Below are 72,089 nucleotides of genomic sequence, written 5' to 3'. Positions count from 1 at the left end.
AACCAATAAAAGGTTTGTCTGTTATCGTTAAAAGGACTTAACTAAAAAATTTGCACTATACATTAGTTATATAGGTCCTAAAAAGTGCCTTGTGAACTATATGGTGCCAAATGTGCAATTCACATTGCAAAAACTTCTAACGGGTCTCAAAATGTTTATTAGAGTCTAATAAGTAAATAATAAAAGTATAACAGTTAACCAATAAAAGGTTTGTCTGTTATCGTTAAAAGAACTTAACTAAAAATTTTGCACTATACATTAGTTATATAGGTCCTAAAAAGTGCCTTGTGAACTTTTTGGTGCCAAATGTGCAATTCACATTGCAAAAAGTTCTAACGGGTCTCAAAATGTTTATTAGAGTCGAATAAGTAAATAATAAAAGTATAACAGTTAACCAATAAAAGGTTTGTCTGTTATCGTTAAAAGAACTTAACTAAAAAATTTGCACTATACATTAGTTATATAGGTCCTAAAAAGTGCCTTGTGAACTATATGGTGCCAAATGTGCAATTCACATTGCAAAAAGTTCTAACGGGTCTCAAAATGTTTATTAGAGTCTAATAAGTAAATAATAAAAGTATAACAGTTAACCAATAAAAGGTTTGTCTGTTATCGTTAAAAGAACTTAACTAAAAAATTTGCACTATACATTAGTTATATAGGTCCTAAAAAGTGCCTTGTGAACTATATCGTGCCAAATGTGCAATTCACATTGCAAAAACTTCTAACGGGTCTCAAAATGTTTATTAGAGTCTAATAAGTAAATAATAAAAGTATAACAGTTAACCAATAAAAGGTTTGTCTGTTATCGTTAAAAGAACTTAACTAAAACATTTGCACTATACATTAGTTATATAGGTCCTAAAAAGTGCCTTGTGAACTATATAATGCCAAATGTGCAATTCACATAGCAAAAAGTTCTAACGGGTCTCAAAATGTTTATTAGAGTCTAATAAGTAAATAATAAAAGTACAACAGTTAACCAATAAAAGGTTTGTCTGTTATCGTTAAAAGAACTTAACTAAAAAATTTGCACTATACATTAGTTATATAGGTCCTAAAAAGTGCCTTGTGAACTATATGGTGCCAAATGTGCAATTCACATAGCAAAAAGTTCTAACGGGTCTCAAAATGTTTATTAGAGTCTAATAAGTAAATAATAAAAGTATAACAGTTAACCAATAAAAGGTTTGTCTGTTATCGTTAAAAGAACTTAACTAAAAAATTTGCACTATACATTAGTTATATAGGTCCTAAAAAGTGCCTTGTGAACTATATGGTGCCAAATGTGCAATTCACATTGCAAAAAGTTCTAACGGGTCTCAAAATGTTTATTAGAGTCTAATAAGTAAATAATAAAAGTATAACAGTTAACCAATAAAAGGTTTGTCTGTTATCGTTAAAAGAACTTAACTAAAATATTTGCACTATACATTAGTTTTATAGGTCCTAAAAAGTGCCTTGTGAACTATATGGTGCCAAATGTGCAATTCACATTGCAAAAAGTTCTAACGGGTCTCAAAATGTTTATTAGAGTCTAATAAGTAAATAATAAAAGTATAACAGTTAACCAATAAAAGGTTTGTCTGTTATCGTTAAAAGAACTTAACTAAAAAATTTGCACTATACATTAGTTATAGAGGTCCTAAAAAGTGCCTTGTGAACTATATGGTGCCAAATGTGCAATTCACATTGCAAAAAGTTCTAACGGGTCTCAAAATGTTTATTAGAGTCTAATAAGTAAATAATAAAAGTATAACAGTTAACCAATAAAAGGTTTGTCTGTTATCGTTAAAAGAACTTAACTAAAACATTTGCACTATACATTAGTTATATAGGTCCTAAAAAGTGCCTTGTGAACTATATGGTGCCAATTGTGCAATTCACATAGCAAAAAGTTCTAACGGGTCTCAAAATGTTTATTAGAGTCTAATAAGTAAATAATAAAAGTATAACAGTTAACCAATAAAAGGTTTGTCTGTTATCGTTAAAAGAACTTAACTAAAAAATTTGCACTATACATTAGTTATATAGGTCCTAAAAAGTGCCTTGTGAACTATATCGTGCCAAATGTGCAATTCACATTGCAAAAACTTCTAACGGGTCTCAAAATGTTTATTAGAGTCTAATAAGTAAATAATAAAAGTATAACAGTTAACCAATAAAAGGTTTGTCTGTTATCGTTAAAAGAACTTAACTAAAACATTTGCACTATACATTAGTTATATAGGTCCTAAAAAGTGCCTTGTGAACTATATAATGCCAAATGTGCAATTCACATAGCAAAAAGTTCTAACGGGTCTCAAAATGTTTATTAGAGTCTAATAAGTAAATAATAAAAGTATAACAGTTAACCAATAAAAGGTTTGTCTGTTATCGTTAAAAGAACTTAACTAAAAAATTTGCACTATACATTAGTTATATAGGTCCTAAAAAGTGCCTTGTGAACTATATGGTGCCAAATGTGCAATTCACATTGCAAAAAGTTCTAACGGGTCTCAAAATGTTTATTAGAGTCTAATAAGTAAATAATAAAAGTATAACAGTTAACCAATAAAAGGTTTGTCTGTTATCGTTAAAAGAACTTAACTAAAATATTTGCACTATACATTAGTTTTATAGGTCCTAAAAAGTGCCTTGTGAACTATATGGTGCCAAATGTGCAATTCACATTGCAAAAAGTTCTAACGGGTCTCAAAATGTTTATTAGAGTCTAATAAGTAAATAATAAAAGTATAACAGTTAACCAATAAAAGGTTTGTCTGTTATCGTTAAAAGAACTTAACTAAAAAATTTGCACTATACATTAGTTATAGAGGTCCTAAAAAGTGCCTTGTGAACTATATGGTGCCAAATGTGCAATTCACATTGCAAAAACTTCTAACGGGTCTCAAAATGTTTATTAGAGTCTAATAAGTAAATAATAAAAGTATAACAGTTAACCAATAAAAGGTTTGTCTGTTATCGTTAAAAGAACTTAACTAAAAAATTTGCACTATACATTAGTTATATAGGTCCTAAAAAGTGCCTTGTGAACTATATGGTGCCAAATGTGCAATTCACATTGCAAAAAGTTCTAACGGGTCTCAAAATGTTTATTAGAGTCTAATAAGTAAATAATAAAAGTATAACAGTTAACCAATAAAAGGTTTGTCTGTTATCGTTAAAAGAACTTAACTAAAACATTTGCACTATACATTAGTTATATAGGTCCTAAAAAGTGCCTTGTGAACTATATGGTGCCAATTGTGCAATTCACATAGCAAAAAGTTCTAACGGGTCTCAAAATGTTTATTAGAGTCTAATAAGTAAATAATAAAAGTATAACAGTTAACCAATAAAAGGTTTGTCTGTTATCGTTAAAAGAACTTAACTAAAAAATTTGCACTATACATTAGTTATATAGGTCCTAAAAAGTGCCTTGTGAACTATATCGTGCCAAATGTGCAATTCACATTGCAAAAACTTCTAACGGGTCTCAAAATGTTTATTAGAGTCTAATAAGTAAATAATAAAAGTATAACAGTTAACCAATAAAAGGTTTGTCTGTTATCGTTAAAAGAACTTAACTAAAACATTTGCACTATACATTAGTTATATAGGTCCTAAAAAGTGCCTTGTGAACTATATAATGCCAAATGTGCAATTCACATAGCAAAAAGTTCTAACGGGTCTCAAAATGTTTATTAGAGTCTAATAAGTAAATAATAAAAGTACAACAGTTAACCAATAAAAGGTTTGTCTGTTATCGTTAAAAGAACTTAACTAAAAAATTTGCACTATACATTAGTTATATAGGTCCTAAAAAGTGCCTTGTGAACTATATGGTGCCAAATGTGCAATTCACATTGCAAAAAGTTCTAACGGGTCTCAAAATGTTTATTAGAGTCTAATAAGTAAATAATAAAAGTATAACAGTTAACCAATAAAAGGTTTGTCTGTTATCGTTAAAAGAACTTAACTAAAATATTTGCACTATACATTAGTTTTATAGGTCCTAAAAAGTGCCTTGTGAACTATATGGTGCCAAATGTGCAATTCACATTGCAAAAAGTTCTAACGGGTCTCAAAATGTTTATTAAAGTCTAATAAGTAAATAATAAAAGTATAACAGTTAACCAATAAAAGGTTTGTCTGTTATCGTTAAAAGAACTTAACTAAAAAATTTGCACTATACATTAGTTATAGAGGTCCTAAAAAGTGCCTTGTGAACTATATGGTGCCAAATGTGCAATTCACATTGCAAAAACTTCTAACGGGTCTCAAAATGTTTATTAGAGTCTAATAAGTAAATAATAAAAGTATAACAGTTAACCAATAAAAGGTTTGTCTGTTATCGTTAAAAGAACTTAACTAAAAAATTTGCACTATACATTAGTTATATAGGTCCTAAAAAGTGCCTTGTGAACTATATGGTGCCAAATGTGCAATTCACATTGCAAAAAGTTCTAACGGGTCTCAAAATGTTTATTAGAGTCTAATAAGTAAATAATAAAAGTATAACAGTTAACCAATAAAAGGTTTGTCTGTTATCGTTAAAAGAACTTAACTAAAACATTTGCACTATACATTAGTTATATAGGTCCTAAAAAGTGCCTTGTGAACTATATGGTGCCAATTGTGCAATTCACATAGCAAAAAGTTCTAACGGGTCTCAAAATGTTTATTAGAGTCTAATAAGTAAATAATAAAAGTATAACAGTTAACCAATAAAAGGTTTGTCTGTTATCGTTAAAAGAACTTAACTAAAAAATTTGCACTATACATTAGTTATATAGGTCCTAAAAAGTGCCTTGTGAACTATATCGTGCCAAATGTGCAATTCACATTGCAAAAACTTCTAACGGGTCTCAAAATGTTTATTAGAGTCTAATAAGTAAATAATAAAAGTATAACAGTTAACCAATAAAAGGTTTGTCTGTTATCGTTAAAAGAACTTAACTAAAACATTTGCACTATACATTAGTTATATAGGTCCTAAAAAGTGCCTTGTGAACTATATAATGCCAAATGTGCAATTCACATAGCAAAAAGTTCTAACGGGTCTCAAAATGTTTATTAGAGTCTAATAAGTAAATAATAAAAGTATAACAGTTAACCAATAAAAGGTTTGTCTGTTATCGTTAAAAGAACTTAACTAAAAAATTTGCACTATACATTAGTTATATAGGTCCTAAAAAGTGCCTTGTGAACTATATCGTGCCAAATGTGCAATTCACATTGCAAAAACTTCTAACGGGTCTCAAAATGTTTATTAGAGTCTAATAAGTAAATAATAAAAGTATAACAGTTAACCAATAAAAGGTTTGTCTGTTATCGTTAAAAGAACTTAACTAAAAAATTTGCACTATACATTAGTTATATAGGTCCTAAAAAGTGCCTTGTGAACTATATAATGCCAAATGTGCAATTCACATAGCAAAAAGTTCTAACGGGTCTCAAAATGTTTATTAGAGTCTAATAAGTAAATAATAAAAGTATAACAGTTAACCAATAAAAGGTTTGTCTGTTATCGTTAAAAGAACTTAACTAAAAAATTTGCACTATACATTAGTTATATAGGTCCTAAAAAGTGCCTTGTGAACTATATGGTGCCAAATGTGCAATTCACATTGCAAAAAGTTCTAACGGGTCTCAAAATGTTTATTAGAGTCTAATAAGTAAATAATAAAAGTATAACAGTTAACCAATAAAAGGTTTGTCTGTTATCGTTAAAAGAACTTAACTAAAATATTTGCACTATACATTAGTTTTATAGGTCCTAAAAAGTGCCTTGTGAACTATATGGTGCCAAATGTGCAATTCACATTGCAAAAAGTTCTAACGGGTCTCAAAATGTTTATTAGAGTCTAATAAGTAAATAATAAAAGTATAACAGTTAACCAATAAAAGGTTTGTCTGTTATCGTTAAAAGAACTTAACTAAAAAATTTGCACTATACATTAGTTATAGAGGTCCTAAAAAGTGCCTTGTGAACTATATGGTGCCAAATGTGCAATTCACATTGCAAAAACTTCTAACGGGTCTCAAAATGTTTATTAGAGTCTAATAAGTAAATAATAAAAGTATAACAGTTAACCAATAAAAGGTTTGTCTGTTATCGTTAAAAGAACTTAACTAAAAAATTTGCACTATACATTAGTTATATAGGTCCTAAAAAGTGCCTTGTGAACTATATGGTGCCAAATGTGCAATTCACATTGCAAAAAGTTCTAACGGGTCTCAAAATGTTTATTAGAGTCTAATAAGTAAATAATAAAAGTATAACAGTTAACCAATAAAAGGTTTGTCTGTTATCGTTAAAAGAACTTAACTAAAACATTTGCACTATACATTAGTTATATAGGTCCTAAAAAGTGCCTTGTGAACTATATGGTGCCAATTGTGCAATTCACATAGCAAAAAGTTCTAACGGGTCTCAAAATGTTTATTAGAGTCTAATAAGTAAATAATAAAAGTATAACAGTTAACCAATAAAAGGTTTGTCTGTTATCGTTAAAAGAACTTAACTAAAAAATTTGCACTATACATTAGTTATATAGGTCCTAAAAAGTGCCTTGTGAACTATATCGTGCCAAATGTGCAATTCACATTGCAAAAACTTCTAACGGGTCTCAAAATGTTTATTAGAGTCTAATAAGTAAATAATAAAAGTATAACAGTTAACCAATAAAAGGTTTGTCTGTTATCGTTAAAAGAACTTAACTAAAACATTTGCACTATACATTAGTTATATAGGTCCTAAAAAGTGCCTTGTGAACTATATAATGCCAAATGTGCAATTCACATAGCAAAAAGTTCTAACGGGTCTCAAAATGTTTATTAGAGTCTAATAAGTAAATAATAAAAGTACAACAGTTAACCAATAAAAGGTTTGTCTGTTATCGTTAAAAGAACTTAACTAAAAAATTTGCACTATACATTAGTTATATAGGTCCTAAAAAGTGCCTTGTGAACTATATGGTGCCAAATGTGCAATTCACATTGCAAAAAGTTCTAACGGGTCTCAAAATGTTTATTAGAGTCTAATAAGTAAATAATAAAAGTATAACAGTTAACCAATAAAAGGTTTGTCTGTTATCGTTAAAAGAACTTAACTAAAATATTTGCACTATACATTAGTTTTATAGGTCCTAAAAAGTGCCTTGTGAACTATATGGTGCCAAATGTGCAATTCACATTGCAAAAAGTTCTAACGGGTCTCAAAATGTTTATTAGAGTCTAATAAGTAAATAATAAAAGTATAACAGTTAACCAATAAAAGGTTTGTCTGTTATCGTTAAAAGAACTTAACTAAAAAATTTGCACTATACATTAGTTATAGAGGTCCTAAAAAGTGCCTTGTGAACTATATGGTGCCAAATGTGCAATTCACATTGCAAAAACTTCTAACGGGTCTCAAAATGTTTATTAGAGTCTAATAAGTAAATAATAAAAGTATAACAGTTAACCAATAAAAGGTTTGTCTGTTATCGTTAAAAGAACTTAACTAAAAAATTTGCACTATACATTAGTTATATAGGTCCTAAAAAGTGCCTTGTGAACTATATGGTGCCAAATGTGCAATTCACATTGCAAAAAGTTCTAACGGGTCTCAAAATGTTTATTAGAGTCTAATAAGTAAATAATAAAAGTATAACAGTTAACCAATAAAAGGTTTGTCTGTTATCGTTAAAAGAACTTAACTAAAACATTTGCACTATACATTAGTTATATAGGTCCTAAAAAGTGCCTTGTGAACTATATGGTGCCAATTGTGCAATTCACATAGCAAAAAGTTCTAACGGGTCTCAAAATGTTTATTAGAGTCTAATAAGTAAATAATAAAAGTATAACAGTTAACCAATAAAAGGTTTGTCTGTTATCGTTAAAAGAACTTAACTAAAAAATTTGCACTATACATTAGTTATATAGGTCCTAAAAAGTGCCTTGTGAACTATATCGTGCCAAATGTGCAATTCACATTGCAAAAACTTCTAACGGGTCTCAAAATGTTTATTAGAGTCTAATAAGTAAATAATAAAAGTATAACAGTTAACCAATAAAAGGTTTGTCTGTTATCGTTAAAAGAACTTAACTAAAACATTTGCACTATACATTAGTTATATAGGTCCTAAAAAGTGCCTTGTGAACTATATAATGCCAAATGTGCAATTCACATAGCAAAAAGTTCTAACGGGTCTCAAAATGTTTATTAGAGTCTAATAAGTAAATAATAAAAGTACAACAGTTAACCAATAAAAGGTTTGTCTGTTATCGTTAAAAGAACTTAACTAAAAAATTTGCACCATACATTAGTTATATAGGTCCTAAAAAGTGCCTTGTGAACTATATGGTGCCAAATGTGCAATTCACATAGCAAAAAGTTCTAACGGGTCTCAAAATGTTTATTAGAGTCTAATAAGTAAATAATAAAAGTATAACAGTTAACCAATAAAAGGTTTGTCTGTTATCGTTAAAAGAACTTAACTAAAAAATTTGCACTATACATTAGTTATATAGGTCCTAAAAAGTGCCTTGTGAACTATATGGTGCCAAATGTGCAATTCACATTGCAAAAAGTTCTAACGGGTCTCAAAATGTTTATTAGAGTCTAATAAGTAAATAATAAAAGTATAACAGTTAACCAATAAAAGGTTTGTCTGTTATCGTTAAAAGAACTTAACTAAAATATTTGCACTATACATTAGTTTTATAGGTCCTAAAAAGTGCCTTGTGAACTATATGGTGCCAAATGTGCAATTCACATTGCAAAAACTTCTAACGGGTCTCAAAATGTTTATTAGAGTCTAATAAGTAAATAATAAAAGTATAACAGTTAACCAATAAAAGGTTTGTCTGTTATCGTTAAAAGAACTTAACTAAAAAATTTGCACTATACATTAGTTATATAGGTCCTAAAAAGTGCCTTGTGAACTATATGGTGCCAAATGTGCAATTCACATTGCAAAAAGTTCTAACGGGTCTCAAAATGTTTATTAGAGTCTAATAAGTAAATAATAAAAGTATAACAGTTAACCAATAAAAGGTTTGTCTGTTATCGTTAAAAGAACTTAACTAAAATATTTGCACTATACATTAGTTATATAGGTCCTAAAAAGTGCCTTGTGAACTATATGGTGCCAAATGTGCAATTCACATTGCAAAAAGTTCTAACGGGTCTCAAAATGTTTATTAGAGTCTAATAAGTAAATAATAAAAGTATAACAGTTAACCAATAAAAGGTTTGTCTGTTATCGTTAAAAGAACTTAACTAAAAAATTTGCACTATACATTAGTTATATAGGTCCTAAAAAGTGCCTTGTGAACTATATGGTGCCAAATGTGCAATTCACATTGCAAAAAGTTCTAACGGGTCTCAAAATGTTTATTAGAGTCTAATAAGTAAATAATAAAAGTATAACAGTTAACCAATAAAAGGTTTGTCTGTTATCGTTAAAAGAACTTAACTAAAAAATTTGCACTATACATTAGTTATATAGGTCCTAAAAAGTGCCTTGTGAACTATATGGTGCCAAATGTGCAATTCACATTGCAAAAAGTTCTAACGGGTCTCAAAATGTTTATTAGAGTCTAATAAGTAAATAATAAAGTATAACAGTTAACCAATAAAAGGTTTGTCTGTTATCGTTAAAAGAACTTAACTAAAACATTTGCACTATACATTAGTTATATAGGTCCTAAAAAGTGCCTTGTGAACTATATGGTGCCAAATGTGCAATTCACATTGCAAAAAGTTCTAACGGGTCTCAAAATGTTTATTAGAGTCTAATAAGTAAATAATAAAAGTATAACAGTTAACCAATAAAAGGTTTGTCTGTTATCGTTAAAAGAACTTAACTAAAAAATTTGCACTATACATTAGTTATATAGGTCCTAAAAAGTGCCTTGTGAACTATATGGTGCCAAATGTGCAATTCACCTAGCAAAAAGTTCTAACGGGTCTCAAAATGTTTATTAGAGTCTAATAAGTAAATAATAAAAGTATAACAGTTAACCAATAAAAGGTTTGTCTGTTATCGTTAAAAGAACTTAACTAAAAAATTTGCACTATACATTAGTTATATAGGTCCTAAAAAGTGCCTTGTGAACTATATGGTGCCAAATGTGCAATTCACATTGCAAAAAGTTCTAACGGGTCTCAAAATGTTTATTAGAGTCTAATAAGTAAATAATAAAAGTATAACAGTTAACCAATAAAAGGTTTGTCTGTTATCGTTAAAAGAACTTAACTAAAATATTTGCACTATACATTAGTTTTATAGGTCCTAAAAAGTGCCTTGTGAACTATATGGTGCCAAATGTGCAATTCACATTGCAAAAAGTTCTAACGGGTCTCAAAATGTTTATTAGAGTCTAATAAGTAAATAATAAAAGTATAACAGTTAACCAATAAAAGGTTTGTCTGTTATCGTTAAAAGAACTTAACTAAAAAATTTGCACTATACATTAGTTATAGAGGTCCTAAAAAGTGCCTTGTGAACTATATGGTGCCAAATGTGCAATTCACATTGCAAAAACTTCTAACGGGTCTCAAAATGTTTATTAGAGTCTAATAAGTAAATAATAAAAGTATAACAGTTAACCAATAAAAGGTTTGTCTGTTATCGTTAAAAGAACTTAACTAAAAAATTTGCACTATACATTAGTTATATAGGTCCTAAAAAGTGCCTTGTGAACTATATGGTGCCAAATGTGCAATTCACATTGCAAAAAGTTCTAACGGGTCTCAAAATGTTTATTAGAGTCTAATAAGTAAATAATAAAAGTATAACAGTTAACCAATAAAAGGTTTGTCTGTTATCGTTAAAAGAACTTAACTAAAACATTTGCACTATACATTAGTTATATAGGTCCTAAAAAGTGCCTTGTGAACTATATGGTGCCAATTGTGCAATTCACATAGCAAAAAGTTCTAACGGGTCTCAAAATGTTTATTAGAGTCTAATAAGTAAATAATAAAAGTATAACAGTTAACCAATAAAAGGTTTGTCTGTTATCGTTAAAAGAACTTAACTAAAAAATTTGCACTATACATTAGTTATATAGGTCCTAAAAAGTGCCTTGTGAACTATATCGTGCCAAATGTGCAATTCACATTGCAAAAACTTCTAACGGGTCTCAAAATGTTTATTAGAGTCTAATAAGTAAATAATAAAAGTATAACAGTTAACCAATAAAAGGTTTGTCTGTTATCGTTAAAAGAACTTAACTAAAACATTTGCACTATACATTAGTTATATAGGTCCTAAAAAGTGCCTTGTGAACTATATAATGCCAAATGTGCAATTCACATAGCAAAAAGTTCTAACGGGTCTCAAAATGTTTATTAGAGTCTAATAAGTAAATAATAAAAGTACAACAGTTAACCAATAAAAGGTTTGTCTGTTATCGTTAAAAGAACTTAACTAAAAAATTTGCACTATACATTAGTTATATAGGTCCTAAAAAGTGCCTTGTGAACTATATGGTGCCAAATGTGCAATTCACATTGCAAAAAGTTCTAACGGGTCTCAAAATGTTTATTAGAGTCTAATAAGTAAATAATAAAAGTATAACAGTTAACCAATAAAAGGTTTGTCTGTTATCGTTAAAAGAACTTAACTAAAATATTTGCACTATACATTAGTTTTATAGGTCCTAAAAAGTGCCTTGTGAACTATATGGTGCCAAATGTGCAATTCACATTGCAAAAAGTTCTAACGGGTCTCAAAATGTTTATTAAAGTCTAATAAGTAAATAATAAAAGTATAACAGTTAACCAATAAAAGGTTTGTCTGTTATCGTTAAAAGAACTTAACTAAAAAATTTGCACTATACATTAGTTATAGAGGTCCTAAAAAGTGCCTTGTGAACTATATGGTGCCAAATGTGCAATTCACATTGCAAAAACTTCTAACGGGTCTCAAAATGTTTATTAGAGTCTAATAAGTAAATAATAAAAGTATAACAGTTAACCAATAAAAGGTTTGTCTGTTATCGTTAAAAGAACTTAACTAAAAAATTTGCACTATACATTAGTTATATAGGTCCTAAAAAGTGCCTTGTGAACTATATGGTGCCAAATGTGCAATTCACATTGCAAAAAGTTCTAACGGGTCTCAAAATGTTTATTAGAGTCTAATAAGTAAATAATAAAAGTATAACAGTTAACCAATAAAAGGTTTGTCTGTTATCGTTAAAAGAACTTAACTAAAACATTTGCACTATACATTAGTTATATAGGTCCTAAAAAGTGCCTTGTGAACTATATGGTGCCAATTGTGCAATTCACATAGCAAAAAGTTCTAACGGGTCTCAAAATGTTTATTAGAGTCTAATAAGTAAATAATAAAAGTATAACAGTTAACCAATAAAAGGTTTGTCTGTTATCGTTAAAAGAACTTAACTAAAAAATTTGCACTATACATTAGTTATATAGGTCCTAAAAAGTGCCTTGTGAACTATATCGTGCCAAATGTGCAATTCACATTGCAAAAACTTCTAACGGGTCTCAAAATGTTTATTAGAGTCTAATAAGTAAATAATAAAAGTATAACAGTTAACCAATAAAAGGTTTGTCTGTTATCGTTAAAAGAACTTAACTAAAACATTTGCACTATACATTAGTTATATAGGTCCTAAAAAGTGCCTTGTGAACTATATAATGCCAAATGTGCAATTCACATAGCAAAAAGTTCTAACGGGTCTCAAAATGTTTATTAGAGTCTAATAAGTAAATAATAAAAGTATAACAGTTAACCAATAAAAGGTTTGTCTGTTATCGTTAAAAGAACTTAACTAAAAAATTTGCACTATACATTAGTTATATAGGTCCTAAAAAGTGCCTTGTGAACTATATCGTGCCAAATGTGCAATTCACATTGCAAAAACTTCTAACGGGTCTCAAAATGTTTATTAGAGTCTAATAAGTAAATAATAAAAGTATAACAGTTAACCAATAAAAGGTTTGTCTGTTATCGTTAAAAGAACTTAACTAAAAAATTTGCACTATACATTAGTTATATAGGTCCTAAAAAGTGCCTTGTGAACTATATAATGCCAAATGTGCAATTCACATAGCAAAAAGTTCTAACGGGTCTCAAAATGTTTATTAGAGTCTAATAAGTAAATAATAAAAGTATAACAGTTAACCAATAAAAGGTTTGTCTGTTATCGTTAAAAGAACTTAACTAAAAAATTTGCACTATACATTAGTTATATAGGTCCTAAAAAGTGCCTTGTGAACTATATGGTGCCAAATGTGCAATTCACATTGCAAAAAGTTCTAACGGGTCTCAAAATGTTTATTAGAGTCTAATAAGTAAATAATAAAAGTATAACAGTTAACCAATAAAAGGTTTGTCTGTTATCGTTAAAAGAACTTAACTAAAATATTTGCACTATACATTAGTTTTATAGGTCCTAAAAAGTGCCTTGTGAACTATATGGTGCCAAATGTGCAATTCACATTGCAAAAAGTTCTAACGGGTCTCAAAATGTTTATTAGAGTCTAATAAGTAAATAATAAAAGTATAACAGTTAACCAATAAAAGGTTTGTCTGTTATCGTTAAAAGAACTTAACTAAAAAATTTGCACTATACATTAGTTATAGAGGTCCTAAAAAGTGCCTTGTGAACTATATGGTGCCAAATGTGCAATTCACATTGCAAAAACTTCTAACGGGTCTCAAAATGTTTATTAGAGTCTAATAAGTAAATAATAAAAGTATAACAGTTAACCAATAAAAGGTTTGTCTGTTATCGTTAAAAGAACTTAACTAAAAAATTTGCACTATACATTAGTTATATAGGTCCTAAAAAGTGCCTTGTGAACTATATGGTGCCAAATGTGCAATTCACATTGCAAAAAGTTCTAACGGGTCTCAAAATGTTTATTAGAGTCTAATAAGTAAATAATAAAAGTATAACAGTTAACCAATAAAAGGTTTGTCTGTTATCGTTAAAAGAACTTAACTAAAACATTTGCACTATACATTAGTTATATAGGTCCTAAAAAGTGCCTTGTGAACTATATGGTGCCAATTGTGCAATTCACATAGCAAAAAGTTCTAACGGGTCTCAAAATGTTTATTAGAGTCTAATAAGTAAATAATAAAAGTATAACAGTTAACCAATAAAAGGTTTGTCTGTTATCGTTAAAAGAACTTAACTAAAAAATTTGCACTATACATTAGTTATATAGGTCCTAAAAAGTGCCTTGTGAACTATATCGTGCCAAATGTGCAATTCACATTGCAAAAACTTCTAACGGGTCTCAAAATGTTTATTAGAGTCTAATAAGTAAATAATAAAAGTATAACAGTTAACCAATAAAAGGTTTGTCTGTTATCGTTAAAAGAACTTAACTAAAACATTTGCACTATACATTAGTTATATAGGTCCTAAAAAGTGCCTTGTGAACTATATAATGCCAAATGTGCAATTCACATAGCAAAAAGTTCTAACGGGTCTCAAAATGTTTATTAGAGTCTAATAAGTAAATAATAAAAGTACAACAGTTAACCAATAAAAGGTTTGTCTGTTATCGTTAAAAGAACTTAACTAAAAAATTTGCACTATACATTAGTTATATAGGTCCTAAAAAGTGCCTTGTGAACTATATGGTGCCAAATGTGCAATTCACATTGCAAAAAGTTCTAACGGGTCTCAAAATGTTTATTAGAGTCTAATAAGTAAATAATAAAAGTATAACAGTTAACCAATAAAAGGTTTGTCTGTTATCGTTAAAAGAACTTAACTAAAATATTTGCACTATACATTAGTTTTATAGGTCCTAAAAAGTGCCTTGTGAACTATATGGTGCCAAATGTGCAATTCACATTGCAAAAAGTTCTAACGGGTCTCAAAATGTTTATTAGAGTCTAATAAGTAAATAATAAAAGTATAACAGTTAACCAATAAAAGGTTTGTCTGTTATCGTTAAAAGAACTTAACTAAAAAATTTGCACTATACATTAGTTATAGAGGTCCTAAAAAGTGCCTTGTGAACTATATGGTGCCAAATGTGCAATTCACATTGCAAAAACTTCTAACGGGTCTCAAAATGTTTATTAGAGTCTAATAAGTAAATAATAAAAGTATAACAGTTAACCAATAAAAGGTTTGTCTGTTATCGTTAAAAGAACTTAACTAAAAAATTTGCACTATACATTAGTTATATAGGTCCTAAAAAGTGCCTTGTGAACTATATGGTGCCAAATGTGCAATTCACATTGCAAAAAGTTCTAACGGGTCTCAAAATGTTTATTAGAGTCTAATAAGTAAATAATAAAAGTATAACAGTTAACCAATAAAAGGTTTGTCTGTTATCGTTAAAAGAACTTAACTAAAACATTTGCACTATACATTAGTTATATAGGTCCTAAAAAGTGCCTTGTGAACTATATGGTGCCAATTGTGCAATTCACATAGCAAAAAGTTCTAACGGGTCTCAAAATGTTTATTAGAGTCTAATAAGTAAATAATAAAAGTATAACAGTTAACCAATAAAAGGTTTGTCTGTTATCGTTAAAAGAACTTAACTAAAAAATTTGCACTATACATTAGTTATATAGGTCCTAAAAAGTGCCTTGTGAACTATATCGTGCCAAATGTGCAATTCACATTGCAAAAACTTCTAACGGGTCTCAAAATGTTTATTAGAGTCTAATAAGTAAATAATAAAAGTATAACAGTTAACCAATAAAAGGTTTGTCTGTTATCGTTAAAAGAACTTAACTAAAACATTTGCACTATACATTAGTTATATAGGTCCTAAAAAGTGCCTTGTGAACTATATAATGCCAAATGTGCAATTCACATAGCAAAAAGTTCTAACGGGTCTCAAAATGTTTATTAGAGTCTAATAAGTAAATAATAAAAGTACAACAGTTAACCAATAAAAGGTTTGTCTGTTATCGTTAAAAGAACTTAACTAAAAAATTTGCACCATACATTAGTTATATAGGTCCTAAAAAGTGCCTTGTGAACTATATGGTGCCAAATGTGCAATTCACATAGCAAAAAGTTCTAACGGGTCTCAAAATGTTTATTAGAGTCTAATAAGTAAATAATAAAAGTATAACAGTTAACCAATAAAAGGTTTGTCTGTTATCGTTAAAAGAACTTAACTAAAAAATTTGCACTATACATTAGTTATATAGGTCCTAAAAAGTGCCTTGTGAACTATATGGTGCCAAATGTGCAATTCACATTGCAAAAAGTTCTAACGGGTCTCAAAATGTTTATTAGAGTCTAATAAGTAAATAATAAAAGTATAACAGTTAACCAATAAAAGGTTTGTCTGTTATCGTTAAAAGAACTTAACTAAAATATTTGCACTATACATTAGTTTTATAGGTCCTAAAAAGTGCCTTGTGAACTATATGGTGCCAAATGTGCAATTCACATTGCAAAAACTTCTAACGGGTCTCAAAATGTTTATTAGAGTCTAATAAGTAAATAATAAAAGTATAACAGTTAACCAATAAAAGGTTTGTCTGTTATCGTTAAAAGAACTTAACTAAAAAATTTGCACTATACATTAGTTATATAGGTCCTAAAAAGTGCCTTGTGAACTATATGGTGCCAAATGTGCAATTCACATTGCAAAAAGTTCTAACGGGTCTCAAAATGTTTATTAGAGTCTAATAAGTAAATAATAAAAGTATAACAGTTAACCAATAAAAGGTTTGTCTGTTATCGTTAAAAGAACTTAACTAAAATATTTGCACTATACATTAGTTATATAGGTCCTAAAAAGTGCCTTGTGAACTATATGGTGCCAAATGTGCAATTCACATTGCAAAAAGTTCTAACGGGTCTCAAAATGTTTATTAGAGTCTAATAAGTAAATAATAAAAGTATAACAGTTAACCAATAAAAGGTTTGTCTGTTATCGTTAAAAGAACTTAACTAAAAAATTTGCACTATACATTAGTTATATAGGTCCTAAAAAGTGCCTTGTGAACTATATGGTGCCAAATGTGCAATTCACATTGCAAAAAGTTCTAACGGGTCTCAAAATGTTTATTAGAGTCTAATAAGTAAATAATAAAAGTATAACAGTTAACCAATAAAAGGTTTGTCTGTTATCGTTAAAAGAACTTAACTAAAAAATTTGCACTATACATTAGTTATATAGGTCCTAAAAAGTGCCTTGTGAACTATATGGTGCCAAATGTGCAATTCACATTGCAAAAAGTTCTAACGGGTCTCAAAATGTTTATTAGAGTCTAATAAGTAAATAATAAAGTATAACAGTTAACCAATAAAAGGTTTGTCTGTTATCGTTAAAAGAACTTAACTAAAACATTTGCACTATACATTAGTTATATAGGTCCTAAAAAGTGCCTTGTGAACTATATGGTGCCAAATGTGCAATTCACATTGCAAAAAGTTCTAACGGGTCTCAAAATGTTTATTAGAGTCTAATAAGTAAATAATAAAAGTATAACAGTTAACCAATAAAAGGTTTGTCTGTTATCGTTAAAAGAACTTAACTAAAAAATTTGCACTATACATTAGTTATATAGGTCCTAAAAAGTGCCTTGTGAACTATATGGTGCCAAATGTGCAATTCACCTAGCAAAAAGTTCTAACGGGTCTCAAAATGTTTATTAGAGTCTAATAAGTAAATAATAAAAGTATAACAGTTAACCAATAAAAGGTTTGTCTGTTATCGTTAAAAGAACTTAACTAAAAAATTTGCACTATACATTAGTTATATAGGTCCTAAAAAGTGCCTTGTGAACTATATGGTGCCAAATGTGCAATTCACATTGCAAAAAGTTCTAACGGGTCTCAAAATGTTTATTAGAGTCTAATAAGTAAATAATAAAAGTATAACAGTTAACCAATAAAAGGTTTGTCTGTTATCGTTAAAAGAACTTAACTAAAAAATTTGCACTATACATTAGTTATATAGGTCCTAAAAAGTGCCTTGTGAACTATATGGTGCCAAATGTGCAATTCACATTGCAAAAAGTTCTAACGGGTCTCAAAATGTTTATTAGAGTCTAATAAGTAAATAATAAAAGTATAACAGTTAACCAATAAAAGGTTTGTCTGTTATCGTTAAAAGAACTTAACTAAAACATTTGCACTATACATTAGTTATATAGGTCCTAAAAAGTGCCTTGTGAACTATATGGTGCCAAATGTGCAATTCACATTGCAAAAAGTTCTAACGGGTCTCAAAATGTTTATTAGAGTCTAATAAGTAAATAATAAAAGTATAACAGTTAACCAATAAAAGGTTTGTCTGTTATCGTTAAAAGAACTTAACTAAAAAATTTGCACTATACATTAGTTATATAGGTCCTAAAAAGTGCCTTGTGAACTATATGGTGCCAAATGTGCAATTCACATTGCAAAAACTTCTAACGGGTCTCAAAATGTTTATTAGAGTCTAATAAGTAAATAATAAAAGTATAACAGTTAACCAATAAAAGGTTTGTCTGTTATCGTTAAAAGAACTTAACTAAAAAATTTGCACTATACATTAGTTATATAGGTCCTAAAAAGTGCCTTGTGAACTATATGGTGCCAAATGTGCAATTCACATTGCAAAAAGTTCTAACGGGTCTCAAAATGTTTATTAGAGTCTAATAAGTAAATAATAAAAGTATAACAGTTAACCAATAAAAGGTTTGTCTGTTATCGTTAAAAGAACTTAACTAAAAAATTTGCTCTATACATTAGTTATATAGGTCCTAAAAAGTGCTTTGTGAACTATATGGTGCCAAATGTGCAATTCACATTGCAAAAATTTCTAACGGGTCTTAAAATGTTTATTAGAGTCTAATAAGTAAATAATAAAAGTATAACAGTTAACCAAAAAAAAGTTTGTCTGTTATCGTTAAAAAAACTTAACTAAAAAATTTGCACTATACATTAGTTATATAGGTCCTAAAAAGTGCCTTGTGAACTATATGGTGCCAAATGTGCAATTCACATTGCAAAAAGTTCTAACGGGTCTCAAAATGTTTATTAGAGTCTAATAAGTAAATAATAAAAGTATAACAGTTAACCAATAAAAGGTTTGTCTGTTATCGTTAAAAGAACTTAACTAAAAAATTTGCACTATACATTAGTTATATAGGTCCTAAAAAGTGCCTTGTGAACTATATGGTGCCAAATGTGCAATTCACATTGCAAAAAGTTCTAACGGGTCTCAAAATGTTTATTAGAGTCTAATAAGTAAATAATAAAAGTATAACAGTTAACCAATAAAAGGTTTGTCTGTTATCGTTAAAAGAACTTAACTAAAAAATTTGCACTATACATTAGTTATATAGGTCCTAAAAAGTGCCTTGTGAACTATATGGTGCCAAATGTGCAATTCACATTGCAAAAAGTTCTAACGGGTCTCAAAATGTTTATTAGAGTCTAATAAGTAAATAATAAAAGTATAACAGATAACCAATAAAAGGTTTGTCTGTTATCGTTAAAAGAACTTAACTAAAATATTTGCACTATACATTAGTTTTATAGGTCCTAAAAAGTGCCTTGTGAACTATATGGTGCCAAATGTGCAATTCACATTGCAAAAAGTTCTAACGGGTCTCAAAATGTTTATTAGAGTCTAATAAGTAAATAATAAAAGTATAACAGTTAACCAATAAAAGGTTTGTCTGTTATCGTTAAAAGAACTTAACTAAATAATTTGCACGATACATTAGTTATATAGGTCCTAAAAAGTGCCTTGTGAACTATATGGTGCCAAATGTGCAATTCACATTGCAAAAAGTTCTAACGGGTCTCAAAATGTTTATTAGAGTCTAATAAGTAAATAATAAAAGTATAACAGTTAACCAATAAAAGGTTTGTCTGTTATCGTTAAAAGAACTTAACTAAAAAATTTGCACTATACATTAGTTATATAGGTCCTAAAAAGTGCCTTGTGAACTATATGGTGCCAAATGTGCAATTCACATTGCAAAAAGTTCTAACGGGTCTCAAAATGTTTATTAGAGTCTAATAAGTAAATAATAAAAGTATAACAGTTAACCAATAAAAGGTTTGTCTGTTATCGTTAAAAGAACTTAACTAAAAAATTTGCACTATACATTAGTTATATAGGTCCTAAAAAGTGCCTTGTGAACTTTATGGTGCCAAATGTGCAATTCACATTGCAAAAAGTTCTAACGGGTCTCAAAATGTTTATTAGAGTCGAATAAGTAAATAATAAAAGTATAACAGTTAACCAATAAAAGGTTTGTCTGTTATCGTTAAAAGAACTTAACTAAAAAATTTGCACTATACATTAGTTATATAGGTCCTAAAAAGTGCCTTGTGAACTATATGGTGCCAAATGTGCAATTCACATTGCAAAAAGTTCTAACGGGTCTCAAAATGTTTATTAGAGTCTAATAAGTAAATAATAAAAGTATAACAGTTAACCAATAAAAGGTTTGTCTGTTATCGTTAAAAGAACTTAACTAAAAAATTTGCACTATACATTAGTTATATAGGTCCTAAAAAGTGCCTTGTGAACTTTATGGTGCCAAATGTGCAATTCACATTGCAAAAAGTTCTAACGGGTCTCAAAATGTTTATTAGAGTCGAATAAGTAAATAATAAAAGTATAACAGTTAACCAATAAAAGGTTTGTCTGTTATCGTTAAAAGAACTTAACTAAAAAATTTGCACTATACATTAGTTATATAGGTCCTAAAAAGTGCCTTGTGAACTATATGGTGCCAAATGTGCAATTCACATTGCAAAAAGTTCTAACGGGTCTCAAAATGTTTATTAGAGTCTAATAAGTAAATAATAAAAGTATAACAGTTAACCAATAAAAGGTTTGTCTGTTATCGTTAAAAGAACTTAACTAAAAAATTTGCACTATACATTAGTTATATAGGTCCTAAAAAGTGCCTTGTGAACTATATGGTGCCAAATGTGCAATTCACATTGCAAAAACTTCTAACGGGTCTCAAAATGTTTATTAGAGTCTAATAAGTAAATAATAAAAGTATAACAGTTAACCAATAAAAGGTTTGTCTGTTATCGTTAAAAGAACTTAACTAAAAATTTTGCACTATACATTAGTTATATAGGTCCTAAAAAGTGCCTTGTGAACTTTATGGTGCCAAATGTGCAATTCACATTGCAAAAACTTCTAACGGGTCTCAAAATGTTTATTAGAGTCGAATAAGTAAATAATAAAAGTATAACAGTTAACCAATAAAAGGTTTGTCTGTTATCGTTAAAAGAACTTAACTAAAAAATTTGCACTATACATTAGTTATATAGGTCCTAAAAAGTGCCTTGTGAACTATATGGTGCCAAATGTGCAATTCACATTGCAAAAAGTTCTAACGGGTCTCAAAATGTTTATTAGAGTCGAATAAGTAAATAATAAAAGTATAACAGTTAACCAATAAAAGGTTTGTCTGTTATCGTTAAAAGAACTTAACTAAAAAATTTGCACTATACATTAGTTATATAGGTCCTAAAAAGTGCCTTGTGAACTATATCGTGCCAAATGTGCAATTCACATTGCAAAAACTTCTAACGGGTCTCAAAATGTTTATTAGAGTCTAATAAGTAAATAATAAAAGTATAACAGTTAACCAATAAAAGGTTTGTCTGTTATCGTTAAAAGAACTTAACTAAAAAATTTGCACTATACATTAGTTATATAGGTCCTAAAAAGTGCCTTGTGAACTATATGGTGCCAAATGTGCAATTCACATTGCAAAAAGTTCTAACGGGTCTCAAAATGTTTATTAGAGTCTAATAAGTAAATAATAAAAGTATAACAGTTAACCAATAAAAGGTTTGTCTGTTATCGTTAAAAGAACTTAACTAAAAAATTTGCACTATACATTAGTTATATAGGTCCTAAAAAGTGCCTTGTGAACTTTATGGTGCCAAATGTGCAATTCACATTGCAAAAAGTTCTAACGGGTCTCAAAATGTTTATTAGAGTCGAATAAGTAAATAATAAAAGTATAACAGTTAACCAATAAAAGGTTTGTCTGTTATCGTTAAAAGAACTTAACTAAAAAATTTGCACTATACATTAGTTATATAGGTCCTAAAAAGTGCCTTGTGAACTATATGGTGCCAAATGTGCAATTCACATTGCAAAAAGTTCTAACGGGTCTCAAAATGTTTATTAGAGTCTAATAAGTAAATAATAAAAGTATAACAGTTAACCAATAAAAGGTTTGTCTGTTATCGTTAAAAGAACTTAACTAAAAAATTTGCACTATACATTAGTTATATAGGTCCTAAAAAGTGCCTTGTGAACTATATGGTGCCAAATGTGCAATTCACATTGCAAAAACTTCTAACGGGTCTCAAAATGTTTATTAGAGTCTAATAAGTAAATAATAAAAGTATAACAGTTAACCAATAAAAGGTTTGTCTGTTATCGTTAAAAGAACTTAACTAAAAATTTTGCACTATACATTAGTTATATAGGTCCTAAAAAGTGCCTTGTGAACTTTATGGTGCCAAATGTGCAATTCACATTGCAAAAAGTTCTAACGGGTCTCAAAATGTTTATTAGAGTCGAATAAGTAAATAATAAAAGTATAACAGTTAACCAATAAAAGGTTTGTCTGTTATCGTTAAAAGAACTTAACTAAAAAATTTGCACTATACATTAGTTATAGAGGTCCTAAAAAGTGCCTTGTGAACTATATGGTGCCAAATGTGCAATTCACATTGCAAAAAGTTCTAACGGGTCTCAAAATGTTTATTAGAGTCGAATAAGTAAATAATAAAAGTATAACAGTTAACCAATAAAAGGTTTGTCTGTTATCGTTAAAAGAACTTAACTAAAAAATTTGCACTATACATTAGTTATATAGGTCCTAAAAAGTGCCTTGTGAACTATATCGTGCCAAATGTGCAATTCACATTGCAAAAACTTCTAACGGGTCTCAAAATGTTTATTAGAGTCTAATAAGTAAATAATAAAAGTATAACAGTTAACCAATAAAAGGTTTGTCTGTTATCGTTAAAAGAACTTAACTAAAACATTTGCACTATACATTAGTTATATAGGTCCTAAAAAGTGCCTTGTGAACTATATAATGCCAAATGTGCAATTCACATAGCAAAAAGTTCTAACGGGTCTCAAAATGTTTATTAGAGTCTAATAAGTAAATAATAAAAGTACAACAGTTAACCAATAAAAGGTTTGTCTGTTATCGTTAAAAGAACTTAACTAAAAAATTTGCACCATACATTAGTTATATAGGTCCTAAAAAGTGCCTTGTGAACTATATGGTGCCAAATGTGCAATTCACATAGCAAAAAGTTCTAACGGGTCTCAAAATGTTTATTAGAGTCTAATAAGTAAATAATAAAAGTATAACAGTTAACCAATAAAAGGTTTGTCTGTTATCGTTAAAAGAACTTAACTAAAACATTTGCACTATACATTAGTTATATAGGTCCTAAAAAGTGCCTTGTGAACTATATGGTGCCAAATGTGCAATTCACATTGCAAAAAGTTCTAACGGGTCTCAAAATGTTTATTAGAGTCTAATAAGTAAATAATAAAAGTATAACAGTTAACCAATAAAAGGTTTGTCTGTTATCGTTAAAAGAACTTAACTAAAATATTTGCACTATACATTAGTTTTATAGGTCCTAAAAAGTGCCTTGTGAACTATATGGTGCCAAATGTGCAATTCACATTGCAAAAAGTTCTAACGGGTCTCAAAATGTTTATTAGAGTCTAATAAGTAAATAATAAAAGTATAACAGTTAACCAATAAAAGGTTTGTCTGTTATCGTTAAAAGAACTTAACTAAAACATTTGCACTATACATTAGTTATATAGGTCCTAAAAAGTGCCTTGTGAACTATATGGTGCCAATTGTGCAATTCACATAGCAAAAAGTTCTAACGGGTCTCAAAATGTTTATTAGAGTCTAATAAGTAAATAATAAAAGTATAACAGTTAACCAATAAAAGGTTTGTCTGTTATCGTTAAAAGAACTTAACTAAAAAATTTGCACTATACATTAGTTATATAGGTCCTAAAAAGTGCCTTGTGAACTATATGGTGCCAAATGTGCAATTCACATAGCAAAAAGTTCTAACGGGTCTCAAAATGTTTATTAGAGTCTAATAAGTAAATAATAAAAGTATAACAGTTAACCAATAAAAGGTTTGTCTGTTATCGTTAAAAGAACTTAACTAAAAAATTTGCACTATACATTAGTTATATAGGTCCTAAAAAGTGCCTTGTGAACTATATGGTGCCAAATGTGCAATTCACATTGCAAAAAGTTCTAACGGGTCTCAAAATGTTTATTAGAGTCTAATAAGTAAATAATAAAAGTATAACAGTTAACCAATAAAAGGTTTGTCTGTTATCGTTAAAAGAACTTAACTAAAATATTTGCACTATACATTAGTTATATAGGTCCTAAAAAGTGCCTTGTGAACTATATGGTGCCAAATGTGCAATTCACATTGCAAAAACTTCTAACGGGTCTCAAAATGTTTATTAGAGTCTAATAAGTAAATAATAAAAGTATAACAGTTAACCAATAAAAGGTTTGTCTGTTATCGTTAAAAGAACTTAACTAAAAAATTTGCACTATACATTAGTTATATAGGTCCTAAAAAGTGCCTTGTGAACTATATGGTGCCAAATGTGCAATTCACATTGCAAAAAGTTCTAACGGGTCTCAAAATGTTTATTAGAGTCTAATAAGTAAATAATAAAAGTATAACAGTTAACCAATAAAAGGTTTGTCTGTTATCGTTAAAAGAACTTAACTAAAAAATTTGCACTATACATTAGTTATATAGGTCCTAAAAAGTGCCTTGTGAACTATATGGTGCCAAATGTGCAATTCACATAGCAAAAAGTTCTAACGGGTCTCAAAATGTTTATTAGAGTCTAATAAGTAAATAATAAAAGTATAACAGTTAACCAATAAAAGGTTTGTCTGTTATCGTTAAAAGAACTTAACTAAAAAATTTGCACTATACATTAGTTATATAGGTCCTAAAAAGTGCCTTGTGAACTATATGGTGCCAAATGTGCAATTCACATTGCAAAAAGTTCTAACGGGTCTCAAAATGTTTATTAGAGTCTAATAAGTAAATAATAAAAGTATAACAGTTAACCAATAAAAGGTTTGTCTGTTATCGTTAAAAGAACTTAACTAAAAAATTTGCACTATACATTAGTTATATAGGTCCTAAAAAGTGCCTTGTGAACTATATGGTGCCAAATGTGCAATTCACATAGCAAAAAGTTCTAACGGGTCTCAAAATGTTTATTAGAGTCTAATAAGTAAATAATAAAAGTATAACAGTTAACCAATAAAAGGTTTGTCTGTTATCGTTAAAAGAACTTAACTAAAACATTTGCACTATACATTAGTTATATAGGTCCTAAAAAGTGCCTTGTGAACTATATGGTGCCAAATGTGCAATTCACATTGCAAAAAGTTCTAACGGGTCTCAAAATGTTTATTAGAGTCTAATAAGTAAATAATAAAAGTATAACAGTTAACCAATAAAAGGTTTGTCTGTTATCGTTAAAAGAACTTAACTAAAAAATTTGCACTATACATTAGTTATATAGGTCCTAAAAAGTGCCTTGTGAACTATATGGTGCCAAATGTGCAATTCACTAAGCAAAAAGTTCTAACGGGTCTCAAAATGTTTATTAGAGTCTAATAAGTAAATAATAAAAGTATAACAGTTAACCAATAAAAGGTTTGTCTGTTATCGTTAAAAGAACTTAACTAAAATATTTGCACTATACATTAGTTTTATAGGTCCTAAAAAGTGCCTTGTGAACTATATGGTGCCAAATGTGCAATTCACATTGCAAAAAGTTCTAACGGGTCTCAAAATGTTTATTAGAGTCTAATAAGTAAATAATAAAAGTATAACAGTTAACCAATAAAAGGTTTGTCTGTTATCGTTAAAAGAACTTAACTATAAAATTTGCACTATACATTAGTTATATAGGTCCTAAAAAGTGCCTTGTGAACTATATGGTGCCAAATGTGCAATTCACCTAGCAAAATGTTCTAACGGGTCTCAAAATGTTTATTAGAGTCTAATAAGTAAATAATAAAAGTATAACAGTTAACCAATAAAAGGTTTGTCTGTTATCGTTAAAAGAACTTAACTAAAAAATTTGCACTATACATTAGTTATATAGGTCCTAAAAAGTGCCTTGTGAACTATATGGTGCCAAATGTGCAATTCACATTGCAAAAAGTTCTAACGGGTCTCAAAATGTTTATTAGAGTCTAATAAGTAAATAATAAAAGTATAACAGTTAACCAATAAAAGGTTTGTCTGTTATCGTTAAAAGAACTTAACTAAAAAATTTGCACTATACATTAGTTATATAGGTCCTAAAAAGTGCCTTGTGAACTATATGGTGCCAAATGTGCAATTCACATTGCAAAAAGTTCTAACGGGTCTCAAAATGTTTATTAGAGTCTAATAAGTAAATAATAAAAGTATAACAGTTAACCAATAAAAGGTTTGTCTGTTATCGTTAAAAGAACTTAACTAAAAAATTTGCACTATACATTAGTTATATAGGTCCTAAAAAGTGCCTTGTGAACTATATGGTGCCAAATGTGCAATTCACATTGCAAAAAGTTCTAACGGGTCTCAAAATGTTTATTAGAGTCTAATAAGTAAATAATAAAAGTATAACAGTTAACCAATAAAAGGTTTGTCTGTTATCGTTAAAAGAACTTAACTAAAACATTTGCACTATACATTAGTTATATAGGTCCTAAAAAGTGCCTTGTGAACTATATGGTGCCAAATGTTTAATTCACATTGCAAAAAGTTCTAACGGGTCTCAAAATGTTTATTAGAGTCTAATAAGTAAATAATAAAAGTATAACAGTTAACCAATAAAAGGTTTGTCTGTTATCGTTAAAAGAACTTAACTAAAACATTTGCACTATACATTAGTTATATAGGTCCTAAAAAGTGCCTTGTGAACTATATGGTGCCAAATGTGCAATTCACATTGCAAAAAGTTCTAACGGGTCTCAAAATGTTTATTAGAGTCTAATAAGTAAATAATAAAAGTATAACAGTTAACCAATAAAAGGTTTGTCTGTTATCGTTAAAAGAACTTAACTAAAAAATTTGCACTATACATTAGTTATATAGGTCCTAAAAAGTGCCTTGTGAACTATATGGTGCCAAATGTGCAATTCACATAGCAAAAAGTTCTAACGGGTCTCAAAATGTTTATTAGAGTCTAATAAGTAAATAATAAAAGTATAACAGTTAACCAATAAAAGGTTTGTCTGTTATCGTTAAAAGAACTTAACTAAAAAATTTGCACTATACATTAGTTATATAGGTCCTAAAAAGTGCCTTGTGAACTATATGGTGCCAAATGTGCAATTCACATTGCAAAAAGTTCTAACGGGTCTCAAAATGTTTATTAGAGTCTAATAAGTAAATAATAAAAGTATAACAGTTAACCAATAAAAGGTTTGTCTGTTATCGTTAAAAGAACTTAACTAAAAAATTTGCACTATACATTAGTTATATAGGTCCTAAAAAGTGCCTTGTGAACTATATGGTGCCAAATGTGCAATTCACATAGCAAAAAGTTCTAACGGGTCTCAAAATGTTTATTAGAGTCTAATAAGTAAATAATAAAAGTATAACAGTTAACCAATAAAAGGTTTGTCTGTTATCGTTAAAAGAACTTAACTAAAACATTTGCACTATACATTAGTTATATAGGTCCTAAAAAGTGCCTTGTGAACTATATGGTGCCAAATGTGCAATTCACATTGCAAAAAGTTCTAACGGGTCTCAAAATGTTTATTAGAGTCTAATAAGTAAATAATAAAAGTATAACAGTTAACCAATAAAAGGTTTGTCTGTTATCGTTAAAAGAACTTAACTAAAAAATTTGCACTATACATTAGTTATATAGGTCCTAAAAAGTGCCTTGTGAACTATATGGTGCCAAATGTGCAATTCACTAAGCAAAAAGTTCTAACGGGTCTCAAAATGTTTATTAGAGTCTAATAAGTAAATAATAAAAGTATAACAGTTAACCAATAAAAGGTTTGTCTGTTATCGTTAAAAGAACTTAACTAAAATATTTGCACTATACATTAGTTTTATAGGTCCTAAAAAGTGCCTTGTGAACTATATGGTGCCAAATGTGCAATTCACATTGCAAAAAGTTCTAACGGGTCTCAAAATGTTTATTAGAGTCTAATAAGTAAATAATAAAAGTATAACAGTTAACCAATAAAAGGTTTGTCTGTTATCGTTAAAAGAACTTAACTATAAAATTTGCACTATACATTAGTTATATAGGTCCTAAAAAGTGCCTTGTGAACTATATGGTGCCAAATGTGCAATTCACCTAGCAAAATGTTCTAACGGGTCTCAAAATGTTTATTAGAGTCTAATAAGTAAATAATAAAAGTATAACAGTTAACCAATAAAAGGTTTGTCTGTTATCGTTAAAAGAACTTAACTAAAAAATTTGCACTATACATTAGTTATATAGGTCCTAAAAAGTGCCTTGTGAACTATATGGTGCCAAATGTGCAATTCACATTGCAAAAAGTTCTAACGGGTCTCAAAATGTTTATTAGAGTCTAATAAGTAAATAATAAAAGTATAACAGTTAACCAATAAAAGGTTTGTCTGTTATCGTTAAAAGAACTTAACTAAAAAATTTGCACTATACATTAGTTATATAGGTCCTAAAAAGTGCCTTGTGAACTATATGGTGCCAAATGTGCAATTCACATTGCAAAAAGTTCTAACGGGTCTCAAAATGTTTATTAGAGTCTAATAAGTAAATAATAAAAGTATAACAGTTAACCAATAAAAGGTTTGTCTGTTATCGTTAAAAGAACTTAACTAAAAAATTTGCACTATACATTAGTTATATAGGTCCTAAAAAGTGCCTTGTGAACTATATGGTGCCAAATGTGCAATTCACATTGCAAAAAGTTCTAACGGGTCTCAAAATGTTTATTAGAGTCTAATAAGTAAATAATAAAAGTATAACAGTTAACCAATAAAAGGTTTGTCTGTTATCGTTAAAAGAACTTAACTAAAACATTTGCACTATACATTAGTTATATAGGTCCTAAAAAGTGCCTTGTGAACTATATGGTGCCAAATGTTTAATTCACATTGCAAAAAGTTCTAACGGGTCTCAAAATGTTTATTAGAGTCTAATAAGTAAATAATAAAAGTATAACAGTTAACCAATAAAAGGTTTGTCTGTTATCGTTAAAAGAACTTAACTAAAACATTTGCACTATACATTAGTTATATAGGTCCTAAAAAGTGCCTTGTGAACTATATGGTGCCAAATGTGCAATTCACATTGCAAAAAGTTCTAACGGGTCTCAAAATGTTTATTAGAGTCTAATAAGTAAATAATAAAAGTATAACAGTTAACCAATAAAAGGTTTGTCTGTTATCGTTAAAAGAACTTAACTAAAAAATTTGCACTATACATTAGTTATATAGGTCCTAAAAAGTGCCTTGTGAACTATATGGTGCCAAATGTGCAATTCACATTGCAAAAAGTTCTAACGGGTCTCAAAATGTTTATTAGAGTCTAATAAGTAAATAATAAAAGTATAACAGTTAACCAATAAAAGGTTTGTCTGTTATCGTTAAAAGAACTTAACTAAAAAATTTGCACTATACATTAGTTATATAGGTCTTAAAAAGTGCCTTGTGAACTATATGGTGCCAAATGTGCAATTCACATTGCAAAAAGTTCTAACGGGTCTCAAAATGTTTATTAGAGTCTAATAAGTAAATAATAAAAGTATAACAGTTAACCAATAAAAGGTTTGTCTGTTATCGTTAAAAGAACTTAACTAAAAAATTTGCACTATACATTAATTATATAGGTCCTAAAAAGTGCCTTGTGAACTATATGGTGCCAAATGTGCAATTCACATTGCAAAAACTTCTAACGGGTCTCAAAATGTTTATTAGAGTCTAATAAGTAAATAATAAAAGTATAACAGTTAACCAATAAAAGGTTTGTCTGTTATCGTTAAAAGAACTTAACTAAAAAATTTGCACTATACATTAGTTATATAGGTCCTAAAAAGTGCCTCTTGAACTATATGGTGCCAAATGTGCAATTCACATTGCAAAAAGTTCTAACGGGTCTCAAAATGTTTATTAGAGTCTAATAAGTAAATAATAAAAGTATAACACTTAACCAATAAAAGGTTTGTCTGTTATCGTTAAAAGAACTTAACTAAAAAATTTACACTATACATTAGTTATATAGGTCCTAAAAAGTGCCTTGTGAACTATATGGTGCCAAATGTGCAATTCACATTGCAAAAAGTTCTAACGGGTCTCAAAATGTTTATTAGAGTCTAATAAGTAAATAATAAAAGTATAACAGTTAACCAATAAAAGGTTTGTCTGTTATCGTTAAAAGAACTTAACTAAAAAATTTGCACTATACATTAGTTATATAGGTCCTAAAAAGTGCCTTGTGAACTATATGGTGCCAAATGTGCAATTCACATTGCAAAAAGTTCTAACGGGTCTCGAAATGTTTATTAGAGTCTAATAAGTAAATAATAAAAGTATAACAGTTAACCAATAAAAGGTTTGTCTGTTATCGTTAAAAGAACTTAACTAAAAAATTTGCACTATACATTAGTTATATAGGTCCTAAAAAGTGCCTTGTGAACTATATGGTGCCAAATGTGCAATTCACATTGCAAAAACTTCTAACGGGTCTCAAAATGTTTATTAGAGTCTAATAAGTAAATAATAAAAGTATAACAGTTAACCAATAAAAGGTTTGTCTGTTATCGTTAAAAGAACTTAACTAAAATATTTGCACTATACATTAGTTATATAGGTCCTAAAAAGTGCCTTGTGAACTATATGGTGCCAAATGTGCAATTCACATTGCAAAAAGTTCTAACGGGTCTCAAAATGTTTATTAGAGTCTAATAAGTAAATAATAAAAGTATAACAGTTAACTAATAAAGCGTTTGTCTGTTATCGTTAAAAGAACTTAACTAAAAAATTTGCACTATACATTAGTTATATAGGTCCTAAAAAGTGCCTTGTGAACTATATGGTGCCAAATGTGCAATTCACATTGCAAAAACTTCTAACGGGTCTCAAAATGTTTATTAGAGTCTAATAAGTAAATAATAAAAGTATAACAGTTAACCAATAAAAGGTTTGTCTGTTATCGTTAAAAGAACTTAACTAAAAAATTTGCACTATACATTAGTTATATAGGTCCTAAAAAGTGCCTTGTGAACTATATGGTGCCAAATGTGCAATTCACATTGCAAAAAGTTCTAACGGGTCTCAAAATGTTTATTAGAGTCTAATAAGTAAATAATAAAAGTATAACAGTTAACCAATAGAAGGTTTGTCTGTTATCGTTAAAAGAACTTAACTAAAAAATTTGCACTATACATTAGTTATATAGGTCCTAAAAAGTGCCTTGTGAACTATATGGTGCCAAATGTGCAATTCACATTGCAAAAAGTTCTAACGGGTCTCAAAATGTTTATTAGAGTCTAATAAGTAAATAATAAAAGTATAACAGTTAACCAATAAAAGGTTTGTCTGTTATCGTTAAAAGAACTTAACTAAAACATTTGCACTATACATTAGTTATATAGGTCCTAAAAAGTGCCTTGTGAACTATATGGTGCCAAATGTGCAATTCACATTGCAAAAAGTTCTAACGGGTCTCAAAATGTTTATTAGAGTCTAATAAGTAAATAATAAAAGTATAACAGTTAACCAATAAAAGGTTTGTCTGTTATCGTTAAAAGAACTTAACTAAAAAATTTGCACTATACATTAGTTATATAGGTCCTAAAAAGTGCCTTGTGAACTATATGGTGCCAAATGTGCAATTCACATTGCAAAAAGTTCTAACGGGTCTCAAAATGTTTATTAGAGTCTAATAAGTAAATAATAAAAGTATAACAGTTAACCAATAAAAGGTTTGTCTGTTATCGTTAAAAGAACTTAACTAAAAAATTTGCACTATACATTAGTTATATAGGTCCTAAAAAGTGCCTTGTGAACTATATGGTGCCAAATGTGCAATTCACATTGCAAAAACTTCTAACGGGTCTCAAAATGTTTATTAGAGTCTAATAAGTAAATAATAAAAGTATAACAGTTAACCAATAAAAGGTTTGTCTGTTATCGTTAAAAGAACTTAACTAAAATATTTGCACTATACATTAGTTATATAGGTCCTAAAAAGTGCCTTGTGAACTATATGGTGCCAAATGTGCAATTCACATTGCAAAAACTTCTAACGGGTCTCAAAATGTTTATTAGAGTCTAATAAGTAAATAATAAAAGTATAACAGTTAACCAATAAAAGGTTTGTCTGTTATCGTTAAAAGAACTTAACTAAAAAATTTGCTCTATACATTAGTTATATAGGTCCTAAAAAGTGCCTTGTGAACTATATGGTGCCAAATGTGCAATTCACATTGCAAAAAGTTCTAACGGGTCTTAAAATGTTTATTAGAGTCTAATAAGTAAATAATAAAAGTATAACAGTTAACCAAAAAAAAGTTTGTCTGTTATCGTTAAAAAAACTTAACTAAAAAATTTGCACTATACATTAGTTATATAGGTCCTAAAAAGTGCCTTGTGAACTATATGGTGCCAAATGTGCAATTCACATTGCAAAAAGTTCTAACGGGTCTCAAAATGTTTATTAGAGTCTAATAAGTAAATAATAAAAGTATAACAGTTAACCAATAAAAGGTTTGTCTGTTATCGTTAAAAGAACTTAACTAAAAAATTTGCACTATACATTAGTTATATAGGTCCTAAAAAGTGCCTTGTGAACTATATGGTGCCAAATGTGCAATTCACATTGCAAAAAGTTCTAACGGGTCTCAAAATGTTTATTAGAGTCTAATAAGTAAATAATAAAAGTATAACAGTTAACCAATAAAAGGTTTGTCTGTTATCGTTAAAAGAACTTAACTAAAATATTTGCACTATACATTAGTTTTATAGGTCCTAAAAAGTGCCTTGTGAACTATATGGTGCCAAATGTGCAATTCACATTGCAAAAAGTTCTAACGGGTCTCAAAATGTTTATTAGAGTCTAATAAGTAAATAATAAAAGTATAACAGTTAACCAATAAAAGGTTTGTCTGTTATCGTTAAAAGAACTTAACTAAAAAATTTGCACTATACATTAGTTATATAGGTCCTAAAAAGTGCCTTGTGAACTATATGGTGCCAAATGTGCAATTCACATTGCAAAAAGTTCTAACGGGTCTCAAAATGTTTATTAGAGTCTAATAAGTAAATAATAAAAGTATAACAGTTAACCAATAAAAGGTTTGTCTGTTATCGTTAAAAGAACTTAACTAAAACATTTGCAATATACATTAGTTATATAGGTCCTAAAAAGTGCCTTGTGAACTATATGGTGCCAAATGTGCAATTCACATTGCAAAAAGTTCTAACGGGTCTCAAAATGTTTATTAGAGTCTAATAAGTAAATAATAAAAGTATAACAGTTAACCAATAAAAGGTTTGTCTGTTATCGTTAAAAGAACTTAACTAAAACATTTGCACTATACATTAGTTATATAGGTCCTAAAAAGTGCCTTGTGAACTATATGGTGCCAAATGTGCAATTCACATTGCAAAAAGTTCTAACGGGTCTCAAAATGTTTATTAGAGTCTAATAAGTAAATAATAAAAGTATAACAGTTAACCAATAAAAGGTTTGTCTGTTATCGTTAAAAGAACTTAACTAAAAAATTTGCACTATACATTAGTTATATAGGTCCTAAAAAGTGCCTTGTGAACTATATGGTGCCAAATGTGCAATTCACATTGCAAAATATTCTAACGGGTCTCAAAATGTTTATTAGAGTCTAATAAGTAAATAATAAAAGTATAACAGTTAACCAATAAAAGGTTTGTCTGTTATCGTTAAAAGAACTTAACTAAAAAATTTGCACTATACATTAGTTATATAGGTCCTAAAAAGTGCCTTGTGAACTCTATGGTGCCAAATGTGCAATTCACATTGCAAAAAGTTCTAACGGGTCTCAAAATGTTTATTAGAGTCTAATAAGTAAATAATAAAAGTATAACAGTTAACCAATAAAAGGTTTGTCTGTTATCGTTAAAAGAACTTAACTAAAACATTTGCACTATACATTAGTTATATAGGTCCTAAAAAGTGCCTTGTGAACTATATGGTGCCAAATGTGCAATTCACATTGCAAAAAGTTCTAAGGGGTCTCAAAATGTTTATTAGAGTCTAATAAGTAAATAATAAAAGTATAACAGTTAACCAATAAAAGGTTTGTCTGTTATCGTTAAAAGAACTTAACTAAAAAATTTGCTCTATACATTAGTTATATAGGTCCTAAAAAGTGCCTTGTGAACTATATGGTGCCAAATGTGCAATTCACATTGCAAAAAGTTCTAACGGGTCTTAAAATGTTTATTAGAGTCTAATAAGTAAATAATAAAAGTATAACAGTTAACCAAAAAAAAGTTTGTCTGTTATCGTTAAAAAAACTTAACTAAAAAATTTGCACTATACATTAGTTATATAGGTCCTAAAAAGTGCCTTGTGAACTATATGGTGCCAAATGTGCAATTCACATTGCAAAAAGTTCTAACGGGTCTCAAAATGTTTATTAGAGTCTAATAAGTAAATAATAAAAGTATAACAGTTAACCAATAAAAGGTTTGTCTGTTATCGTTAAAAGAACTTAACTAAAAAATTTGCACTATACATTAGTTATATAGGTCCTAAAAAGTGCCTTGTGAACTATATGGTGCCAAATGTGCAATTCACATTGCAAAAAGTTCTAACGGGTCTCAAAATGTTTATTAGAGTCTAATAAGTAAATAATAAAAGTATAACAGTTAACCAATAAAAGGTTTGTCTGTTATCGTTAAAAGAACTTAACTAAAACATTTGCACTATACATTAGTTATATAGGTCCTAAAAAGTGCCTTGTGAACTATATGGTGCCAAATGTGCAATTCACATTGCAAAAAGTTCTAACGGGTCTCAAAATGTTTATTAGAGTCTAATAAGTAAATAATAAAAGTATAACAGTTAACCAATAAAAGGTTTGTCTGTTATCGTTAAAAGAACTTAACTAAAAATTTGCACTATACATTAGTTATATAGGTCCTAAAAAGTGCCTTGTGAACTATATGGTGCCAAATGTGCAATTCACATTGCAAAATATTCTAACGGGTCTCAAAATGTTTATTAGAGTCTAATAAGTAAATAATAAAAGTATAACAGTTAACCAATAAAAGGTTTGTCTGTTATCGTTAAAAGAACTTAACTAAAAAATTTGCACTATACATTAGTTATATAGGTCCTAAAAAGTGCCTTGTGAACTATATGGTGCCAAATGTGCAATTCACATTGCAAAAAGTTCTAACGGGTCTCAAAATGTTTATTAGAGTCTAATAAGTAAATAATAAAAGTATAACAGTTAACCAATAAAAGGTTTGTCTGTTATCGTTAAAAGAACTTAACTAAAACATTTGCACTATACATTAGTTATATAGGTCCTAAAAAGTGCCTTGTGAACTATATGGTGCCAAATGTGCAATTCACATTGCAAAAAGTTCTAACGGGTCTCAAAATGTTTATTAGAGTCTAATAAGTAAATAATAAAAGTATAACAGTTAACCAATAAAAGGTTTGTCTGTTATCGTTAAAAGAACTTAACTAAAAAATTTGCACTATACATTAGTTATATAGGTCCTAAAAAGTGCCTTGTGAACTATATGGTGCCAAATGTGCAATTCACATTGCAAAAAGTTCTAACGGGTCTCAAAATGTTTATTAGAGTCTAATAAGTAAATAATAAAAGTATAACAGTTAACCAATAAAAGGTTTGTCTGTTATCGTTAAAAGAACTTAACTAAAAATTTTGCACTATACATTAGTTATATAGGTCCTAAAAAGTGCCTTGTGAACTATATGGTGCCAAATGTGCAATTCACATTGCAAAAAGTTCTAACGGGTCTCAAAATGTTTATTAGAGTCTAATAAGTAAATAATAAAAGTATAACAGTTAACCAATAAAAGGTTTGTCTGTTATCGTTAAAAGAACTTAACTAAAAAATTTGCACTATACATTAGTTATATAGGTCCTAAAAAGTGCCTTGTGAACTATATGGTGCCAAATGTGCAATTCACATTGCAAAAAGTTCTAAGGGGTCTCAAAATGTTTATTAGAGTCTAATAAGTAAATAATAAAAGTATAACAGTTAACCAATAAAAGGTTTGTCTGTTATCGTTAAAAGAACTTAACTAAAACATTTGCACTATACATTAGTTATATAGGTCCTAAAAAGTGCCTTGTGAACTATATGGTGCCAAATGTGCAATTCACATTGCAAAAAGTTCTAACGGGTCTCAAAATGTTTATTAGAGTCTAATAAGTAAATAATAAAAGTATAACAGTTAACCAATAAAAGGTTTGTCTGTTATCGTTAAAAGAACTTAACTAAACAATTTGCACTATACATTAGTTATATAGGTCCTAAAAAGTGCCTTGTGAACTATATGGTGCCAAATGTGCAATTCACATTGCAAAAAGTTCTAACGGGTCTCAAAATGTTTATTAGAGTCTAATAAGTAAATAATAAAAGTATAACAGTTAACCAATAAAAGGTTTGTCTGTTATCGTTAAAAGAACTTAACTAAAAAATTTGCACTATACATTAGTTATATAGGTCCTAAAAAGTGCCTTGTGAACTATATGGTGCCAAATGTGCAATTCACATTGCAAAAACTTCTAACGGGTCTCAAAATGTTTATTAGAGTCTAATAAGTAAATAATAAAAGTATAACAGTTAACCAATAAAAGGTTTGTCTGTTATCGTTAAAAGAACTTAACTAAAAAATTTGCACTATACATTAGTTATATAGGTCCTAAAAAGTGCCTTGTGAACTATATGGTGCCAAATGTGCAATTCACATTGCAAAAAGTTCTAACGGGTCTCAAAATGTTTATTAGAGTCTAATAAGTAAATAATAAAAGTATAACAGTTAACCAATAAAAGGTTTGTCTGTTATCGTTAAAAGAACTTAACTAAAACATTTGCAATATACATTAGTTATATAGGTCCTAAAAAGTGCCTTGTGAACTATATGGTGCCAAATGTGCAATTCACATTGCAAAAAGTTCTAACGGGTCTCAAAATGTTTATTAGAGTCTAATAAGTAAATAATAAAAGTATAACAGTTAACCAATAAAAGGTTTGTCTGTTATCGTTAAAAGAACTTAACTAAAACATTTGCACTATACATTAGTTATATAGGTCCTAAAAAGTGCCTTGTGAACTATATGGTGCCAAATGTGCAATTCACATTGCAAAAAGTTCTAACGGGTCTCAAAATGTTTATTAGAGTCTAATAAGTAAATAATAAAAGTATAACAGTTAACCAATAAAAGGTTTGTCTGTTATCGTTAAAAGAACTTAACTAAAAAATTTGCACTATACATTAGTTATATAGGTCCTAAAAAGTGCCTTGTGAACTATATGGTGCCAAATGTGCAATTCACATTGCAAAATATTCTAACGGGTCTCAAAATGTTTATTAGAGTCTAATAAGTAAATAATAAAAGTATAACAGTTAACCAATAAAAGGTTTGTCTGTTATCGTTAAAAGAACTTAACTAAAAAATTTGCACTATACATTAGTTATATAGGTCCTAAAAAGTGCCTTGTGAACTCTATGGTGCCAAATGTGCAATTCACATTGCAAAAAGTTCTAACGGGTCTCAAAATGTTTATTAGAGTCTAATAAGTAAATAATAAAAGTATAACAGTTAACCAATAAAAGGTTTGTCTGTTATCGTTAAAAGAACTTAACTAAAACATTTGCACTATACATTAGTTATATAGGTCCTAAAAAGTGCCTTGTGAACTATATGGTGCCAAATGTGCAATTCACATTGCAAAAAGTTCTAAGGGGTCTCAAAATGTTTATTAGAGTCTAATAAGTAAATAATAAAAGTATAACAGTTAACCAATAAAAGGTTTGTCTGTTATCGTTAAAAGAACTTAACTAAAAAATTTGCTCTATACATTAGTTATATAGGTCCTAAAAAGTGCCTTGTGAACTATATGGTGCCAAATGTGCAATTCACATTGCAAAAAGTTCTAACGGGTCTTAAAATGTTTATTAGAGTCTAATAAGTAAATAATAAAAGTATAACAGTTAACCAATAAAAGGTTTGTCTGTTATCGTTAAAAGAACTTAACTAAAACATTTGCACTATACATTAGTTATATAGGTCCTAAAAAGTGCCTTGTGAACTATATGGTGCCAAATGTGCAATTCACATTGCAAAAAGTTCTAACGGGTCTCAAAATGTTTATTAGAGTCTAATAAGTAAATAATAAAAGTATAACAGTTAACCAATAAAAGGTTTGTCTGTTATCGTTAAAAGAACTTAACTAAACAATTTGCACTATACATTAGTTATATAGGTCCTAAAAAGTGCCTTGTGAACTATATGGTGCCAAATGTGCAATTCACATTGCAAAAAGTTCTAACGGGTCTCAAAATGTTTATTAGAGTCTAATAAGTAAATAATAAAAGTATAACAGTTAACCAATAAAAGGTTTGTCTGTTATCGTTAAAAGAACTTAACTAAAAAATTTGCACTATACATTAGTTATATAGGTCCTAAAAAGTGCCTTGTGAACTATATGGTGCCAAATGTGCAATTCACATTGCAAAAACTTCTAACGGGTCTCAAAATGTTTATTAGAGTCTAATAAGTAAATAATAAAAGTATAACAGTTAACCAATAAAAGGTTTGTCTGTTATCGTTAAAAGAACTTAACTAAAAAATTTGCACTATACATTAGTTATATAGGTCCTAAAAAGTGCCTTGTGAACTATATGGTGCCAAATGTGCAATTCACATTGCAAAAAGTTCTAACGGGTCTCAAAATGTTTATTAGAGTCTAATAAGTAAATAATAAAAGTATAACAGTTAACCAATAAAAGGTTTGTCTGTTATCGTTAAAAGAACTTAACTAAAACATTTGCAATATACATTAGTTATATAGGTCCTAAAAAGTGCCTTGTGAACTATATGGTGCCAAATGTGCAATTCACATTGCAAAAAGTTCTAACGGGTCTCAAAATGTTTATTAGAGTCTAATAAGTAAATAATAAAAGTATAACAGTTAACCAATAAAAGGTTTGTCTGTTATCGTTAAAAGAACTTAACTAAAACATTTGCACTATACATTAGTTATATAGGTCCTAAAAAGTGCCTTGTGAACTATATGGTGCCAAATGTGCAATTCACATTGCAAAAAGTTCTAACGGGTCTCAAAATGTTTATTAGAGTCTAATAAGTAAATAATAAAAGTATAACAGTTAACCAATAAAAGGTTTGTCTGTTATCGTTAAAAGAACTTAACTAAAAAATTTGCACTATACATTAGTTATATAGGTCCTAAAAAGTGCCTTGTGAACTATATGGTGCCAAATGTGCAATTCACATTGCAAAATATTCTAACGGGTCTCAAAATGTTTATTAGAGTCTAATAAGTAAATAATAAAAGTATAACAGTTAACCAATAAAAGGTTTGTCTGTTATCGTTAAAAGAACTTAACTAAAAAATTTGCACTATACATTAGTTATATAGGTCCTAAAAAGTGCCTTGTGAACTCTATGGTGCCAAATGTGCAATTCACATTGCAAAAAGTTCTAACGGGTCTCAAAATGTTTATTAGAGTCTAATAAGTAAATAATAAAAGTATAACAGTTAACCAATAAAAGGTTTGTCTGTTATCGTTAAAAGAACTTAACTAAAACATTTGCACTATACATTAGTTATATAGGTCCTAAAAAGTGCCTTGTGAACTATATGGTGCCAAATGTGCAATTCACATTGCAAAAAGTTCTAAGGGGTCTCAAAATGTTTATTAGAGTCTAATAAGTAAATAATAAAAGTATAACAGTTAACCAATAAAAGGTTTGTCTGTTATCGTTAAAAGAACTTAACTAAAAAATTTGCTCTATACATTAGTTATATAGGTCCTAAAAAGTGCCTTGTGAACTATATGGTGCCAAATGTGCAATTCACATTGCAAAAAGTTCTAACGGGTCTTAAAATGTTTATTAGAGTCTAATAAGTAAATAATAAAAGTATAACAGTTAACCAAAAAAAAGTTTGTCTGTTATCGTTAAAAAAACTTAACTAAAAAATTTGCACTATACATTAGTTATATAGGTCCTAAAAAGTGCCTTGTGAACTATATGGTGCCAAATGTGCAATTCACATTGCAAAAAGTTCTAACGGGTCTCAAAATGTTTATTAGAGTCTAATAAGTAAATAATAAAAGTATAACAGTTAACCAATAAAAGGTTTGTCTGTTATCGTTAAAAGAACTTAACTAAAAAATTTGCACTATACATTAGTTATATAGGTCCTAAAAAGTGCCTTGTGAACTATATGGTGCCAAATGTGCAATTCACATTGCAAAAAGTTCTAACGGGTCTCAAAATGTTTATTAGAGTCTAATAAGTAAATAATAAAAGTATAACAGTTAACCAATAAAAGGTTTGTCTGTTATCGTTAAAAGAACTTAACTAAAACATTTGCACTATACATTAGTTATATAGGTCCTAAAAAGTGCCTTGTGAACTATATGGTGCCAAATGTGCAATTCACATTGCAAAAAGTTCTAACGGGTCTCAAAATGTTTATTAGAGTCTAATAAGTAAATAATAAAAGTATAACAGTTAACCAATAAAAGGTTTGTCTGTTATCGTTAAAAGAACTTAACTAAAAATTTGCACTATACATTAGTTATATAGGTCCTAAAAAGTGCCTTGTGAACTATATGGTGCCAAATGTGCAATTCACATTGCAAAATATTCTAACGGGTCTCAAAATGTTTATTAGAGTCTAATAAGTAAATAATAAAAGTATAACAGTTAACCAATAAAAGGTTTGTCTGTTATCGTTAAAAGAACTTAACTAAAAAATTTGCACTATACATTAGTTATATAGGTCCTAAAAAGTGCCTTGTGAACTATATGGTGCCAAATGTGCAATTCACATTGCAAAAAGTTCTAACGGGTCTCAAAATGTTTATTAGAGTCTAATAAGTAAATAATAAAAGTATAACAGTTAACCAATAAAAGGTTTGTCTGTTATCGTTAAAAGAACTTAACTAAAACATTTGCACTATACATTAGTTATATAGGTCCTAAAAAGTGCCTTGTGAACTATATGGTGCCAAATGTGCAATTCACATTGCAAAAAGTTCTAACGGGTCTCAAAATGTTTATTAGAGTCTAATAAGTAAATAATAAAAGTATAACAGTTAACCAATAAAAGGTTTGTCTGTTATCGTTAAAAGAACTTAACTAAAAAATTTGCACTATACATTAGTTATATAGGTCCTAAAAAGTGCCTTGTGAACTATATGGTGCCAAATGTGCAATTCACATTGCAAAAAGTTCTAACGGGTCTCAAAATGTTTATTAGAGTCTAATAAGTAAATAATAAAAGTATAACAGTTAACCAATAAAAGGTTTGTCTGTTATCGTTAAAAGAACTTAACTAAAAATTTTGCACTATACATTAGTTATATAGGTCCTAAAAAGTGCCTTGTGAACTATATGGTGCCAAATGTGCAATTCACATTGCAAAAAGTTCTAACGGGTCTCAAAATGTTTATTAGAGTCTAATAAGTAAATAATAAAAGTATAACAGTTAACCAATAAAAGGTTTGTCTGTTATCGTTAAAAGAACTTAACTAAAAAATTTGCACTATACATTAGTTATATAGGTCCTAAAAAGTGCCTTGTGAACTATATGGTGCCAAATGTGCAATTCACATTGCAAAAAGTTCTAAGGGGTCTCAAAATGTTTATTAGAGTCTAATAAGTAAATAATAAAAGTATAACAGTTAACCAATAAAAGGTTTGTCTGTTATCGTTAAAAGAACTTAACTAAAACATTTGCACTATACATTAGTTATATAGGTCCTAAAAAGTGCCTTGTGAACTATATGGTGCCAAATGTGCAATTCACATTGCAAAAAGTTCTAACGGGTCTCAAAATGTTTATTAGAGTCTAATAAGTAAATAATAAAAGTATAACAGTTAACCAATAAAAGGTTTGTCTGTTATCGTTAAAAGAACTTAACTAAACAATTTGCACTATACATTAGTTATATAGGTCCTAAAAAGTGCCTTGTGAACTATATGGTGCCAAATGTGCAATTCACATTGCAAAAAGTTCTAACGGGTCTCAAAATGTTTATTAGAGTCTAATAAGTAAATAATAAAAGTATAACAGTTAACCAATAAAAGGTTTGTCTGTTATCGTTAAAAGAACTTAACTAAAAAATTTGCACTATACATTAGTTATATAGGTCCTAAAAAGTGCCTTGTGAACTATATGGTGCCAAATGTGCAATTCACATTGCAAAAACTTCTAACGGGTCTCAAAATGTTTATTAGAGTCTAATAAGTAAATAATAAAAGTATAACAGTTAACCAATAAAAGGTTTGTCTGTTATCGTTAAAAGAACTTAACTAAAACATTTGCACTATACATTAGTTATATAGGTCCTAAAAAGTGCCTTGTGAACTATATGGTGCCAAATGTGCAATTCACATAGCAAAAAGTTCTAACGGGTCTCAAAATGTTTATTAGAGTCTAATAAGTAAATAATAAAAGTATAACAGTTAACCAATAAAAGGTTTGTCTGTTATCGTTAAAAGAACTTAACTAAAAAATTTGCACTATACATTAGTTATATAGGTCCTAAAAAGTGCCTTGTGAACTATATGGTGCCAAATGTGCAATTCACATTGCAAAAAGTTCTAACGGGTCTCAAAATGTTTATTAGAGTCTAATAAGTAAATAATAAAAGTATAACAGTTAACCAATAAAAGGTTTGTCTGTTATCGTTAAAAGAACTTAACTAAAATATTTGCACTATACATTAGTTATATAGGTCCTAAAAAGTGCCTTGTGAACTATATGGTGCCAAATGTGCAATTCACATTGCAAAAAGTTCTAACGGGTCTCAAAATGTTTATTAGAGTCTAATAAGTAAATAATAAAAGTATAACAGTTAACCAATAAAAGGTTTGTCTGTTATCGTTAAAAGAACTTAACTAAAATATTTGCACTATACATTAGTTTTATAGGTCCTAAAAAGTGCCTTGTGAACTATATGGTGCCAAATGTGCAATTCACATTGCAAAAAGTTCTAACGGGTCTCAAAATGTTTATTAGAGTCTAATAAGTAAATAATAAAAGTATAACAGTTAACCAATAAAAGGTTTGTCTGTTATCGTTAAAAGAACTTAACTAAAAAATTTGCACTATACATTAGTTATATAGGTCCTAAAAAGTGCCTTGTGAACTATATGGTGCCAAATGTGCAATTCACATTGCAAAAAGTTCTAACGGGTCTCAAAATGTTTATTAGAGTCTAATAAGTAAATAATAAAAGTATAACAGTTAACCAATAAAAGGTTTGTCTGTTATCGTTAAAAGAACTTAACTAAAAAATTTGCACTATACATTAGTTATATAGGTCCTAAAAAGTGCCTTGTGAACTATATGGTGCCAAATGTGCAATTCACATTGCAAAAAATTATAACGGGTCTCAAAATGTTTATTAGAGTCTAATAAGTAAATAATAAAAGTATAACAGTTAACCAATAAAAGGTTTGTCTGTTATCGTTAAAAGAACTTAACTAAAAAATTTGCACTATACATTAGTTATATAGGTCCTAAAAAGTGCCTTGTGAACTATATGGTGCCAAATGTGCAATTCACATTGCAAAAAGTTCTAACGGGTCTCAAAATGTTTATTAGAGTCTAATAAGTAAATAATAAAAGTATAACAGTTAACCAATAAAAGGTTTGTCTGTTATCGTTAAAAGAACTTAACTAAAACATTTGCACTATACATTAGTTATATAGGTCCTAAAAAGTGCCTTGTGAACTATATGGTGCCAAATGTGCAATTCACATTGCAAAAAGTTCTAACGGGTCTCAAAATGTTTATTAGAGTCTAATAAGTAAATAATAAAAGTATAACAGTTAACCAATAAAAGGTTTGTCTGTTATCGTTAAAAGAACTTAACTAAAAAATTTGCACTATACATTAGTTATATAGGTCCTAAAAAGTGCCTTGTGAACTATATGGTGCCAAATGTGCAATTCACATTGCAAAAAGTTCTAACGGGTCTCAAAATGTTTATTAGAGTCTAATAAGTAAATAATAAAAGTATAACAGTTAACCAATAAAAGATTTGTCTGTTATCGTTAAAAGAACTTAACTAAAAAATTTGCACTATACATTAGTTATATAGGTCCTAAAAAGTGCCTTGTGAACTATATGGTGCCAAATGTGCAATTCACATTGCAAAAAGTTCTAACGGGTCTCAAAATGTTTATTAGAGTCTAATAAGTAAATAATAAAAGTATAACAGTTAACCAATAAAAGGTTTGTCTGTTATCGTTAAAAGAACTTAACTAAAAAATTTGCACTATACATTAGTTATATAGGTCCTAAAAAGTGCCTTGTGAACTATATGGTGCCAAATGTGCAATTCACATTGCAAAAACTTCTAACGGGTCTCAAAATGTTTATTAGAGTCTAATAAGTAAATAATAAAAGTATAACAGTTAACCAATAAAAGGTTTGTCTGTTATCGTTAAAAGAACTTAACTAAAAAATTTGCACTATACATTAGTTATATAGGTCCTAAAAAGTGCCTTGTGAACTATATGGTGCCAAATGTGCAATTCACATTGCAAAAAGTTCTAACGGGTCTCAAAATGTTTATTAGAGTCTAATAAGTAAATAATAAAAGTATAACAGTTAACCAATAAAAGGTTTGTCTGTTATCGTTAAAAGAACTTAACTAAAAATTTTGCACTATACATTAGTTATATAGGTCCTAAAAAGTGCCTTGTGAACTATATGGTGCCAAATGTGCAATTCACATTGCAAAAACTTCTAACGGATCTCAAAATGTTTATTAGAGTCTAATAAGTAAATAATAAAAGTATAACAGTTAACCAATAAAAGGTTTGTCTGTTATCGTTAAAAGAACTTAACTAAAAAATTTGCACTATACATTAGTTATATAGGTCCTAAAAAGTGCCTTGTGAACTATATGGTGCCAAATGTGCAATTCACATTGCAAAAAGTTCTAACGGGTCTCAAAATGTTTATTAGAGTCTAATAAGTAAATAATAAAAGTATAACAGTTAACCAATAAAAGGTTTGTCTGTTATCGTTAAAAGAACTTAACTAAAACATTTGCACTATACATTAGTTATATAGGTCCTAAAAAGTGCCTTGTGAACTATATGGTGCCAAATGTGCAATTCACATTGCAAAAAGTTCTAACGGGTCTCAAAATGTTTATTAGAGTCTAATAAGTAAATAATAAAAGTATAACAGTTAACCAATAAAAGGTTTGTCTGTTATCGTTAAAAGAACTTAACTAAAAAACTTGCACTATACATTAGTTATATAGGTCCTAAAAAGTGCCTTGTGAACTATATGGTGCCAAATGTGCAATTCACATTGCAAAAAGTTCTAACGGGTCTCAAAATGTTTATTAGAGTCTAATAAGTAAATAATAAAAGTATAACAGTTAACCAATAAAAGGTTTGTCTGTTATCGTTAAAAGAACTTAACTAAAACATTTGCACTATACATTAGTTATATAGGTCCTAAAAAGTGCCTTGTGAACTATATGGTGCCAAATGTGCAATTCACATTGCAAAAAGTTCTAACGGGTCTCAAAATGTTTATTAGAGTCTAATAAGTAAATAATAAAAGTATAACAGTTAACCAATAAAAGGTTTGTCTGTTATCGTTAAAAGAACTTAACTAAAAAATTTGCACTATACATTAGTTATATAGGTCCTAAAAAGTGCCTTGTGAACTATATGGTGCCAAATGTGCAATTCACATAGCAAAAAGTTCTAACGGGTCTCAAAATGTTTATTAGAGTCTAATAAGTAAATAATAAAAGTATAACAGTTAACCAATAAAAGGTTTGTCTGTTATCGTTAAAAGAACTTAACTAAAAAATTTGCACTATACATTAGTTATATAGGTCCTAAAAAGTGCCTTGTGAACTATATGGTGCCAAATGTGCAATTCACATTGCAAAAAGTTCTAACGGGTCTCAAAATGTTTATTAGAGTCTAATAAGTAAATAATAAAAGTATAACAGTTAACCAATAAAAGGTTTGTCTGTTATCGTTAAAAGAACTTAACTAAAAAATTTGCACTATACATTAGTTATATAGGTCCTAAAAAGTGCCTTGTGAACTATATGGTGCCAAATGTGCAATTCACATTGCAAAAAGTTCTAACGGGTCTCAAAATGTTTATTAGAGTCTAATAAGTAAATAATAAAGTATAACAGTTAACCAATAAAAGGTTTGTCTGTTATCGTTAAAAGAACTTAACTAAAACAAATTCACATTGCAAAAAGTTCTAACGGGTCTCAAAATGTTTATTAGAGTCTAATAAGTAAATAATAAAAGTATAACAGTTAACCAATAAAAGGTTTGTCTGTTATCGTTAAAAGAACTTAACTAAAAAATTTGCACTATACATTAGTTATATAGGTCCTAAAAAGTGCCTTGTGAACTATATGGTGCCAAATGTGCAATTCACATTGCAAAAAGTTCTAACGGGTCTCAAAATGTTTATTAGAGTCTAATAAGTAAATAATAAAAGTATAACAGTTAACCAATAAAAGGTTTGTCTGTTATCGTTAAAAGAACTTAACTAAAAAATTTGCACTATACATTAGTTATATAGGTCCTAAAAAGTGCCTTGTGAACTATATGGTGCCAAATGTGCAATTCACATTGCAAAAAGTTCTAACGGGTCTCAAAATGTTTATTAGAGTCTAATAAGTAAATAATAAAAGTATAACAGTTAACCAATAAAAGGTTTGTCTGTTATCGTTAAAAGAACTTAACTAAAACATTTGCACTATACATTAGTTATATAGGTCCTAAAAAGTGCCTTGTGAACTATATGGTGCCAAATGTGCAATTCACATTGCAAAAAGTTCTAACGGGTCTCAAAATGTTTATTAGAGTCTAATAAGTAAATAATAAAAGTATAACAGTTAACCAATAAAAGGTTTGCCTGTTATCGTTAAAAGAACTTAACTAAAAAATTTGCACTATACATTAGTTATATAGGTCCTAAAAAGTGCCTTGTGAACTATATGGTGCCAAATGTGCAATTCACATTGCAAAAACTTCTAACGGGTCTCAAAATGTTTATTAGAGTCTAATAAGTAAATAATAAAAGTATAACAGTTAACCAATAAAAGGTTTGTCTGTTATCGTTAAAAGAACTTAACTAAAATATTTGCACTATACATTAGTTATATAGGTCCTAAAAAGTGCCTTGTGAACTATATGGTGCCAAATGTGCAATTCACATTGCAAAAACTTCTAACGGGTCTCAAAATGTTTATTAGAGTCTAATAAGTAAATAATAAAAGTATAACAGTTAACCAATAAAAGGTTTGTTTGTTATCGTTAAAAGAACTTAACTAAAAAATTTGCTCTATACATTAGTTATATAGGTCCTAAAAAGTGCTTTGTGAACTATATGGTGCCAAATGTGCAATTCACATTGCAAAAATTTCTAACGGGTCTTAAAATGTTTATTAGAGTCTAATAAGTAAATAATAAAAGTATAACAGTTAACCAAAAAAAAGTTTGTCTGTTATCGTTAAAAAAACTTAACTAAAAAATTTGCACTATACATTAGTTATATAGGTCCTAAAAAGTGCCTTGTGAACTATATGGTGCCAAATGTGCAATTCACATAGCAAAAAGTTCTAACGGGTCTCAAAATGTTTATTAGAGTCTAATAAGTAAATAATAAAAGTATAACAGTTAACCAATAAAAGGTTTGTCTGTTATCGTTAAAAGGACTTAACTAAAAAATTTGCACTATACATTAGTTATAGAGGTCCTAAAAAGTGCCTTGTGAACTATATGGTGCCAAATGTGCAATTCACATTGCAAAAACTTCTAACGGGTCTCAAAATGTTTATTAGAGTCTAATAAGTAAATAATAAAAGTATAACAGTTAACCAATAAAAGGTTTGTCTGTTATCGTTAAAAGAACTTAACTAAAAAATTTGCACTATACATTAGTTATATAGGTCCTAAAAAGTGCCTTGTGAACTATATGGTGCCAAATGTGCAATTCACATTGCAAAAAGTTCTAACGGGTCTCAAAATGTTTATTAGAGTCTAATAAGTAAATAATAAAAGTATAACAGTTAACCAATAAAAGGTTTGTCTGTTATCGTTAAAAGAACTTAACTAAAACATTTGCACTATACATTAGTTATATAGGTCCTAAAAAGTGCCTTGTGAACTATATGGTGCCAATTGTGCAATTGACATAGCAAAAAGTTCTAACGGGTCTCAAAATGTTTATTAGAGTCTAATAAGTAAATAATAAAAGTATAACAGTTAACCAATAAAAGGTTTGTCTGTTATCGTTAAAAGAACTTAACTAAAAAATTTGCACTATACATTAGTTATATAGGTCCTAAAAAGTGCCTTGTGAACTATATGGTGCCAAATGTGCAATTCACATAGCAAAAAGTTCTAACGGGTCTCAAAATGTTTATTAGAGTCTAATAAGTAAATAATAAAAGTATAACAGTTAACCAATAAAAGGTTTGTCTGTTATCGTTAAAAGAACTTAACTAAAAAATTTGCACTATACATTAGTTATATAGGTCCTAAAAAGTGCCTTGTGAACTATATGGTGCCAAATGTGCAATTCACATTGCAAAAAGTTCTAACGGGTCTCAAAATGTTTATTAGAGTCTAATAAGTAAATAATAAAAGTATAACAGTTAACCAATAAAAGGTTTGTCTGTTATCGTTAAAAGAACTTAACTAAAATATTTGCACTATACATTAGTTATATAGGTCCTAAAAAGTGCCTTGTGAACTATATGGTGCCAAATGTGCAATTCACATTGCAAAAAGTTCTAACGGGTCTCAAAATGTTTATTAGAGTCTAATAAGTAAATAATAAAAGTATAACAGTTAACCAATAAAAGGTTTGTCTGTTATCGTTAAAAGAACTTAACTAAAAAATTTGCACTATACATTAGTTATATAGGTCCTAAAAAGTGCCTTGTGAACTATATGGTGCCAAATGTGCAATTCACATTGCAAAAAGTTCTAACGGGTCTCAAAATGTTTATTAGAGTCTAATAAGTAAATAATAAAAGTATAACAGTTAACCAATAAAAGGTTTGTCTGTTATCGTTAAAAGAACTTAACTAAAAAATTTGCACTATACATTAGTTATATAGGTCCTAAAAAGTGCCTTGTGAACTATATGGTGCCAAATGTGCAATTCACATTGCAAAAAGTTCTAACGGGTCTCAAAATGTTTATTAGAGTCTAATAAGTAAATAATAAAAGTATAACAGTTAACCAATAAAAGGTTTGTCTGTTATCGTTAAAAGAACTTAACTAAAACATTTGCACTATACATTAGTTATATAGGTCCTAAAAAGTGCCTTGTGAACTATATGGTGCCAAATGTTTAATTCACATTGCAAAAAGTTCGAACGGGTCTCAAAATGTTTATTAGAGTCTAATAAGTAAATAATAAAAGTATAACAGTTAACCAATAAAAGGTTTGTCTGTTATCGTTAAAAGAACTTAACTAAAACATTTGCACTATACATTAGTTATATAGGTCCTAAAAGTGCCTTGTGAACTATATGGTGCCAAATGTTTAAATCACATTGCAAAAAGTTCTATCGGGTCTCAAATTGTTTATTAGAGACTAATAAGTAAATATTAAAAGTATAACAGTTAACCAATAAAAGGTTTGTCTGTTATCGTTAAAAGAACTTAACTAAAACATTTGCACTATACATTAGTTATATAGGTCCTAAAAAGTGCCTTGTGAACTATATGGTGCCAAATGTTTAGTTCACATTGCAAAAAGTTCTAACGGGTCTCAAAATGTTTATTAGAGTCTAATAAGTAAATAATAAAAGTATAACAGTTAACCAATAAAAGGTTTGTCTGTTATCGTTAAAAGAACTTAACTAAAACATTTGCACTATACATTAGTTATATAGGTCCTAAAAAGTGCCTTGTGAACTATATGGTGCCAAATGTTTAATTCACATTGCAAAAAGTTCGAACGGGTCTCAAAATGTTTATTAGCGTCTAATAAGTAAATAATAAAAGTATGACAGTTAACCAATAAAAGGTTTGTCTGTTATCGTTAAAATAACTTAACTAAAACATTTGCACTATACATTAGTTATATAGGTCCTAAAAAGTGCCTTGTGAACTATATGGTGCCAAATGTTTAATTCACATTGCAAAAAGTTCTAACGGGTCTCAAAATGTTTATTAGAGTCTAATAAGTAAATAATAAAAGTATAACAGTTAACCAATAAAAGGTTTGTCTGTTATCGTTAAAAGAACTTAACTAAAACATTTGCACTATACATTAGTTATATAGGTCCTAAAAAGTGCCTTGTGAACTATATGGTGCCAAATGTTTAATTCACATTGCAAAAAGTTCTAACGGGTCTCAAAATGTTTATTAGCGTCTAATAAGTAAATAATAAAAGTATAACAGTTAACTAATAAAAGGTTTGTCTGTTATCGTTAAAAGTACTTAACTAAAACATTTGCACTATACATTAGTTATATAGGTCTTAAAAGTGCCTTGTGAACTATATGGTGCCAAATGTTTAATTCACATTGCAAAAAGTTCTAACGGGTCTTAAAATGTTTATTAGAAACTAATAAGTAAATAATAAAAGTATAACAGTTAACCAATAAAAGGTTTGTATGTTATCGTTAAAAGAACTTAACTAAAACATTTGCACTATACATTAGTTATATAGGTCCTAAAAAGTGCCTTGTGAACTATATGGTGCCAAATGTTTAATTCACATTGCAAAAAGTTCTAACGGGTCTCAAAATGTTTATTAGAGTCTAATAAGTAAATAATAAAAGTATAACAGTTAACCAATAAAAGGTTTGTCTGTTATCGTTAAAAGAACTTAACTAAAACATTTGCACTATACATTAGTTATATAGGTCCTAAAAAGTGCCTTGTGAACTATATGGTGCCAAATGTTTAGTTCTTATTGCAAAAAGTTCTAACGGGTCTCAAAATGTTTATTAGAGTCTAATAAGTAAATAATAAAAATATAACAGTTAACCAATAAAAGGTTTGTCTGTTATCGTTAAAAGAACTTAACTAAAACATTTGCACTATACATTAGTTATATAGGTCCTAAAAAGTGCCTTGTGAACTATATGGTGCCAAATGTTTAATTCACATTGCAAAAACTTCTAACGGGTCTCAAAATGTTTATTAGAGTCTAATAAGTAAATAATAAAAGTATAACAGTTAACCAATAAAAGGTTTGTCTGTTATCGTTAAAAGAACTTAACTAAAACATTTGCACTATACATTAGTTATATAGGTCCTAAAAAGTGCCTTGTGAACTATATGGTGCCAAATGTTTAGTTCACGTTGCAAAAAGTTCTAACGGGTCTCAAAATGTTTATTAGAGTCTAATAAGTAAATAATAAAAGTATAACAGTTAACCAATAAAAGGTTTGTCTGTTATCGTTAAAAGAACTTAACTAAAACATTTGCACTATACATTAGTTATATAGGTCCTAAAAAGTGCCTTGTGAACTATATGGTGCCAAATGTTTAATTCACATTGCAAAAAGTTCGAACGGGTCTCAAAATGTTTATTAGAGTCTAATAAGTAAATAATAAAAGTATAACAGTTAACCAATAAAAGGTTTGTATGTTATCGTTAAAAGAACTTAACTAAAACATTTGCACTATACATTAGTTATATAGGTCCTAAAAAGTGCCTTGTGAACTATATGGTGCCAAATGTTTAATTCACATTGCAAAAAGTTCTAACGGGTCTCAAAATGTTTATTAGAGTCTAATAAGTAAATAATAAAAGTATAACAGTTAACCAATAAAAGGTTTGTCTGTTATCGTTAAAAGAACTTAACTAAAACATTTGCACTATACATTAGTTATATAGGTCCTAAAAGTGCCTTGTGAACTATATGGTGCCAAATGTTTAAATCACATTGCAAAAAGTTCTATCGGGTCTCAAATTGTTTATTAGAGACTAATAAGTAAATAATAAAAGTATAACAGTTAACCAATAAAAGGTTTGTCTGTTATCGTTAAAAGAACTTAACTAAAACATTTGCACTATACATTAGTTATATAGGTCCTAAAAAGTGCCTTGTGAACTATATGGTGCCAAATGTTTAATTCACATTGCAAAAAGTTCGAACGGGTCTCAAAATGTTTATTAGCGTCTAATAAGTAAATAATAAAAGTATGACAGTTAACCAATAAAAGGTTTGTCTGTTATCGTTAAAAGAACTTAACTAAAACATTTGCACTATACATTAGTTATATAGGTCCTAAAAGTGCCTTGTGAACTATATGGTGCCAAATGTTTAAATCACATTGCAAAAAGTTCTAACGGGTCTCAAATTGTTTATTAGAGACTAATAAGTAAATAATAAAAGTATAACAGTTAACCAATAAAAGGTTTGTCTGTTATCGTTAAAAGAACTTAACTAAAACATTTGCACTATACATTAGTTATATAGGTCCTAAAAAGTGCCTTGTGAACTATATGGTGCCAAATGTTTAAATCACATTGCAAAAAGTTCTATCGGGTCTCAAATTGTTTATTAGAAACTAATAAGTAAATAATAAAAGTATAACAGTTAACCAATAAAAGGTTTGTCTGTTATCGTTAAAAGAACTTAACTAAAACATTTGCACTATACATTAGTTATATAGGTCTTAAAAGTGCCTTGTGAACTATATGGTGCCAAATGTTTAATTCACATTGCAAAAAGTTCTATCGGGTCTCAAAATGTTTATTAGAGTCTAATAAGTAAATAATAAAAGTATAACAGTTAACCAATAAAAGGTTTGTATGTTATCGTTAAAAGAACTTAACTAAAACATTTGCACTATACATTAGTTATATAGGTCCTAAAAAGTGCCTTGTGAACTATATGGTGCCAAATGTTTAATTCACATTGCAAAAAGTTCTAACGGGTCTCAAAATGTTTATTAGAGTCTAATAAGTTAACAATAAAAGTATAACAGTTAACCAATAAAGTTTGTCTGTTATCGTTAAAAGAACTTAACTAAAACATTTGCACTATACATTAGTTATATAGGTCCTAAAAAGTGCCTTGTGAACTATATGGTGCCAAATGTTTAATTCACATTGCAAAAAGTTCTAACGGGTCCCAAAATGTTTATTAGAGTCTAATAAGTAAATAATAATAGTATAACAGTTAACCAATAAAAGGTTTGTCTGTTATCGTTAAAAGAACTTAACTAAAACATTTGCACTATACATTAGTTATATAGGTCCTAAAAAGTGCCTTGTGAACTATATGGTGCCAAATGTTTAGTTCACATTGCAAAAAGTTCTAACGGGTCCCAAAATGTTTATTAGAGTCTAATAAGTAAATAATAAAAGTATGACAGTTAACCAATAAAAGGTTTGTCTGTTATCGTTGAAAGAACTTAACTAAAACATTTGCACTATACATTAGTTATATAGGTCCTAAAAAGTGCCTTGTGAACTATATGGTGCCAAATGTTTAATTCACATTGCAAAAAGTTCTAACGGGTCTCAAAATGTTTATTAGAGTCTAATAAGTAAATAATAAAAGTATAACAGTTAACCAGTAAAATGTTTGTCTGTTATCGTTAAAAGAACTTAACTAAAACATTTGCACTATACATTAGTTATATAGGTCCTAAAAAGTGCCTTGTGAACTATATGTTGCTAAATGTTTAATTCACATTGCAAAAAGTTCTAACGGGTCTCAAAATGTTTATTAGAGTCTAATAAGTAAATAATAAAAGTATGACAGTTAACCAATAAAAGGTTTGTCTGTTATCGTTAAAAGAACTTAACTAAAACATTTGCACTATACATTAGTTATATAGGTCCTAAAAAGTGCCTTGTGAATTATATGGTGCCAAATGTTTAATTCACATTGCAAAAAGTTCTAACGGGTGTCAAAATGTTTATTAGAGTCTAATAAGTAAATAATAAAAGTATAACAGTTAACCAATAAAAGGTTTGTCTGTTATCGTTAAAAGAACTTAACTAAAACATTTGCACTATACATTAGTTATATAGGTCCTAAAAAGTGCCTTGTGAACTATATGGTGCCAAATGTTTAGTTCACATTGCAAAAAACTCTAACCGGTCTCAAAATGTTTATTAGAGTCTAATAAGTAAATAATAAAAGTATAACAGTTAACCAATAAAAGGTTTGTCTGTTATCGTTAAAAGAACTTAACTAAAACATTTGCACTATACATTAGTTATATAGGTCCTAAAAAGTGCCTTGTGAACTATATGGTGTCAAATGTTTAATTCACATTGCAAAAAATTATAACGGGTCTCAAAATGTTTATTAGAGTCTAATAAGTAAATAATAAAAGTATAACAGTTAACCAATAAAAGGTTTCTCTGTTATCGTTAAAAGAACTTAACTAAAAAATTTGCACTATACATTAGTTATATAGGTCCTAAAAAGTGCCTTGTGAACTATATGGTGCCAAATGTTTAATTCACATTGCAAAAAGTTCTAACGGGTGCCAAAATGTTTATTAGAGTCTAATAAGTAATTAATAAAAGTATAACAGTTAACCAATAAAAGGTTTGTCTGTTATCGTTAAAAGAACTTAACTAAAACATTTGCACTATACATTAGTTATATAGGTCCTAAAAAGTGCCTTGTGAACTATATGGTGCCAAATGTTTAATTCACATTGCAAAAAGTTCTAACGGCTCTCAAAATGTTTATTAGAGTCTAATAAGTAAATAATAAAAGTATAACAGTTAACCAATAAAGCGTTTGTCTGTTATCGTTAAAAGAACTTAACTAAAACATTTGCACTATACATTAGTTATATAGGTCCTAAAAAGTGCCTTGTGAACTATATGGTGCCAAATGTTTAATTCACATTGCAAAAATTTCTAACTAGTCTCAAATGTTTATTAGAGTCTAATAAGTATATAATAAAAGTATAACAGTTAACCAATAAAGCGTTTGTCTGTTATCGTTAAAAGATATTAACTAAAACATTTGCACTATACATTAGTTATATAGGTCCTAAAAAGTGCCTTGTGAACTATATGGTGCCAAATGTTTAATTCACATTGCAAAAAGTTCTAACGGGTCTCAAAATGTTTATTAGAGACTAATAAGTAAATAATAAAAGTATAACAGTTAACCAATAAAAGGTTTGTCTGTTATCGTTAAAAGAACTTAACTAAAACATTTGCACTATACATTAGTTATATAGGTCCTAAAAAGTGCCTTGTGAACTATATGGTGCCAAATGTTTAATTCACATTGCAAAATGTTATAACGGGTCTCAAAATGTTTATTAGAGACTAATAAATAAATAATAAAAGTATAACAGTTAACCAATAAAATGTTTGTCTGTTATCGTTAAAAGAACTTAACTAAAACATTTGCACTATACATTAGTTATATAGGTATAAAAAAGTGCCTTGTGAACTATATGGTGCCGAATGTTTAATTCACATTGCAAAAAGTTCTAACGGGTCTCAAAATGTTTATTAGAGTCTAATAAGTAAATAATAAAAGTATAACAGTTAACCAATAAAAGGTTTGTCTGTTATCGTCAAATAAACTTAACTACAACATATGCACTATAGTTTAGTTATATAGGTCCTAAAAAGTGCCTTATGAACTATATGGTGCAAAATGTTTAATTCATATTCCCAAAAGTTCTAACGCGTTTCAAAATGTTTATTAGAGTCTAATAAGAAAACAATAAAAGTATAACAGTTAACCAATAAAGTTTTTCTGTTATCGTTAAAAGAACTTAACTAAGACATATGCACTATACAATAGTTATATAGGTCCTAAGAAGAATTTTGTGAAATACTGTATATGGTGCGAAATGTTTAATTCACATTGCAAAAAGTTCTAACGCGTCTCAAAAAGTTTATTGGAGTCTAATAAGTAAATAGTAAAAGTATAATAGTTAACCAATAAAAGGTTTGTCTGTTATCGTTAAAAGATATTAACTACAACATATGCACTATACATTAGTTATATAGGCCCTAAAAAGTGCCTTGTGAACTATATGGTGCAAAATGTTTAATTCACATTGCAAAAAATTCTAACGGGTCCTAACGGGTCTCAAAATGTTTATTAGAGTCTAATAAGTGAATAATAAAAGTATAACAGTTAACCAATAAAAGGTTTGTCTGTTATCGTTAAAAGAACTTAACTAAATCATTTGCACTATACATTAGTTAAATAGGTCCTAAAAAGTGCCTTGTGAACTATATGGTGCAAAATGTTTAATTCATATTCCCAAAAGTTCTAACGCGTTTCAAAATGTTTATTAGAGTCTAATAAGTTAACAATAAAAGTATAACAGTTAACCAATAAAGTTTGTCTGTTATCGTTAAAAGAACTTAACTAAAACATTTGCACTATACATTAGTTATATAGGTATAAAAAAGTGCCTTGTGAACTATATGGTGCCAAATGTTTAGTTCACATTGCAAAAAGTTCTAATGGGTCTCAAAATGTTTATTAGAGTCTAATAAGTAAATAATAAAAGTATAACAGTTAACCAATAAAAGGTTTGTCTGTTATCGTTAAAAGAACTTAACTAAAACATTTGCACTATACATTAGTTATATAGGTCCTAAAAAGTGCCTTGTGAACTATATGGTGCCAAATGTTTAATTCACATTGCAAAAAACTCTAACGGGTCTCAAAATGTTTATTAGAGTCTAATAAGTAAATAATAAAAGTATAACAGTTAACCAATAAAAGGTTTGTCTGTTATCGTTAAAAGAACTTAACTAAAAAATTTGCACTATACATTAGTTATATAGGTCCTAAAAAGTGCCTTGTGAACTATATGGTGCCAAATGTTTAATTCACATTGCAAAAAGTTCTAACGGGTCTCAAAATGTTTATTAGAGTCTAATAAGTAAATAATAAAAGTATGACAGTTAACCAATAAAAGATTTGTCTGTTATCGTTAAAAGAACTTAACTAAAACATTTGCACTATACATTAGTTATATAGGTCCTAAAAAGTGCCTTGTGAACTATATGGTGCCAAATGTTTAATTAACATTGCAAAAAGTTCTAACGGCTCTCAAAATGTTTATTAGAGTCTAATAAGTAAATAATAAAAGTATAACAGTTAACCAATAAAGCGTTTGTCTGTTATCGTTAAAAGAACTTAACTAAAACATTTGCACTATACATTAGTTATATAGGTCCTAAAAAGTGCCTTGTGAACTATATGGTGCCAAATGTTTAATTCACATTGCAAAAAGTTCTAACGGGTGTCAAAATGTTTATTAGAGTCTAATAAGTAAATAATAAAAGTATAACAGTTAACCAATAAAAGGTTTGTCTGTTATCGTTAAAAGAACTTAACTAAAACATTTGCACTATACATTAGTTATATAGGTCCTAAAAAGTGCCTTGTGAACTATATGGTGCCAAATGTTTAGTTCACATTGCAAAAAGTTCTAACGGTCTCAAAATGTTTATTAAAGTCTAATAAGTAAATAATAAAAGTATAACAGTTAACCAATAAAAGGTTTGTCTGTTATCGTTAAAAGAACTTAACTAAAACATTTGCACTATACATTAGTTATATAGGTCCTAAAAAGTGCCTTGTGAACTATATGGTGTCAAATGTTTAATTCACATTGCAAAAAATTATAACGGGTCTCAAAATGTTTATTAGAGTCTAATAAGTAAATAATAAAAGTATAACAGTTAACCAAGAAAATCTTTGTCTGTTATCGTTAAAAGAACTTAACTAAAACATTTGCACTATACATTAGTTATATAGGTCCTAAAAAGTGCCTTGTGAACTATATGGTGTCAAATGTTTAATTCACATTGCAAAAAGTTCTAACGGGTCTCAAAATGTTTATTAGTGTCTAATAAGTAAATAATAAAAGTATAACAGTTAACCAAGAAAATCTTTGTCTGTTATCGTTAAAAGAACTTAACTAAAACATTTGCACTATACATTAGTTATATAGGTCCTAAAAAGTGCCTTGTGAACTATATGGTGCCAAATGTTTAATTCACGTTGCAAAAAGTTCTAACGGGTCTCAAAATGTTTATTAGAGTCTAATAAGTAAACAATAAAAGTATAACAGTTAACCAATAAAGTTTTTCTGTTATCGTTAAAAGAACTTAACTAAGACATATGCACTATACAATAGTTATATAGGTCCTAAGAAGAATTTTGTGAAATACTGTATATGGTGCGAAATGTTTAATTCACATTGCAAAAAGTTCTAACGGGTCTCAAAATGTTTATTAGAGTCTAATAAGTAAATAATAAAAGTATAACAGTTAACCAATAAAAGGTTTGTCTGTTATCGTTAAAAGAACTTAACTAAAACATTTGCACTATACATTAGTTATATAGGTCCTAAAAAGTGCCTTGTGAACTATATGGTGCCAAATGTGCCATTCACATTGCAAAAAGTTCTAACGGGTCTCAAAATGTTTATTAGAGTCTAATAAGTAAATAATAAAAGTATAACAGTTAACCAATAAAAGATTTGTCTGTTATCGTTAAAAGAACTTAACTAAAACATTTGCACTATACATTAGTCATATAGGTCCTAAAAAGTGCCTTGTGAACTATATGGTGCCAAATGTTTAATTCACATTGCAAAAAGTTCTAACGGGTCTCAAAATGTTTATTAGAGTCTAATAAGTAAATAATAAAAGTATAACAGTTAACCAATAAAAGGTTTGTCTGTTATCGTTAAAAGAACTTAACTAAAACATTTGCACTATACATTAGTTATATAGGTCCTAAAAAGTGCCTTGTGAACTATATGGTGCCAAATGTTTAATTCACATTGCAAAAAGTTCGAACGGGTCTCAAAATGTTTATTAGCGTCTAATAAGTAAATAATAAAAGTATAACAGTTAACCAATAAAAGGTTTGTCTGTTATCGTTAAAAGAACTTAACTAAAACATTTGCACTATACATTAGTTATATAGGTCTTAAAAGTGCCTTGTGAACTATATGGTGCCAAATGTTTAATTCACATTGCAAAAAGTTATAACGGGTCTCAAAATGTTTATTAGAGACTAATAAGTAAATAATAAAAGTATAACAGTTAACCAATAAAAGATTTGTCTGTTATCGTTAAAAGAACTTAACTAAAACATTTGCACTATACATTAGTTATATAGGTCCTAAAAAGTGCCTTGTGAACTATATGGTGCCAAATGTTTAGTTCACATTGCAAAAAGTTTTAACGGGTCTCAAAGTGTTTATTAGAGTCTAATAAGTAAATAATAAAAGTATAACAGTTAACCAATAAAAGGTTTGTCTGTTATCGTTAAAAGAACTTAACTAAAACATTTTCACTATACATTAGTTATATAGGTCCTAAAAAGTGCCTTGTGAACTATATGGTGCCAAATGTTTAATTCACATTGCAAAAAGTTCTAACGGGTCTCAAAATGTTTATTAGAGTCTAATAAGTTAACAATAAAAGTATAACAGTTAACCAATAAAGTTTGTCTGTTATCGTTAAAAGAACTTAACTAAAACATATGCACTATACAATAGTTATATAGGTCCTAAGAAGAATTTTGTGAAATACTGTATATGGTGCGAAATGTTTTATTCACATTGCAAAAAGTTCTAACGCGTTTCAAAAAGTTTATTGGAGTCTAATAAGTAAATAGTAAAAGTATAATAGTTAACCAATAAAAGGTTTGTCTGTTATCGTTAAAAGATATTAACTACAACATACGCACTATACATTAGTTATATAGGCCCTAAAAAGTGCCTTGTGAACTATAGGGTGCAAAATGTTTAATTCACATTGCAAAAAGTTCTAACGGGTCCTAACGGGTCTCAAAATGTTTATTAGAGTCTAATAAGTAAATAATAAAAGTATAACAGTTAACCAATAAAAGGTTTGTCTGTTATCGTTAAAAGAACTTAACTAAAACATTTGCACTATACATTAGTTATATAGGTCCTAAAAAGTGCCTTGTGAACTATATGGTGCCAAATGTTTAATTCACATTGCAAAAAGTTATAACGGGTCTCAAAATGTTTATTAGAGTCTAATAAGTAAATAATAAAAGTATAACAGTTAACCAATAAAAGATTTGTCTGTTATCGTTAAAAGAACTTAACTAAAAAATTTGCACTATACATTAGTTATATAGGTCCTAAAAAGTGCCTTGTGAACTATATGGTGCCAAATGTGCAATTCACATTGCAAAAAGTTCTAACGGGTCTCAAAATGTTTATTAGAGTCTAATAAGTAAATAATAAAAGTATAACAGTTAACCAATAAAAGGTTTGTCTGTTATCGTCAAATAAACTTAACTACAACATATGCACTATAGTTTAGTTATATAGGTCCTAAAAAGTGCCTTATGAACTATATGGTGCAAAATGTTTAATTCATATTCCCAAAAGTTCTAACGCGTTTCAAAATGTTTATTAGAGTCTAATAAGTAAACAATAAAAGTATAACAGTTAACCAATAAAGTTTATCTGTTATCGTTAAAAGAACTTAACTAAGACATATGCACTATACAATAGTTATATAGGTCCTAAGAAGAATTTTGTGAAATACTGTATATGGTGCGAAATGTTTAATTCACATTGCAAAAAGTTCTAACGCGTCTCAAAAAGTTTATTGGAGTCTAATAAGTAAATAGTAAAAGTATAATAGTTAACCAATAAAAGGTTTGTCTGTTATCGTTAAAAGATATTAACTACAACATATGCACTATACATTAGTTATATAGGCCCTAAAAAGTGCCTTGTGAACTATATGGTGCAAAATGTTTAATTCACATTGCAAAAAGTTCTAACGGGTCCTAACGGGTCTCAAAATGTTTATTAGAGTCTAATAAGTAAATAATAAAAGTATAACAGTTAACCAATAAAAGGTTTGTCTGTTATCGTTAAAAGAACTTAACTAAATCATTTGCACTATACATTAGTTAAATAGGTCCTAAAAAGTGCCTTGTGAACTATATGGTGCAAAATGTTTAATTCATATTCCCAAAAGTTCTAACGCGTTTCAAAATGTTTATTAGAGTCTAATAAGTTAACAATAAAAGTATAACAGTTAACCAATAAAGTTTGTCTGTTATCGTTAAAAGAACTTAACTAAAACATTTGCACTATACATTAGTTATATAGTTCCTAAAAAGTGCCTTGTGAACTATATGGTGCCAAATGTTTAATTCACATTGCAAAAAGTTTTAACGTGTCTCAAATGTTTATTAGAGTCTAATAAGTAAATAATAAAAGTATAACAGTTAACCAATAAAAGGTTTGTCTGTTATCGTTAAAAGAACTTAACTAAAACATTTGCACTATACATTAGTCATATAGGTCCTAAAAAGTGCCTTGTGAACTATATGGTGCCAAATGTTTAATTCACATTGCAAAAAGTTCTAACGGGTCTCAAAATGTTTATTAGAGTCTAATAAGTAAATAATAAAAGTATAACAGTTAACCAATAAAAGGTTTGTCTGTTATCGTTAAAAGAACTTAACTAAAACATTTGCACTATACATTAGTTATATAGGTCCTAAAAAGTGCCTTGTGAACTATATGGTGCCAAATGTTTAATTCACATTGCAAAAAGTTCGAACGGGTCTCAAAATGTTTATTAGCGTCTAATAAGTAAATAATAAAAGTATAACAGTTAACCAATAAAAGGTTTGTCTGTTATTGTTAAAAGAACTTAACTAAAACATTTGCACTATACATTAGTTATATAGGTCTTAAAAGTGCCTTGTGAACTATATGGTGCCAAATGTTTAATTCACATTGCAAAAAGTTATAACGGGTCTCAAAATGTTTATTAGAGACTAATAAGTAAATAATAAAAGTATAACAGTTAACCAATAAAAGATTTGTCTGTTATCGTTAAAAGAACTTAACTAAAACATTTGCACTATACATTAGTTATATAGGTCCTAAAAAGTGCCTTGTGAACTATATGGTGCCAAATGTTTAGTTCACATTGCAAAAAGTTTTAACGGGTCTCAAAGTGTTTATTAGAGTCTAATAAGTAAATAATAAAAGTATAACAGTTAACCAATAAAAGGTTTGTCTGTTATCGTTAAAAGAACTTAACTAAAACATTTGCACTATACATTAGTTATATAGGTCCTAAAAAGTGCCTTGTGAACTATATGGTGCCAAATGTTTAATTCACATTGCAAAAAGTTCTAACGGGTCTCAAAATGTTTATTAGAGTCTAATAAGTTAACAATAAAAGTATAACAGTTAACCAATAAAGTTTGTCTGTTATCGTTAAAAGAACTTAACTAAAACATATGCACTATACAATAGTTATATAGGTCCTAAGAAGAATTTTGTGAAATACTGTATATGGTGCGAAATGTTTAATTCACATTGCAAAAAGTTCTAACGCGTCTCAAAAAGTTTATTGGAGTCTAATAAGTAAATAGTAAAAGTATAATAGTTAACCAATAAAAGGTTTGTCTGTTATCGTTAAAAGATATTAACTACAACATACGCACTATACATTAGTTATATAGGCCCTAAAAAGTGCCTTGTGAACTATATGGTGCAAAATGTTTAATTCACATTGCAAAAAGTTATAACGGGTCTCAAAATGTTTATTAGAGTCTAATAAGTAAATAATAAAAGTATAACAGTTAACCAATAAAAGGTTTGTCTGTTATCGTTAAAAGAACTTAACTAAAACATTTGCACTATACATTAGTTATATAGGTCCTAAAAAGTGCCTTGTGAACTATATGGTGCCAAATGTTTAGTTCACATTGCAAAAAGTTCTAACGGGTCTCAAAATGTTTATTAGAGTCTAATAAGTAAATAATAAAAGTATAACAGTTAACCAATAAAAGGTTTGTCTGTTATCGTTAAAAGAACTTAACTAAAACATTTGCACTATACATTAGTTATATAGGTCCTAAAAAGTGCCTTGTGAACTATATGGTGCCAAATGTTTAATTCACATTGCAAAAAGTTATAACGGGTCTCAAAATGTTTATTAGAGTCTAATAAGTAAATAATAAAAGTATAACAGTTAACCAATAAAAGGTTTGTCTGTTATCGTTAAAAGAACTTAACTAAAAAATTTGCACTATACATTAGTTATATAGGTCCTAAAAAGTGCCTTGTGAACTATATGGTGCCAAATGTGCAATTCACATTGCAAAAAATTCTAACGGGTCTCAAAATGTTTATTAGAGTCTAATAAGTAAATAATAAAAGTATAACAGTTAACCAATAAAAGGTTTGTCTGTTATCGTCAAATAAACTTAACTACAACATTTGCATTATAGTTTAGTTATATAGGTCCTAAAAAGTGCCTTATGAACTATATGGTGCAAAATGTTTAATTCATATTCCCAAAAGTTCTAACGCGTTTCAAAATGTTTATTAGAGTCTAATAAGTAAACAATAAAAGTATAACAGTTAACCAATAAAAGGTTTGTCTGTTATCGTTAAAAGAACTTAACTAAAACATTTGCACTATACATTAGTTATATAGGTCCTAAAAAGTGCCTTGTGAACTATATGGTGTCAAATGTTTAATTCACATTGCAAAAAATTATAACGGGTCTCAAAATGTTTATTAGAGTCTAATAAGTAAATAATAAAAGTATAACAGTTAACCAAGAAAATCTTTGTCTGTTATCGTTAAAAGAACTTAACTAAAACATTTGCACTATACATTAGTTATATAGGTCCTAAAAAGTGCCTTGTGAACTATATGGTGTCAAATGTTTAATTCACATTGCAAAAAGTTCTAACGGGTCTCAAAATGTTTATTAGTGTCTAATAAGTAAATAATAAAAGTATAACAGTTAACCAAGAAAATCTTTGTCTGTTATCGTTAAAAGAACTTAACTAAAACATTTGCACTATACATTAGTTATATAGGTCCTAAAAAGTGCCTTGTGAACTATATGGTGCCAAATGTTTAATTCACGTTGCAAAAAGTTCTAACGGGTCTCAAAATGTTTATTAGAGTCTAATAAGTAAATAATAAAAGTATAACAGTTAACCAATAAAAGATTTGTCTGTTATCGTTAAAAGAACTTAACTAAAACATTTGCACTATACAATAGTTATATAGGTCCTAAGAAGAATTTTGTGAAATACTGTATATGGTGCAAAATGTTTAATTCACATTGCAAAAAGTTCTAACGCGTCTCAAAAAGTTTATTGGAGTCTAATAAGTAAATAGTAAAAGTATAATAGTTAACCAATAAAATGTTTGTCTGTTATCGTTAAAAGATATTAACTACAACATACGCACTATACATTAGTTATATAGGCCCTAAAAAGTGCCTTGTGAACTATATGGTGCAAAATGTTTAATTCACATTGCAAAAAATTCTAACGGGTCCTAACGGATCTCAAAATGTTTATTAGAGTCTAATAAGTAAATAATAAAAGTATAACAGTTAACCAATAAAAGGTTTGTCTGTTATCGTTAAAAGAACTTAACTAAAACATTTGCACTATACATTAGTTAAATAGGTCCTAAAAAGTGCCTTGTGAACTATATGGTGCAAAATGTTTAATTCATATTCCCAAAAGTTTTAACGCGTTTCAAAATGTTTATTAGAGTCTAATAAGTTAACAATAAAAGTATAACAGTTAACCAATAAAGTTTGTCTGTTATCGTTAAAAGAACTTAACTAAAACATTTGCACTATACATTAGTTATATAGGTCCTAAAAAGTGCCTTGTGAACTATATGGTGCCAAATGTTTAATTCACATTGCAAAAAGTTCTAACGGGTCTCAAAATGTTTATTAGAGTCTAATAAGTTAACAATAAAAGTATAACAGTTAACCAATAAAGTTTGTCTGTTATCGTTAAAAGAACTTAACTAAAACATATGCACTATACAATAGTTATATAGGTCCTAAGAAGAATTTTGTGAAATACTGTATATGGTGCGAAATGTTTAATTCACATTGCAAAAAGTTCTAACGCGTCTCAAAAAGTTTATTGGAGTCTAATAAGTAAATAGTAAAAGTATAATAGTTAACCAATAAAAGGTTTGTCTGTTATCGTTAAAAGATATTAACTAAAACATACGCACTATACATTAGTTATATAGGCCCTAAAAAGTGCCTTGTGAACTATATGGTGCAAAATGTTTAATTCACATTGCAAAAAGTTCTAACGGGTCCTAACGGGTCTCAAAATGTTTATTAGAGTCTAATAAGTAAATAATAAAAGTATAACAGTTAACCAATAAAAGGTTTGTCTGTTATCGTTAAAAGAACTTAACTAAAACATTTGCACTATACATTAGTTATATAGGTCCTAAAAAGTGCCTTGTGAACTATATGGTGCCAAATGTTTAGTTCACATTGCAAAAAGTTCTAACGGGTCTCAAAATGTTTATTAGAGTCTAATAAGTAAATAATAAAAGTATAACAGTTAACCAATAAAAGGTTTGTCTGTTATCGTTAAAAGAACTTAACTAAAACATTTGCACTATACATTAGTTATATAGGTCCTAAAAAGTGCCTTGTGAACTATATGGTGCCAAATGTTTAATTCACATTGCAAAAAGTTATAACGGGTCTCAAAATGTTTATTAGAGACTAATAAGTAAATAATAAAAGTATAACAGTTAACCAATAAAAGGTTTGTCTGTTATCGTTAAAAGAACTTAACTAAAACATTTGCACTATACATTAGTTATATAGGTCCTAAAAAGTGCCTTGTGAACTATATGGTGCCAAATGTTTAATTCACATTGCAAAAAGTTCTAACGGGTCTCAAAATGTTTATTAGAGTCTAATAAGTAAATAATAAAAGTATGACAGTTAACCAATAAAAGATTTGTCTGTTATCGTTAAAAGAATTTAACTAAAACATTTGCACTATACATTAGTTATATAGGTCCTAAAAAGTGCCTTGTGAACTATATGGTGCCAAATGTTTAATTCACATTGCAAAAAGTTCTAACGGGTGTCAAAATGTTTATTAGAGTCTAATAAGTAAATAATAAAAGTATAACAGTTAACCAATAAAAGGTTTGTCTGTTATCGTTAAAAGAACTTAACTAAAACATTTGCACTATACATTAGTTATATAGGTCCTAAAAAGTGCCTTGTGAACTATATGGTGCCAAATGTTTAGTTCACATTGCAAAAAGTTCTAACGGGTCTCAAAATGTTTATTAGAGTCTAATAAGTAAATAATAAAAGTATAACAGTTAACCAATAAAAGGTTTGTCTGTTATCGTTAAAAGAACTTAACTAAAACATTTGCACTATACATTAGTTATATAGGTCCTAAAAAGTGCCTTGTGAACTATATGGTGTCAAATGTTTAATTCACATTGCAAAAAATTATAACGGGTCTCAAAATGTTTATTAGAGTCTAATAAGTAAATAATAAAAGTATAACAGTTAACCAAGAAAATCTTTGTCTGTTATCGTTAAAAGAACTTAACTAAAACATTTGCACTATACATTAGTTATATAGGTCCTAAAAAGTGCCTTGTGAACTATATGGTGTCAAATGTTTAATTCACATTGCAAAAAGTTCTAACGGGTCTCAAAATGTTTATTAGTGTCTAATAAGTAAATAATAAAAGTATAACAGTTAACGAAGAAAATCTTTGTCTGTTATCGTTAAAAGAACTTAACTAAAACATTTGCACTATACATTAGTTATATAGGTCCTAAAAAGTGCCTTGTGAACTATATGGTGCCAAATGTTTAATTCACGTTGCAAAAAGTTCTAACGGGTCTCAAAATGTTTATTAGAGTCTAATAAGTAAATAATAAAAGTATAACAGTTAACCAATAAAAGATTTGTCTGTTATCGTTAAAAGAACTTAACTAAAACATTTGCACTATACAATAGTTATATAGGTCCTAAGAAGAATTTTGTGAAATACTGTATATGGTGCAAAATGTTTAATTCACATTGCAAAAAGTTCTAACGCGTCTCAAAAAGTTTATTGGAGTCTAATAAGTAAATAGTAAAAGTATAATAGTTAACCAATAAAATGTTTGTCTGTTATCGTTAAAAGATATTAACTACAACATACGCACTATACATTAGTTATATAGGCCCTAAAAAGTGCCTTGTGAACTATATGGTGCAAAATGTTTAATTCACATTGCAAAAAATTCTAACGGGTCCTAACGGATCTCAAAATGTTTATTAGAGTCTAATAAGTAAATAATAAAAGTATAACAGTTAACCAATAAAAGGTTTGTCTGTTATCGTTAAAAGAACTTAACTAAAACATTTGCACTATACATTAGTTAAATAGGTCCTAAAAAGTGCCTTGTGAACTATATGGTGCAAAATGTTTAATTCATATTCCCAAAAGTTCTAACGCGTTTCAAAATGTTTATTAGAGTCTAATAAGTTAACAATAAAAGTATAACAGTTAACCAATAAAGTTTGTCTGTTATCGTTAAAAGAATTTAACTAAAACATTTGCACTATACATTAGTTATATAGGTCCTAAAAAGTGCCTTGTGAACTATATGGTGCCAAATGTTTAATTCACATTGCAAAAAGTTCTAACGGGTCTCAAAATGTTTATTAGAGTCTAATACGTTAACAATAAAAGTATAACAGTTAACCAATAAAGTTTGTCTGTTATCGTTAAAAGAACTTAACTAAAACATATGCACTATACAATAGTTATATAGGTCCTAAGAAGAATTTTGTGAAATACTGTATATGGTGCGAAATGTTTAATTCACATTGCAAAAAGTTCTAACGCGTCTCAAAAAGTTTATTGGAGTCTAATAAGTAAATAGTAAAAGTATAATAGTTAACCAATAAAAGGTTTGTCTGTTATCGTTAAAAGATATTAACTACAACATACGCACTATACATTAGTTATATAGGCCCTAAAAAGTGCCTTGTGAACTATATGGTGCAAAATGTTTAATTCACATTGCAAAAAGTTCTAACGGGTCCTAACGGGTCTCAAAATGTTTATTAGAGTCTAATAAGTAAATAATAAAAGTATAACAGTTAACCAATAAAAGGTTTGTCTGTTATCGTTAAAAGAACTTAACTAAAACATTTGCACTATACATTAGTTATATAGGTCCTAAAAAGTGCCTTGTGAACTATATGGTGCCAAATGTTTAGTTCACATTGCAAAAAGTTCTAACGGGTCTCAAAATGTTTATTAGAGTCTAATAAGTAAATAATAAAAGTATAACAGTTAACCAATAAAAGGTTTGTCTGTTATCGTTAAAAGAACTTAACTAAAACATTTGCACTATACATTAGTTATATAGGTCCTAAAAAGTGCCTTGTGAACTATATGGTGCCAAATGTTTAATTCACATTGCAAAAAGTTCTAACGGGTCTCAAAATGTTTATTAGAGTCTAATAAGTAAATAATAAAAGTATAACAGTTAACCAATAAAAGGTTTGTCTGTTATCGTCAAATAAACTTAACTACAACATTTGCACTATAGTTTAGTTATATAGGTCCTAAAAAGTGCCTTATGAACTATATGGTGCAAAATGTTTAATTCATATTCCCAAAAGTTCTAACGCGTTTCAAAATGTTTATTAGAGTCTAATAAGTAAACAATAAAAGTATAACAGTTACCCAATAAAGTTTATCTGTTATCGTTAAAAGAACTTAACTAAGACATATGCACTATACAATAGTTATATAGGTCCTAAGAAGAATTTTGTGAAATACTGTATATGGTGCGAAATGTTTAATTCACATTGCAAAAAGTTCTAACGCGTCTCAAAAAGTTTATTGGAGTCTAATAAGTAAATAGTAAAAGTATAATAATTAACCAATAAAAGGTTTGTCTGTTATCGTTTAAAGATATTAACTACAACATATGCACTATACATTAGTTATATAGGCCCTAAAAAGTGCCTTGTGAACTATATGGTGCAAAATGTTTAATTCACATTGCAAAAAATTCTAACGGGTCCTAACGGGTCTCAAAATGTTTATTAGAGTCTAATAAGTAAATAATAAAAGTATAACAGTTAACCAATAAAAGGTTTGTCTGTTATCGTTAAAAGAACTTAACTAAATCATTTGCACTATACATTAGTTAAATAGGTCCTAAAAAGTGCCTTGTGAACTATATGGTGCAAAATGTTTAATTCATACTCCCAAAAGTTCTAACGCGTTTCAAAATGTTTATTAGAGTCTAATAAGTTAACAATAAAAGTATAACAGTTAACCAATAAAGTTTGTCTGTTATCGTTAAAAGAACTTAACTAAAACATTTGCACTATACATTAGTTATATAGTTCCTAAAAAGTGCCTTGTGAACTATATGGTGCCAAATGTTTAATTCACATTGCAAAAAGTTTTAACGTGTCTCAAATGTTTATTAGAGTCTAATAAGTAAATAATAAAAGTATAACAGTTAACCAATAAAAGGTTTGTCTGTTATCGTTAAAAGAACTTAACTAAAACATTTGCACTATACATTAGTCATATAGGTCCTAAAAAGTGCCTTGTGAACTATATGGTGCCAAATGTTTAATTCACATTGCAAAAAGTTCTAACGGGTCTCAAAATGTTTATTAGAGTCTAATAAGTAAATAATAAAAGTATAACAGTTAACCAATAAAAGGTTTGTCTGTTATCGTTAAAAGAACTTAACTAAAACATTTGCACTATACATTAGTTATATAGGTCCTAAAAAGTGCCTTGTGAACTATATGGTGCCAAATGTTTAATTAACATTGCAAAAAGTTCGAACGGGTCTCAAAATGTTTATTAGCGTCTAATAAGTAAATAATAAAAGTATAACAGTTAACCAATAAAAGGTTTGTCTGTTATCGTTAAAAGAACTTAACTAAAACATTTGCACTATACATTAGTTATATAGGTCTTAAAAGTGCCTTGTGAACTATATGGTGCCAAATGTTTAATTCACATTGCAAAAAGTTATAACGGGTCTCAAAATGTTTATTAGAGACTAATAAGTAAATAATAAAAGTAAAACAGTTAACCAATAAAAGATTTGTCTGTTATCGTTAAAAGAACTTAACTAAAACATTTGCACTATACATTAGTTATATAGGTCCTAAAAAGTGCCTTGTGAACTATATGGTGCCAAATGTTTAGTTCACATTGCAAAAAGTTTTAACGGGTCTCAAAGTGTTTATTAGAGTCTAATAAGTAAATAATAAAAGTATAACAGTTAACCAATAAAAGGTTTGTCTGTTATCGTTAAAAGAACTTAACTAAAACATTTGCACTATACATTAGTTATATAGGTCCTAAAAAGTGCCTTGTGAACTATATGGTGCCAAATGTTTAATTCACATTGCAAAAAGTTCTAACGGGTCTCAAAATGTTTATTAGAGTCTAATAAGTTAACAATAAAAGTATAACAGTTAACCAATAAAAGGTTTGTCTGTTATCGTTAAAAGAACTTAACTAAAACATATGCACTATACAATAGTTATATAGGTCCTAAGAAGAATTTTGTGAAATACTGTATATGGTGCGAAATGTTTAATTCACATTGCAAAAAGTTCTAACGCGTCTCAAAAAGTTTATTGGAGTCTAATAAGTAAATAGTAAAAGTATAATAGTTAACCAATAAAAGGTTTGTCTGTTATCGTTAAAAGAACTTAACTACAACATACGCACTATACATTAGTTATATAGGCCCTAAAAAGTGCCTTGTGAACTATATGGTGCAAAATGTTTAATTCACATTGCAAAAAGTTCTAACGGGTCCTAACGGGTCTCAAAATGTTTATTAGAGTCTAATAAGTAAATAATAAAAGTATAACAGTTAACCAATAAAAGGTTTGTCTGTTATCGTTAAAAGAACTTAACTAAAACATTTGCACTATACATTAGTTATATAGGTCCTAAAAAGTGCCTTGTGAACTATATGGTGCCAAATGTTTAGTTCACATTGCAAAAAGTTCTAACGGGTCTCAAAATGTTTATTAGAGTCTAATAAGTAAATAATAAAAGAATAACAGTTAACCAATAAAAGGTTTGTCTGTTATCGTTAAAAGAACTTAACTAAAACATTTGCACTATACATTAGTTATATAGGTCCTAAAAAGTGCCTTGTGAACTATATGGTGCCAAATGTTTAATTCACATTGCAAAAAGTTCTAACGGGTGTCAAAATGTTTATTAGAGTCTAATAAGTAAATAATAAAAGTATAACAGTTAACCAATAAAAGGTTTGTCTGTTATCGTTAAAAGAACTTAACTAAAACATTTGCACTATACATTAGTTATATAGGTCCTAAAAAGTGCCTTGTGAACTATATGGTGCCAAATGTTTAGTTCACATTGCAAAAAGTTCTAACGGGTCTCAAAATGTTTATTAGAGTCTAATAAGTAAATAATAAAAGTATAACAGTTAACCAATAAAAGGTTTGTCTGTTATCGTTAAAAGAACTTAACTAAAACATTTGCACTATACATTAGTTATATAGGTCCTAAAAAGTGCCTTGTGAACTATATGGTGTCAAATGTTTAGATCACATTGCAAAAAATTATAACGGGTCTCAAAATGTTTATTAGAGTCTAATAAGTAAATAATAAAAGTATAACAGTTAACCAAGAAAATCTTTGTCTGTTATCGTTAAAAGAACTTAACTAAAACATTTGCACTATACATTAGTTATATAGGTCCTAAAAAGTGCCTTGTGAACTATATGGTGTCAAATGTTTAATTCACATTGCAAAAAGTTCTAACGGGTCTCAAAATGTTTATTAGTGTCTAATAAGTAAATAATAAAAGTATAACAGTTAACCAAGAAAATCTTTGTCTGTTATCGTTAAAAGAACTTAACTAAAACATTTGCACTATACATTAGTTATATAGGTCCTAAAAAGTGCCTTGTGAACTATATGGTGCCAAATGTTTAATTCACG

Source organism: Clavelina lepadiformis, chromosome 6 (assembly GCF_947623445.1).
Source record: "Clavelina lepadiformis chromosome 6, kaClaLepa1.1, whole genome shotgun sequence".
NCBI lineage: Eukaryota > Metazoa > Chordata > Ascidiacea > Aplousobranchia > Clavelinidae > Clavelina > Clavelina lepadiformis.
Note: the sequence above shows the minus strand (reverse complement) of the source record.